We start from the raw sequence: 71,419 nt of genomic DNA on the forward strand, positions 1-71,419 counted from the left end.
TCTTTTCTCTTCAAATTACACACATGGTTTTCGTCGTCACCATGCCGAAATTTCCTTTTTGGAACATATATATTTTTGTCGGATTGCGCTAAAACCAAGTTCAATTGTTTGAACTTGTCCATTACACATATTCATTTCAGAGCATCATATAATGTATTGAGGGCATCATATTCAAAATTCGTTTTAACAAATGTTTTATTTGTTCCGAGTCGAAGTAAACTTGTTTGACATTCGACTCCACTAAATTGTTTGTTGATTTCGACACCTTGTGGTGGTATCTTTCACTTATTTGAAGCTTGCGCTAAACTCGTTTAGACATCTGATGCACGGGTTTAAATGTTTACTTATTGATTGCTTTAAATCCGCTTTGATTTATCATAATTAAAACAGTCTTAACACAATCGTGTGATAAGACAAGGGTACACAAAATTCATTTCATATTCCGGTGTACCTCCTAACGGTCCTTTCAACATCGATCGACTATCTTATGATAATCATTGTTTCTTCGTCTTCGATCGAAAACATTATTTCTTTGATGTTGCATTTTCAATTGAAAACTCTATGATGTCATTTGAAACAAACTTTCAGATTCCCTTTACTGCCCATTCATTTGACTTCAAACACGGTGAAATTGTTGATCACCGCTATTATTAGATTGTTTAAATCATTACTTCACCTTGTGGTGTTGGTACAAACTTGTAGCTTGGGCTAATCATGATCGATCGTTTCATGCAAAACGCAGGTGATACTTGTTCGATCATCGGTATCATTGAATTGTTTCATTTATTACGACACCTTGAGGCGTCGGTATAACTTGCAGCTTGTGCTGATCACGATCGAGCGTTTCATGCAAACTATTATATTTGAAATTGTTGATTTTAAGTTCATCCAGTGGATGTTATTGCTTCTAGAACTCGTTTACATGTTATAAACGTTCATATGGAATTCGATTGGTCGAAGTTCCTGTTCATTGTTGGATCCTGTTAACTTAGTCACACTAGTGACTGTATCAATACATCTTGTTTCCCTCGACATCAACTTTTGAAACACAATTCTGAAGAGATAACATAGTCTAAATTTCGAGAACGAAATTTCTGTAACATGGGGAGAATGTGACAACTGGTAATTTATGCCCTTAATTACGTGATTAAAAGATGATTAACGTGACAATAAATAGTGTTTACAACACGAATAAATTAATAAGGCCTTTGGAGTGCCCAGGAACGTTTGATCAGCTATACAGTGCCCGTGTGGTGATTTATGGGAAATCTGATGAATATTATGCGATGACAGTCTGAAACCGTACAAAATACTGACGACACCGACAAATATGGACGTTACACGAATATTTTTATGCTTATGGAGTTTAGGTCGCGATGTGTGTAACATGCAACATATAAATTACATCAAATGAGGCATAAAACCCACCCTTTTTAAGTACTAATGTTGGAAAAAGTGTGCTTTTGTCTTTCTTTTGTATTTTCAGGGTTAAAAGAGCTTAAATGAACAAAAGAAGCAAAAATGCAGCCAAATCCAACATAAATTCAAAGAAAAGGAAGAAACATGGCATGCCCGTCTCCTCGACAGCATCTCCCAAAGCAAAAACAAGAAGAAAGCTGAGCATGGGGCTGTGCGCAGCTGAGCATGGGGCTGTGCCCAGCTGAACACGGGGCGTGCCCAGCTGAACACGGGGCGTGTCCAGCTCAACACGGGGCCGTGCTCAGCGAGCACGGGGCAGTGTCCAGGATGGTCAGCCCTGGCACAAAAGACAAAGTGGTAGAAGCTTCTATTGCCCACTACGGGGCCGTGCCCAGTGGACACGGGGGCGTGGTCAGAGTGTTGAAGGTGCATTTATTGTAATTGCGAATTACAATTAATGAAGAGAGAGAGTGTCAGACGGGCACGGGGCCGTGTCCAGCGGACACGGGGCCGTGCCCAGGCTTCTGTTCAGCCTATAAATAGGAGTGCTTGGAGCCATTTCAACTCATCCCTTGGCACACCACCTCTCTCACACTTCATCCACCACCCACCACCACCATAACACCATCATCCACCACCATCATCCATTGTCCATCGTAGAGTGTGTGAGTCGTCTCGGGATCCAAGATTGATCGTAAGAGTTCTTGACAATCAAGGCTATGTTTGCCTAAGTCTCTTACATCACTTGGTGAAGACAAGTGTTTAGTATAATACTTTTTATTTTTAATCTTTTGCACTTTTTATTTGGTTTTGTATTAATGACTTTAATAACTAGTTACTTATGTTGAAGGTGATCTTTCCTTATCGTTTGTCCGTGGTGTCTTGGCATTATTTACTGTCTATATAAAATAAAAGATTTTCACCATTCATATCTCCACGGTCTATATGGAGGTATGTTGGCTACCTGGTCGGGGGTTAAGGGAACGGTTTGGTAAGGGTCTTGCCCTTGTTCAGCGTTTAGAGGTCCTGCAAGGGACCTGGGTCAAATTTAGTAGGATCTCCTTCAATGCCCATAGGTATTGGATGGCGGGGATCCAAACTCTTTGACCCCCTCATAAGTTAACTACTATTAATACTATAACCCGGCTATTTAGGACTGTATCCCTGCTGACTCAGACTACTTAGTCGAGGGTAACGTCACCGCCAAAAGCGGGGCCTACCATAATTTGCATTAATAACTTAATTCATTATCTTCCAATAATCCAACCTTTTAGGATTGTATCCTTGCTGACTCAAACTACTGGGTTGAGGGTAACGTCGCCTTCAAAAGAGGGGCCTACTACAATAACTAAGATAATCTCTTAAACAAGTGCAAAAGTGCGAAAATAATCAAAGGTTATACTAATACACGATTCGGATACAAGTGATTCATCTTGTCTATCTGTTTTTATTTATTTTTATTTTTCAGCATTTAGTTAGTTTTTATTTTCTTAGTTTAAAATCATTTTTCTAACTTTTTGATTTGATTAGATGTTGAGGATAAACCGGTATTAAAAGCTCTTGTGTCCTTGGACGACCTCGGTATCTTACCAACACTATACTACGTCCACGATGGGTGCACTTGCCCATATGTGTGTTTAGTGTTAGTAAATATCGTGTTTTATAAATTTAAAACTTGGCTAAAGGTGTAAAAAAGGGCTTAATTATATTATAAAAATATATTACACTACACACGCATCAGGAGTCAGTCAGGGTGGCTGGGGAGGTTCAGCCAGGGTGGCTGGGGAGGTTCAGCCAGGGTGGCTGGGGAGGTTCAGTCAGGGTGGCTGGAGAGGTTTAGCCAGGGTGGCTGGGGTGGAATATATGTTACAGTAATTACGAATACTTTTTACATGGTATGGTTAGCGTAAGGAGGGTTACTACTTAGATCATGTGAGTGGGTAGGCGCAACATGAGGCCATTAATCCTCATGGTAGGACCGAGGGACAGGAGCGGTAGATCTATCTGGGTGTAGCGAGCCCAGCCCCAGGCCAAACAAGAAACGGACCTCGGGGTGACTTTGTGCCCAACGCATAAATCCGCTAGGTTTGAGTCTCCCTACTTGCACTTCACACATATCAATGGCCTTGCAAACCATTGGTGATCTCTTTTTCCTTATTTGCTATATACCAGGGATTTTTATCATACACACTAACAAAACGCTTGATTTATACAAAATGAAAACCATGTTTTATACAAATTCAAAGTATAGGATTATACGGGCATAGAGTCAAAGTCAGGGTGGGCTTTGACGGTTATACATACTTTACAAATACATGGTTTTACGATCATAGATCGTTACAAATGCATAGTCTTCATATAACTGGGCAAGAAAATGATTTTTGATTCGTTTTCTCAATTCTATTTCAAAAACCGGTTATTCCAAAGATTTATTTCAAGTCTTTCACAACTCAAAAGATTTATTTCAAATCTTTTACAAACAAACTATGAACTCGCTCAACTTTATGTTGATTTTTCGCATGATTCTTTCTCAGGTTGCATTTCTAAGACAAGGCACGGTTGGAATAGGAGGACCATGAAGAGTCAAGTACTTAGTGGCGTTCATTTTCTAAAAGACTTAGATTGTTTGCTTCCGCTGTGCAATGAAGATACCAGCCCAGTCACGCCAATGCTCTGATAATTTCGGGGTGTGACAGATTGGTATCAGAGCTATAGGTTACAGCGAATTAGGTTTCTATTGTGATACCTAGGCTCTAACCTCACTTTTCTCTAGGACTTAGACTATTAAGACGTTAAATACATACAGAACGCCTAGTACTCGAATATGGTCTCCAACCGTTGCCGAAAAACAAACAGTCAAAACTTTGTCTCCAAACAATACGCTAAAGTGGTGTTTTATACACGGTGCATAAAACAATTACATACAGTACACAACGCTCTGAGAGTTTAGGAAACATGCATTTAAGACCTTCGGAAAAGGGAATTCAGCCGGGTGGCTGGATCTGGTCGGGAGACTAGGAGATTCAGTCTGAGAGGCTGGGAAGGTAGTCTGAGAGACTAGGAGATTCAGTCTGAGAGGCTGGGAGGATAGTCTAGTGGGAGTAGGAAGTTCAGTCTGAGAGGCTGGGAGGATAGACTAGTGGGACTAGGGGAATTACTTGATTTCTTATTGGTGACTAACATGCTTATTTGATTATATGATCGATTATTTGTGCATGGTCATCACGTAGGAACCACGAATATTAACTCGGGTACACACTATTATCCATATTGTCTATGATATTTTAACTTCCCGAGCAGGCAGCCTACGCATAACAAAACGCTAGCGCATGAGAATACATAGAACTCAATTTTTACGTCAACGGATGTCGGGGTACATCACCTTCTACGTGGCACACGATGCTAGTGCACAGGTATACGTGAAACTTAAGCTTACATCAACGGAGGTTGAAGTACGTCACATACGAATATCGAGGCGAGGCCTTTGAAAAGACGCGATGGCGCAATTCAACGACGACGCTAGATTCCTGTCAACAGGAGAACTAACGGCCAGGAAACGGCAACTTGTCACGCGATCCCGCAACGACACGAATCACTCCAAGGGAAAGACGTATATCTCCACATCCCCCTATTTCGGTTAACGACGAATACGATATGTTCGACATTCCATGGTAATGTCACCTAACAAATGGTCGTCACACGAAACCCCAGGTAAAGTCCTCAAATTTCTTTTGTTGAAATTTCGTCTTTCATACTTACGAGTAGATTTTCGTATCTCTACTCCTCTTAATGGTCATTGTGTCACGAGCATTTCTTTCAGTAAAGCGAACACTAATTGCTTCATTTCTTGGAAAATTTATATGTTACACATGTATCGTTTGTTAGGCATGTGGTTTCGTTTCGAATAAGCGTTTCATTAAAGTTCAAATATTGTTTCGCTAAATCTAATTATCGATTTGTGATTCGAATGACCCGCGTTATTGTAAATGTTGGCTCCTTTGTTATCAAGTCAACACATTTTCTTGAAAACTTCTTTTCTCTTCAAATTACACACATGGTTTTCGTCGTCACCATGCCGAAATTTCCTTTTTGGAACATATATATTTTTGTCGGATTGCGCTAAAACCAAGTTCAATTGTTTGAACTTGTCCATTACACATATTCATTTCAGAGCATCATATGATGTATTGAGGGCATCATATTCAAATTTCTTTTCGAGAATCAAGTCTTTTCGAGACTTATTGAGTACTTACGACATTAAGCGAAACTAAACAAAGTTCAACTTAGTCACTTTCATTAAGTAACAACTTACCATTAAATCGTTCGATTAACGATTCGGTAGAGCTCGATGACACGTAGTTTAGATACTGCGTTTACTTAGAAACTTATTAGGTATTCCGTGTTAGGAATATTGTAGAATGCACGCTAGCAAGTCAAGTCTTGGAAACGACATCATCAAAGTCGTATTTAGCTAGCTTTGCACAGGAATATTCAGGCGAGTTCATAACCCCCACTTTTTACTGTTTTACATTTTTTTGTAAATGTTTTCGGGGTGGAAAGACATGCACGATTTTCAGAAACATACAAAGTTTTGAACAAACGCAAAACTCGTATTTCTAAATCATAACACGAATGGATTTCGAGGAACTCAAATGATTTACGAAAGGTTTATACTAAACATACCAGTTTTTACAAAACAAATGCGTATTTTCGAAATATGAATGATTTTTCATAACTAGGGAGTGATGTGTGTAACATGCAACATATAAATTACATCAAATGAGGCATAAAACCCACCCTTTTTAAGTACTAATGTTGGAAAAAGTGTGCTTTTGTCTTTCTTTTGTATTTTCAGGGTTAAAAGAGCTTAAATGAACAAAAGAAGCAAAAATGCAGCCAAATCCAACATAAATTCAAAGAAAAGGAAGAAACGTGGCATGCCCGTCTCCTCGACAGCATCTCCCAAAGCAAAAACAAGAAGAAAGCTGAGCATGGGGCTGTGCGCAGCTGAGCATGGGGCTGTGCCCAGCTGAACACGGGGCGTGCCCAGCTGAACACGGGGCGTGTCCAGCTCAACACGGGGCCGTGCTCAGCGAGCACGGGGCAGTGTCCAGGATGGTCAGCCCTGGCACAAAAGACAAAGTGGTAGAAGCTTCTATTGCCCACCACGGGGCCGTGCCCAGCGGACACGGGGGCGTGGTCAGAGTGTTGCAGGTGCATTTATTGTAATTGCGAATTACAATTAATGAAGAGAGAGAGTGTCAGACGGGCACGGGGCCGTGTCCAGCGGACACGGGGCCGTGCCCAGGCTTCTGTTCAGCCTATAAATAGGAGTGCTTGGAGCCATTTCAACTCATCCCTTGGCACACCACCTCTCTCACACTTCATCCACCACCATAACACCATCATCCACCACCATCATCCATTGTCCATCGTAGAGTGTGTGAGTCGTCTCGGGATCCAAGATTGATCGTAAGAGTTCTTGACAATCAAGGCCATGTTTGCCTAAGTCTCTTACATCACTTGGTGAAGACAAGTGTTTAGTATAATACTTTTTATTTTTAATCTTTTGCACTTTTTATTTGGTTTTGTATTAATGACTTTAATAACTAGTTACTTATGTTGAAGGTGATCTTTCCTTATCGTTTGTCCGTGGTGTCTTGGCATTATTTTACTGTCTATATAAAATAAAAGATTTTCACCATTCATATCTCCACGGTCTATATGGAGGTATGTTGGCTACCTGGTCGGGGGTTAAGGGAACGGTTTGGTAAGGGTCTTGCCCTTGTTCAGCGTTTAGAGGTCCTGCAAGGGACCTGGGTCAAATTTAGTAGGATCTCCTTCAATGCCCATAGGTATTGGATGGCGGGGATCCAAACTCTTTGACCCCATCATAAGTTAACTACTATTAATACTATAACCCGGCTATTTAGGACTGTATCCCTGCTGACTCAGACTACTTAGTCGAGGGTAACGTCACCGCCAAAAGCGGGGCCTACCATAATTTGCATTAATAACTTAATTCATTATCTTCCAATAATCCAACCTTTTAGGATTGTATCCTTGCTGACTCAAACTACTGGGTTGAGGGTAACGTCGCCTTCAAAAGAGGGGCCTACTACAATAACTAAGATAATCTCTTAAACAAGTGCAAAAGTGCGAAAATAATCAAAGGTTATACTAATACACGAGTCGGATCCAAGTGATTCATCTTGTCTATCTGTTTTTATTTATTTTTATTTTTCAGCATTTAGTTAGTTTTTATTTTCTTAGTTTAAAATCATTTTTCTAACTTTTTGATTTGATTAGACGTTGAGGATAAACCGGTCTTAAAAGCTCTTGTGTCCTTGGACGACCTCGGTATCTTACCAACACTATACTACGTCCACGATGGGTGCACTTGCCTATATGTGTGTTTAGTGTTAGTAAATATCGTGTTTTATAAATTTAAAACTTGGCTAAAGGTGTAAAAAAGGGCTTAATTATATTATAAAAATATATTACACTACACACGCATCAAGTTTTTGGCGCCGCTGCCGGGGACACAAGGATTTTAAGAAAGCTTAAAATCGACGGCATAATCAGTTTTTCAAAACCTTTTAAAAACGCGCGCACATTTTTCTGCATTTTAGTTTAGTTTGCATTTACAGTAGCCTGAACACGGGGCCGTGCTCGCTGAACACGCCCCCGTGCTGCATATTTTTTTAGATACCCAGATACAGAGTCTGAACACGGGGTCGTGCTCACTGAACACGCCCCCGTGCTCAACGTGACCAGTAACTTTAATTAAAACGCCCAGATACAGACCCTGAACACGGGGCCGTGTTCACCAGACACGGGGCCGTGTCCAGCCTCTGTTTCCGTCCTTATTTTTGTTTTTTGGTCCCGAGACTCAGTTGTGGTCTGCTGAGTGATTCTTATGGATCAATACTCAGGAGATTACAACTACACCTATGATGAGGATGATTATAGGGGTAATTATTGTACTAATTGTCGTAACACACGCTCGGTTCAATATAATAACTCATATCAACCATCCAATTCATACAACCATTATGAGGAGCCCAGGTACGAGCCATCAACTTCATACACATCCTATGAAGACCAAAGGTATGAACCTCCTCCCTCATACTCATATTTTGATGAACCAAGGTATGAACCTTCATACTCATACTTTGAAGACTCAAGATATGAGCCACCACCTTCATACTCTTATTATGAGGAACCATGGCGTGAACAACCCACCTCATATGAGTACTATGAAGAACAAAGTTTCGACCCTTATCCACCATATACTTACAGTGAAGAGCAATGGTGTGAACCATCTACTTCATATGAGTACTATGAGGAACCAAGGATCGAACAACCGGATTCAAGCTTTGAGGATCCCAATTCTTTTTCTCTCACCGAAGTGACCAATAGGATATTAGAACACACTAAAACTATCGAACGTTACATAAAAGAATCTCGCGCAAGAGAAGAATTAAACTGTAATAATAACGTAGAGATAGTTGAAAATGTAAAAATGGAAGAACAAGAAAGTGAAAAACCGACACATGAGTTAAACAACGAAAAAGGTGAGTCCGATAATGTTAAAATTCAAGGAGAGTCTAATTTTGAAGAAATTAATCTCTTGTCACCTACTTTCGAAAATCATTGTTTAGTAACCCCTCATGCCAAGTTTTTAAAAGAGTTAAACACTAGTGCTAAAATCAAAGAAATAGTAAGTGTTAAGTTAACTAATGATCAAACCTCGCTAATAAAAGAAGATCCTTTTGAAATTAACATTACACCAGTTCCATGTTTCTTTCAAAATTCATTTATTAGTAATATCACCATTGATAAAGATCTTTGTGTTAATATAATGCCTAACTACATTTTTGAAAAATTAAGTATTAGTGAATTCGCTCCACTTCAAATACCCATTTTTCTATCCGATCGGAAAGTGATAAAATCAATCGGTGAAGTTGAGGATGTCTTGGTTCAAACAAATCAAATGGTAATCCCAACCGACTTTGTCATCCTCGATGACGCTCCTCTAGTGTTGGGACGACCTTTTGTAAAAACTCATGAAGCTTTGAAAAACCGGAAGTACAACAATCTACCTCTTCAATTAGGGGTATTCAAAAGGAGCATAGATCTTGAGCGCTCAATGAAATATCCTTTTGGCAATAATGACCCCCTAATTGAAGATGAGCCAGAACCACCCGATAAGGAGGGTCTAGCCAAGGACCCTTATAAACGTGGCACACCACGGAGGCATTCCGCGGAACTATCCTTAGTTTTAGATTAGTTTAACTTTTATGCTTTCTAGTTTAGTTTTAATTTTCAGGAATAAAACACACTCGGGATGGTGAAGGATGCTAAGGGAAGCTTGAACCAACACCCCATGCACAAAAACAGAGCCTTTCGACAATTTTTCTTCATTACAGCAAGTTCAGCACGGGGTCATGCTCAACCCAACACGCCCCCGTGCCCAAAACTCTGCAGAAATGCCCAGTTCAGGTATCTGGACACGGGGTCGTGCTCACTGAACACGCCCCCGTGCCCAGCCTTCTGTTTACTTTTGGTACTGGCAGTCTAGACATGGGGCCGTGCTCAGCCAACACCACCCCGTGTTCAGCTACCCAGTAACATAAAATCTTGTTTTTAACCCACTTTTACACATTCTAATCAACCGAAAATCTTATTTTTGGGACACATTGAGGACAATGTGTAATTTAAGTGTGGGGGGGATGCTAAAACCTTGAATTTTGCAAGTCCTAATTACAAGCCTTACACAAAACTCTATTAGAACCGCTAAACACCCCAAATTTTTTTTCAAAAACTTTTCATTTTTTTTTACTTTTCTTGGTTTAATTTGGGAATTTCAAAATTCTAACAAGGTTATATTTTTACAAATTTACAACCGATAACGTCATGATAAAAAGAACCAACATAAGAAAATTATGAAACGGCATGACAAGCTTAGTTAAAATTTGATTATATATACTTGATCACATAAAAACCCATTCCCACAAAAGTGAGTTTTGAGCCTTTATTGAGCATACAAATATACATCTTTAAACTAAATGCTCATTTTTCGTTTCTTGTGTGAATAGCCGCTTGGTTTCTTACGACTCTAGAACTTGCCACGACGATACATTCCCGGTCCTTACCAACTTAAACCCGAGTAAGTAAATGATGGAGGCATTAGGACTAACCCCTTTTTATTTCTACACCATTATTATTTTTATTTTTTACCACCTACCCAAATCCCCCTAGTTAACCCCTTTGAGCCTAAACCTTTTCATTTTTTAACCCAAAACAAACACCCTTTTTCCCACCAAAACACCTTTTTCATTTTAAACCCTTTATTTTAGTAACAAAGCGCGGTTTTCTTATGACTTCCTTATCAAAAAAAAAAAAAAAAAAAGAGAGAGAGAAAAATGATGATAATAATGAAGCCAAAAGAAATAAACAAACAAGGTTATCAAAAAGAACTTTGTTTGAAAAAAAAATTGCTTCATTAAAATAAAAAGTCAAAAAAAAAAAGTCTTACGAAAACCGACGCTTTTTACGCCTTTCGCCCTTTTCTACTAACCACTAACCCAACCACCTACCTTTAACCCAAGCCTAACCCTTCCCCCAAAAAAGTCCTCTTGATATTTACAAAGGTATATAGTTAAAAAGGAGGAGGATTGATTGCTTGGCAAGCTTATGGTAGGAGTAAGTTCCATGCCGCTCTCGAGTGATTCACTAAAAATACACCTTCGGCCGAGTGTTGAGTGATCCCCCGTGAGGTATGTGAACTTGTATATAAATGGAATTTTAAAAAAGGCATGCTATGCCCTAATAAGTAATTTATCTTATGAAACGTTCTAAATAAATCATAACGAATAGGATTGTAAATAGTATAAAAATAAAACCCAGTAAAGATCTTGGATTCCCGACACTCAAGACAAGCCCAAAACCTTCTCTTCTACCCATTCCATTTGGGAGTGTAAGCCACATATTAAAGAGTTTTGCTTGAGGACAAGCATAGATTCAAGTGTGGGGGTATTTGATGTGTGTAAAATGCAACATATAAATAACATCAAATGAGGCATAAAACCAACCCTTTTTAAGTACTAATGTTGGAAAAAGTGTGCTTTTGTCTTTCTTTTGTATTTTCAGGGTTAAAAGAGCTTAAATGAACAAAAGAAGCAAAAATGCAGCCAAATCCAACATAAATTCAAAGAAAAGGAAGAAACGTGGCATGCCCGTCTCCTCGACAGCATCTCCCAAAGCAAAAACAAGAAGAAAGCTGAGCATGGGGCTGTGCGCAGCTGAGCATGGGGCTGTGCCCAGCTGAACACGGGGTGTGCCCAGCTGAACACGGGGCGTGTCCAGCTCAACACGGGGCCGTGCTCAGCGAGCACGGGGCAGTGTCCAGGATGGTCAGCCCTGGCACAAAAGACAAAGTGGTAGAAGCTTCTATTGCCCACCACGGGGCCGTGCCCAGCGGACACGGGGGCATGGTCAGAGTGTTGCGGGTGCATTTATTGTAATTGCGAATTACAATTAATGAAGAGAGAGAGTGTCAGACGGGCACGGGGCCGTATCCAGCGGACACGGGGCCGTGCCCAGGCTTCTGTTCAGCCTATAAATAGGAGTGCTTGGAGCCATTTCAACTCATCCCTTGGCACACCACCTCTCTCACACTTCATCCACCACCCACCACCACCATAACACCATCATCCACCACCATCATCCATTGTCCATCGTAGAGTGTGTGAGTCGTCTCGGGATCCAAGATTGATCGTAAGAGTTCTTGACAATCAAGGCTATGTTTGCCTAAGTCTCTTACATCACTTGGTGAAGACAAGTGTTTAGTATAATACTTTTTATTTTTAATCTTTTGCACTTTTTATTTGGTTTTGTATTAATGACTTTAATAACTAGTTACTTATGTTGAAGGTGATCTTTCCTTATCGTTTGTCCGTGGTGTCTTGGCATTATTTTACTGTCTATATAAAATAAAAGATTTTCACCATTCATATCTCCACGGTCTATATGGAGGTATGTTGGCTACCTGGTCGGGGGTTAAGGGAACGGTTTGGTAAGGGTCTTGCCCTTGTTCAGCGTTTAGAGGTCCTGCAAGGGACCTGGGTCAAATTTAGTAGGATCTCCTTCAATGCCCATAGGTATTGGATGGCGGGGATCCAAACTCTTTGACCCCCTCATAAGTTAACTACTATTAATACTATAACCCGGCTATTTAGGACTGTATCCCTGCTGACTCAGACTACTTAGTCGAGGGTAACGTCACCGCCAAAAGCGGGGCCTACCATAATTTGCATTAATAACTTAATTCATTATCTTCCAATAATCCAACCTTTTAGGATTGTATCCTTGCTGACTCAAACTACTGGGTTGAGGGTAACGTCGCCTTCAAAAGAGGGGCCTACTACAATAACTAAGATAATCTCTTAAACAAGTGCAAAAGTGCGAAAATAATCAAAGGTTATACTAATACACGATTCGGATCCAAGTGATTCATCTTGTCTATCTGTTTTTATTTATTTTTATTTTTCAGCATTTAGTTAGTTTTTATTTTCTTAGTTTAAAATCATTTTTCTAACTTTTTGATTTGATTAGATGTTGAGGATAAACCGGTATTAAAAGCTCTTGTGTCCTTGGACGACCTCGGTATCTTACCAACACTATACTACGTCCACGATGGGTGCACTTGCCCATATGTGTGTTTAGTGTTAGTAAATATCGTGTTTTATAAATTTAAAACTTGGCTAAAGGTGTAAAAAAGGGCTTAATTATATTATAAAAATATATTACACTACACACGCATCAGGAGTCAGTCAGGGTGGCTGGGGAGGTTCAGCCAGGGTGGCTGGGGAGGTTCAGCCAGGGTGGCTGGGGAGGTTCAGTCAGGGTGGCTGGAGAGGTTTAGCCAGGGTGGCTGGGGTGGAATATATGTTACAGTAATTACGAATACTTTTTACATGGTATGGTTAGCGTAAGGAGGGTTACTACTTAGATCATGTGAGTGGGTAGGCGCAACATGAGGCCATTAATCCTCATGGTAGGACCGAGGGACAGGAGCGGTAGATCTATCTGGGTGTAGCGAGCCCAGCCCCAGGCCAAACAAGAAACGGACCTCGGGGTGACTTTGTGCCCAACGCATAAATCCGCTAGGTTTGAGTCTCCCTACTTGCACTTCACACATATCAATGGCCTTGCAAACCATTGGTGATCTCTTTTTCCTTATTTGCTACATACCAGGGATTTTTATCATACACACTAACAAAACGCTTGATTTATACAAAATGAAAACCATGTTTTATACAAATTCAAAGTATAGGATTATACAGGCATAGAGTCAAAGTCAGGGTGGGCTTTGACGGTTATACATACTTTACAAATACATGGTTTTACGATCATAGATCGTTACAAATGCACAGTCTTCATATAACTGGGCAAGAAAATGATTTTTGATTCGTTTTCTCAATTCTATTTCAAAAACCGGTTATTCCAAAGATTTATTTCAAGTCTTTCACAACTCAAAAGATTTATTTCAAATCTTTTACAAACAAACTATGAACTCGCTCAACTTTATGTTGATTTTTCGCATGATTCTTTCTCAGGTTGCATTTCTAAGACAAGGCACGGTTGGAATAGGAGGACCATGAAGAGTCAAGTACTTAGTGGCGTTCATTTTCTAAAAGACTTAGATTGTTTGCTTCCGCTGTGCAATGAAGATACCAGCCCAGTCACGCCAATGCTCTAAAAATTTCGGGGTGTGACAGATTGGTATCAGAGCTATAGGTTACAGCGAATTAGGTTTCTATTGTGATACCTAGGCTCTAACCTCACTTTTCTCTAGGACTTAGACTATTAAGACGTTAAATACATACAGAACGCCTAGTACTCGAATATGGTCTCCAACCGTTGCCGAAAAACAAACAGTCAAAACTTTGTCTCCAAACAATACGCTAAAGTGGTGTTTTATACACGGTGCATAAAACAATTACATACAGTACACAACGCTCTGAGAGTTTAGGAAACATGCATTTAAGACCTTCGGAAAAGGGAATTCAGCCGGGTGGCTGGATCTGGTCGGGAGACTAGGAGATTCAGTCTGAGAGGCTGGGAAGGTAGTCTGAGAGACTAGGAGATTCAGTCTGAGAGGCTGGGATGATAGTCTAGTGGGAGTAGGAAGTTCAGTCTGAGAGGCTGGGAGGATAGACTAGTGGGACTAGGGGAATTACTTGATTTCTTATTGGTGACTAACATGCTTATTTGATTATATGATCGATTATTTGTGCATGGTCATCACGTAGGAACCACGAATATTAACTCGGGTACACACTATTATCCATATTGTCTATGATATTTTAACTTCCCGAGCAGGCAGCCTACGCATAACAAAACGCTAGCGCATGAGAATACATGGAACTCAATTTTTACGTCAACGGATGTCGGGGTACATCACCTTCTACGTGGCACACGATGCTAGTGCACAGGTATACGTGAAACTTAAGCTTACATCAACGGAGGTTGAAGTACCTCACATACGACTATCGAGGCGAGGCCTTTGAAAAGACGCGATGGCGCAATTCAACGACGACGCTAGATTCCTGTCAACAGGAGAACTAACGGCCAGGAAACGGCAACTTGTCACGCAATCCCGCAACGACACGAATCACTCCAAGGGAAAGACGTATGTCTCCACATCCCCCCTATTTCGGTTAACGACGAATACGATATGTTCGACATTCCATGGTAATGTCACCTAACAAATGGTCGTCACACGAAACCCCAGGTAAAGTCCTCAAATTTCTTTTGTTGAAATTTCGACTTTCACACTTACTGAGTAGATTTTCGTATCTCTACTCCTCTTAATGGTCATTGTGTCACGATCATTTCTTACAGTAAAGCGAACACTAATTGCTTCATTTCTTGGAAAATTTATATGTTACACATGTATCGTTTGTTAGGCATGTGGTTTCGTTTCGAATAAGCGTTTCATTAAAGTTCAAATATTGTTTCGCTAAATCTAATTATCGATTTGTGATTCGAATGACCGCGTTATTGTAAATGTTGGCTCCTTTGTTATCAAGTCAACACATTTTCTTGAAAACTTCTTTTCTCTTCAAATTACACACATGGTTTTCGTCGTCACCATGCCGAAATTTCCTTTTTGGAACATATATATTTTTTTCGGATTGCGCTAAAACCAAGTTCAATTGTTTGAACTTGTCCATTACACATATTCATTTCAGAGCATCATATGATGTATTGAGGGCATCATATTCAAAATTCGTCTTAACAAATGTTTTATTTGTTCCGAGTCGAAGTAAACTTGTTTGACATTCGACTCCACTAAATTGTTTGTTGATTTCGACACCTTGTGGTGGTATCTTTCACTTATTTGAAGCTTGCGCTAAACTCGTTTAGACATCTCATGCACGGGTTTAAATGTTTACTTATTGATTGCTTTAAATCCGCTTTGATTTATCATAATTAAAACAATCTTAACATAATCGTGTGATAAGACAAGGGTACACAAAATTCATTTCATATTCCGGTGTACCTCCTAACGGTCCTTTCAACATCGATCGACTATCTTATGATAATCATTGTTTCTTCGTCTTCGATCGAAAACATTATTTCTTTGATGTTGCATTTTCAATTGAAAACTCTATGATGTCATTTGAAACAAACTTTCAGATTCCCTTTACTGCCCATTCATTTGACTTCAAACACGGTGAAATTGTTGATCACCGCTATTATTAGATTGTTTAAATCTTTACGACACCTTGTGGTGTTGGTACAAACTTGTAGCTTGGGCTAATCATGATCGATCGTTTCATGCAAAACGCAGGTGATACTTGTTCGATCACCGGTATCATTGAATTGTTTCATTCATTACGACACCTTGAGGCGTCGGTATAACTTGCAGCTTGTGCTGATCACGATTGAGCGTTTCATGCAAACTATTATCTTTGAAATTGTTGATTTTAAGTTCATCCAGCGGATGTTATTGCTTCTAGAACTCGTTTACATGTTATAAACGTTCATATGGAATTCGATTGGTCGAAGTTCCTGTTCATTGTTGGATCCTGTTAACTTAGTCACACTAGTGACTGTATCAATACATCTTGTTTCCCTCGACATCAACTTTTGAAACACAATTCTGAAAAGATAACATAGTCTAAATTTCGAGGACGAAATTTCTGTAACATGGGGAGAATGTGACAACCGGTAATTTATGCCCTTAATTACGTGATTAAAAGATGATTAACGCGACAATAAATAGTGTTTACAACACGAATAAATTAATAAGGCCTTTGGAGTGCCCAGGAACGTTTGATCAGCTATACAGTGCGCGTGTGGTGATTTATGGGAAATCTGATGAATATTATGCGATGACAGTCTGAAACCGTACAAAATACTGACGACACCGACAAATATGGACGTTACACGAATATTTTTATGCTTATGGAGTTTAGGTCGCGATATCGGGCCTTGTAGGAATTACGGGCCACTTACACGTGAGATGGGCTTGTGGGCCCTGGGCCCAAGCCCAAAACCCACAAGCCTAAACCTGCGCATGATATATTAGAATCTTATCAAGATTTGCAAAATCTATACAAGATTTATATAATCTAAACAAGATTTACCAAATCTACCATAATCTCTATAAAATCTAGTTAATAGATTTTTGTCTCTAAAGTTTGATACACACAAAATTTACACAAGAGTTCATAAACACTAACCTGCATGTAAATTGAGTACATAAAATACAATAAAAATCCATCTTGCTTATAAATAGGGGCCATTAGTTTTGTTCTCATTCCACACCAACAACAGACTTGAAGTCTGTCTTTACCCCCCTCATCTCCTCTCTCTCTCTCGTTTCCTTTCCCCCTCAAAACACAGAACAACACAAAGCCAATCACCCACAACTCTCCTCACCCCACCCCCACCCACTCGACCTCATCTCTCTCTGCGATGAAGGCCGGCAGCCGGTTTGGTAAGTCCACCGGCGGTGGTGGATACAGCAGTCAACGACCACTCACCACCTCCACTCTCCCTCTCGATCCCCTTATCGGCGATGGTGAACTCGGACGATAAGACACCCTCACACTCTCACCCTCTCGTCGCTCTCTCAGTTGCGATGAAGAACACAGCCGGCTAAGGAGGAGCTGGTTGGCCAAAGATGATGGAGCCGTAGGTGCATCGGCGGCAGCGGCAGCAACAACAGGGGAGGCGGCGGCGGTGAGATTCACTGATGACAAGGACCTGCTAATGTATCGAAGATGTTTGATGGTGACGGTAGTGGTGGTTATTTACGGTTCCGGTAAGTGGCTCAGTCTCATTTCAGTTTCGAACTCATGTTAGCGGGTTTTGTTTTTTTTTTTGTTTCGGGTCACTTCCAGTTGCGAATTCAGACCTTGTTTTGGTCCAGATGTCGTTCGGGCGTCACGGTTCGGTTCAGTCCACGCTAGTCAGTGGATTCAGTATGATTCGACTTGGTTTCAGTTCACATGGTTCAGCAAGTTCCATGCTCGGTTCAGATTTCGGTTCGGGTCTCGGGTTACGGGACAGATTCTGAAGTGGTGCGGCCGACTCGGTCAAACCGAGCCAACTCAGTTGACTCGGTCAACTCAGCGAGTCGACTCGGTCAACATCCCGACACGAAGACTTGGTAAAAATTAACGTCACGTTTATTTTGTTATTTTTATTATATTATTACTCACGTGACAAACGAGCTCGAACCGATATAAAATAACGTTTAGTTTATACTTTGTCGTCTCATAAAATTATATATATATATTGAGTATATGATTGGATTGTTGTTGAAAATTTGTTGAATTTTGATCTAATAACGACAACTGGTGTTGTCGGGGGCGTCCAAAAACAGTGGAAACTCTGCCCGTTTTTCGACAAAATCCGTAAAATAATCACGTTTTATTAATAAAATGAAGCGGAACCAATCGACTACGAATGATTTTTGTAAAACAAAATACAGGTGTATATTACTTTCAACGACATTTCACAACATCGGGAAAGCGACGATTCGGAATTATTTATCACAACTATTTTATAAAAATAAATGTAGTTTACATTTATTCCAAACTTTTGTATAACACGAAAATGTTTTCTAAAAATAAATATATTTTATATTTATTTCAAACGTCCAAACGGCACATTATATATCATGTGTATCGCTTACGAGTTTATTACATGCTATTTTTCGTATGACATACACGACGACTTCTCAAGGCGACTAATGAAATTCTACCGATATATTTATATATTTTTATATAAATATTTATTTATTTTTAAATCCCTCGAGAATCAAGTCTTTTCGAGACTTATTGAGTACTTACGACATTAAGAGAAACTAAACAAAGTTCAACTTAGTCACTTTCATTAAGTAACAACTTACCGTTAAATCGTTCGATTAACGATTCGGTAGAGCTCGATGACACGTAGTTTAGATACTGCGTTTACTTAGAAACTTATTAGGTATTCCGTGTTAGGAATATTGTAGAATGCACGCTAGCAAGTCAAGTCTTGGAAACGACATCATCAAAGTCGTATTTAGCTAGCTTTGCACAGGAATATTCAGGCGAGTTCATAACCCCCACTTTTTACTGTTTTACATTTTTTTTGTAAATGTTTTCGGGGTGGAAAGACATGCACGATTTTCAGAAACATACAAAGTTTTGAACAAACGCAAAACTCGTATTTCTAAATCATATCACGAATGGATTTCGAGGAACTCAAATGATTTACGAAAGGTTTATACTAAACATACCAGTTTTTACAAAACAAATGCGTATTTTCGAAATGTGAATGATTTTTCATAACTAGGGAGTCAGTCAGGGTGGCTGGGGAGGTTCAGCCAGGGTGGCTGGGGAGGTTCAGCCAGGGTGGCTGGGGAGGTTCAGTCAGGGTGGCTGGAGAGGTTTAGCCAGGGTGGCTGGGGTGGAATATATGTTACAGTAATTACGAATACTTTTTACATGGTATGGTTAGCGTAAGGAGGGTTACTACTTAGATCATGTGAGTGGGTAGGCGCAACATGAGGCCATTAATCCTCATGGTAGGACTGAGGGACAGGAGCGGTAGATCTATCTGGGTGTAGCGAGCCCAGCCCTAGGCCAAACAAGAAACGGACCTCGGGGTGACTTTGTGCCCAACGCATAAATCCGCTGGGTTTGAGTCTTCCTATTTGCACTTCACACATATCAATGGCCTTGCAAACCATTGGTGATCTCTTTTTCCTTATTTGCTACATACCAGGGATTTTTATCATACACACTAACAAAACCCTTGATTTATACAAAATGAAAACCATGTTTTATACAAATTCAAAGTATAGGATTATACGGGCATAGAGTCAAAGTCAGGGTGGGCATTGACGGTTATACATACTTTACAAATACATGGTTTTACGATCATAGATCGTTACAAATGCACAGTCTTCATATAACTGGGCAAGAAAATGATTTTTGATTCGTTTTCTCAATTCTATTTCAAAAACCGGTTATTCCAAAGATTTATTTCAAGTCTTTCACAACTCAAAAGATTTATTTCAAATCTTTTACAAACAAACTATGAACTCGCTCAACTTTATGTTGATTTTTCGCATGATTCTTTCTCAGGTTGCATTTCTAAGACAAGGCACGGTTGGAATAGGAGGACCATGAAGAGTCGAGTACTTAGTGGCGTTCATTTTCTAAAAGACTTAGATTGTTTGCTTCCGCTGTGCAATGAAGATAACAGTCCAGTCACGCCAATGCTCTGATAATTTCGGGGTGTGACAATCCTCCAGTCAAGGGGAAGTGATAGGGTATACAACATGGAATGGGAGGAGTTCAAAAATATGTTAGAAAGAAAATTATGCCCTCCCAATGAAAAGGAACAGATAGCACACAAGTTTCTGAACCTTAGGATGACCGGGGTAGATAGTAAGGGTTATACTACCACATTCTTTGAATATGCTGGGATAGTACCAACCCTTGCATCACCTGAACCGGTATTAATCTCCCGATACATCTGGGGATTAATTAGAGAGATTAGGCATGTAGTCAAGGCAGGTAGACCTCAAACCATAGAAGAAGCTGTAGAACTAGCAAATACCTTGACTGATGAACTAGTGCGTACTAGAGAAGAAGACCAGAGGAGAAACCTAACCTAAAGGCTTACTCAATAATTCCGTTCTGGAAATTTCAACCGTGGGAAAAATGTAGGTTCTAGATCTGCAACCTATTGCAAGTATTGCAAAAGGAAGCATTCTGGAAGATGCTCCGTACATTGCAATTTATGCAAAGTATCGGGACACAAGGAAGAAGACTGCAGGAGGAAGGCTAGCAATAGGATATGCTTCAACTGTGGAGAACAAGGTCATATCAAGTCGAACTGTCCGAAATTGGCTCCAGCTGCAAACAACAAGAACACTAAAAATGCTAGAGCATTTGTTTTGACTGCAGATGAAGCCAAGATGATCCCAGACGTCATAGCTGGTACGTTTTTAGTTAATGATATTTTTTCTAAAGTATTATTTGACTCTGGTTCAAACCAAAGTTTTATCAATACTTCGTTTTGCAAACTTCTAAATCAATCATTAACTAAACTACCACAAGAATGTCTAGTAGAGACAACAAATGGAGAAACCGTTAGGATTTCTGAAATCTTGCAGGGAGCAAGAATAGAAATTTTTAACCAAAAAGTTATTGCAAACCTTTACCCAATGAATCTGGCAGGATTTGATGTCGTGTTAGGAATGGATTGGTTAATAACAAATAAAGCCAGTATTTTGTGTGATCAAAAGTCAATTCAAGTAAATTCACCAAGGGGTGAAAAGATCACAATTAAAGGAGATAAACCATCTAGATCCACTAAATTCATCTCTGTGATGAAAACTGCAAGTTATATAAGAAAAGGATCTATATTGTATTTGATTTCTATAATCACTAACACTAAAGGAAAGGAATTAAAAGACATTCCAGTAGTGTCCCAGTTTTCAGATGTATTTCCAGAAGAATTGCCAGGACTACCGCCAGATAGGGAAGTTGAATTCAGAATCCATCTACTACCAGGAACAACACCGATTTCCAAAGCACCTTACCGTTTGGCACCCGCCGAAATGCAGGAACTAAAGAAACAATTAGACGAATTGTTGGAAAAAAGATTTATACAGCCAAGCTCATCGCCATGGGGAGCACAGATACTGTTTGTCAAAAAGAAGGACAGATCAATGCGTATGTGTATTGACTATCGTGAATTGAACAAGGTCACGATTAAGAATCGGTACCCATTACCGAGGATCGATGATCTGTTCGATCAACTTCAAGGAGCTCGATTTTTCTCTAAAATCGATTTAAGATCGGGATATCATCAATTAAAGGTACAGGAAGAGGACATTCCTAAAACTGCATTCAAAACAAGGTATGGCCATTATGAATTTATTGTCATGCCATTTGGTTTAACCAATGCCTCAGCAGCATTTATGGACATGATGAACCGAATATGTAAGCCATATTTGGATAATTCATAATTGTTTTTATTGATGATATTCTCATTTACTCTAAGAATAAAGAGGATCATGCAAAGCATTTGCATGCACTTTTAAGTCTATTAAGAAAGGAAAAGCTTTACGCTAAGTTTTCAAAATGCGAATTTTGGTTAGAACAAGTACAGTTTCTTGGACACTTAGTTAATCATGAAGGAATTCATGTGGATCCAACAAAGATCGAGGCGATTACCAAATGGAAAATTCCTGAGTCGCCAACCGAGGTTAGAAGTTTCTTAGGATTAGCCGGTTATTATAGAAGATTTATTCGAGATTTTTCTAGAATAGCCATTCCTTTAACCAAGTTAACCTGTAAAATCCATTAAGTTTGAATGGGGACCAAAACAAGAAGAAGCCTTTAAAATCCTTAAGCAAAGATTGACCCATGCACCCATATTAGCGTTACTAGAAGGAACTGAAGACTTTGTAGTCTATTGTGACGCTTCTAAGTTAGGTTATGGATGTGTATTGATGCAACATCAAAAGGTTATAGCTTACGCATCTAGACAACTTAAGAATCATGAAGAAAATTATTCAACCCATGATCTAGAATTAGGAGCCATAATTTTTGCCCTTAAGATTTGGAGACATTACCTTTATGGTAGTAAGTTTACCATATTCACAGATCATAAGAATTTAAGGTATGTATTTGGGCAACAAGAGTTGAATATGAGACAAAGACGCTGGATGGAAATTCTTAGTGATTATGACTGTAATATCCAGTATCATGCAGGGAAAGCCAATGTAGTGGCTGATGCTTTAAGTCGAAAGTATCATGAAAAGCCAAAAAGGGTACGTTCTCTTAAATTAAATCTACAAGTAGATTTAAACGATCAGATTAGAAAAGCACAAGAATCAGTAATCAAGGATGATACTGAAAAATTAAAAGGAATGATTAAGGAATTAGAACAAGGAATAGATGGAATTTGGAGATTCCATAAGGAAAGAATATGGATACCTAAATTAGGAAACCTACGTCACCCTATATTAGAAGAAGCTCATAAGTCTAAGTATACAATGCATCCAGGAAATGATAAGATGCAGGATTTAAGGAAAAATTTCTGGTAGATAGGAATGAAGAAGGATATAGCACCTTATGTTTCTAAATGTTTAATCTGTTCACAAGTTAAAGTTGAACACCAGAAAACCTCAGGATTGCTACAACAGCTAGAAATGCCAGTTTGGAAATGGGAATTGATAACAATGGATTTTGTTACTAAATTACCCAAAACAAGAAAATGTAATAATACAATCTGGGTGATTGTAGATAGGCTAACCAAGTCAGCTCATTTCCTACCAATGAAAGAAACTTTTAGTATGGAACAATTAGCCAAATTATATGTAAATGAAATTGTTTCATTACATGGAATTCCTTTATCAATTGTTTCTGATAGGGAAAACCGTTTTACCTCTCATTTTTGGGCAAGTTTCCAAAAAGCAATGGGAACCAAGCTAAATCTAAGCACAGCTTATCATCCTTAAACAGACGGACAAAGCGAAAGGACAATTCAGACAATGGAAGACATGCTTAGAGCTTGTGTAATTGATTTTGGAGGTAATTGGGACGATCACTTACCTTTAATAGAATTTTCTTATAATAACAGTTATCACACAAGTATCAATGCTGCACCATTCGAAGCACTTTATGGACGAAAGTGCAGAACCCCAGTCTGTTAGGCAGAAATTGGGGAAAAGCAACTATCTGGACCTGAGATAGTGCAAGAAACAACTGACAAGATCATTCAAGTCAAGGAACGACTGAAAGCAGCACGTGATCGACAAAAGAGTTACGCTGATAACAGACGTAAGCCGTTATAATTTCAGGTAGGTGATAAGGTATTGTTAAAAGTCTCTCCTTGGAAAGGAGTGGTAAGATTCATCAAACGGGGAAAGCTAAGTCCCAGGTATGTTGGACCTTTTGAGATTATTAGAAGAATAGGACCTGTAGCTTATCAGCTACAACTGCCAGAGGAAATGGCAGGAATACATGCTGTATTTCATGTATGTAATCTCAAGAAATGCTTAGCGGATGAATCACTTGTAGTGCGTCTTAAAGATATAAAGGTAAATGAGCAACTTTAATTTGTAGAAAGACCTCTACAGATTGAAGATAGGAAAGTTAAGAATCTCAAGCATAAGAGATTAGTTCTGGTCAAAGTGAAGTGGGACTCCAAGAGAGGACCTGAGTACACATGGGAGCTCGAATCAGAAATGCAAAGGAAATATCCACACTTGTTCCAATAGACCTCGAGGACGAGCTCTAAAACAAGGTGGGGAGAATATAACAACCCTAACGTAAATCGACACCCTCATAATTTTTCCGGCACCCTAAAAATATTTAAAATATTCCAATACGTCCCTAAAAACACCCCATACGCGAAAACGGACCCCGAATACCTTAAATATAATTAAAAATAAATAAAAATCAAAATTTTAAGTTGAGGCGGGACGCGTAAGCCACACCTCAACCTTACGCGGGCTGCGAGAGGGTGAAAGGTGGCTGAACCCTGGGCCGCACGTGGCCCAACACATGTCGAGGCTAGTTGGTGATCCGGATGGGCTACGCTGTTGACCAGCGTTGACGCAGGCCGCGTAGGTCCCGGTCTTGTGTTACGGGGGCCGCGAGAAACCCAAGATCAGCCCCTATAAAAGGAGGCATCGGGCCTTCAGTCGAATTCGTTCAGTTTTCTTTTGTCAATCTCAATTTCTAAAGTGTAGGCATTATACTCGGGTCTAATACCCCCTAAATAGCGAGGTCCTGCTACGATGTAAGTATCATAACCCCTGGATACGTATTAGATACTCTGCCCGATTGATCTAGGGTTCCGTAACGGCTGTCATGGTTCTGCCCGACGTAGTCGTTGGAATGCCGTCTCGGGGAGGGTATTACTAATGTTAAAATGGGTTATTATACTAACACACGTGCATTTGTGTAATTTATAGATTATTCACAGGAAATCCTTACTGAAAACCCTATGACAGCAATGTGAGTAATCTCCTTTTTGTAAACAGTTTTTACCAAACGTTAAATGTTTTACAATGAAATTTGGCAGTGATTGAGTCTTTGTAATTCTACGATTACTGCCGGTATGTTGGGGTTTTGTATACAAAATGTGAGTAACGTTACCATTGGACGAAGAGTTAGCCAATGTGTAATATGACCCACCAGTCAGGATTGGCAGTACTGAATGAGTAATTGGGTAGATGTAAACATTGTAATCGGTCTCAATACTGTTTAAATTAATAAAACTTTTCTTGATTAAACTGGGATTCACTCACCAATATTTCCCACTGACAAAATGTTTTTAAACGCGTTTCAGGTAACACAATGTGAAAGCCAATTAGAAGCCAGCTGGACAGCACTGAAGGCTTGGAAAAGTGGCTATAAAAGTTACATAAATAAAAGAAGGCGTTTATTAAAATAAAATGGGATTTATTCTTATGAATCAGTTTGTAATGAAAACTTGGGTTTATCCCAATATGTTTAATTATATAAAATATGGTGTTTTACTCTGATAAAATATTTCCTAACTACGGTCCTGATGTAATTTCCGCTGCCAAATAAATAAATACCGATACCATCTGACTGGTTCGCGGCTCCCGCTCCCAGGATAGGGTCAGGGGCCGTGACATGTGTTTAGAAGGCTGGCAAAAAAACCTTGTTCATCAGTATCTTGGCGAATGAACTTGGTTCAACCGGTTCAGTACCAGTACCCACTCCCAAATGCTCATCCCTAAATAAGTCAGTCTAAATATAGTTTCTTACATTTTTTTTAATAGTATTTACAATTTATAAACTATAAGTAAAAAGTAATAATAATAATAAACTCATCGCTGCTTCTAATATAAATGCAATAATAGGGGGAGGGGGTGTAAAAATAAATAATTACTAAATTATATATAAAATTTGTTTTTCTTTTCTCTTTTATAACAATTAATTTAACCTAAAATAGGGTTTTCTTAAATAACTTATTAACATTTTACTTTTAAAAAATATGAAAAGACAGCCTTGTTTTACTTTTTTTTGAACATTCAGATAAGTTTTATTCAAAATCGAGTTCGTCCAAAAATTTTTTTAATAAATATTTTTTATTCAAATAACTATTTTTAAAAATAATAATTACTATTATAATAATAATTAAAAAGACAACAAAAAGACAAAAAAACAATAAAATGTTGATTTGTGATGTAATGATGTAATGATGTAATGTTTTTATAGGATGGAGGTATAGTTATTAATTAGAGGGGGTGTATTTAGTAGCACCCAACTTAAATTGACATAAATAAACCAAGTATGGATACATACATATCATTTATTTCCAATATAAACAGAATGATGAAGTAACGGCTATATATACATATAATGTCGATAAACAACCTCAAACATACTTGATTACTGAGATGAACATGATTTGATATATAGATGAACTGTGTCGGTCAGTGATGATGTTGATTAACCGTGATGGCTGCCATTTTCATGAAGACCCTCGATATGGACCCTGACGACTACCGTTTGGTGATGAAGAACCTCAATGATGATATTTATGAACTAATGATATGATGATGTTGCATTACGGTTGATTTTTTCCGATCGGTACCGATGTTGGTGAACGGATGATCTGAAAAACCGAATCGTAGATACTAATATGATGCCACTGAGTTCCCTTTGTATAGTAGTACCCTATAAATATTAGGTTTTATTTATTTTGTATTCAAATTGGGTAGATCTGGTTTTTGATGGACTGAGACTAAATCAACCCAAAACCAAAAATTTATAATCTGTAGATAAAGGACCAAACCTTGTGTCGTATTTCTCGGGTTTATCAGGCTGGTCCACGTCGTCGGTTCATTGGTTTCCTCGGGTTGACACAAGAGACACGATACAAGGTTACAAAACATTAAAACCAAATTCCTAATTTCTAAAATGAATTCAAAATATCAACCTAGTATAAGGACTATTCGTGTAAATAAGCTTTAAGAAAACTATAATAAAATAATAATAATAAAAAGTTAGCTTGATAATCATACTTTAATTTAAGGTTACATTAGTCAAACTAAGAAATGACAATAGTCAAACCCACCAAATTGAACCGTTACCCACTACCTTGTTCCACCAACGGTCATTTATCCCACCAGTTTATCTTCTTCTGCACACACTGCCGAAACCCCAAAACAAATCAAAATCCAGCATTTTGCTCCCATTTCGACCTTATAAAACGAACCCCTTCTTCCCTCTTCTATCTCACCAAAAACCCTCAACTATGGATCAAAAGTCTCCTATAACACCCTCACCAAAAACACCACCCCCGACTCTACCGATGAATTCTCCTTCTCCGGCCACTGGTTCGGCTAAAACCAGCACTCCTAATCGTCTTTCGGTCCCAAAAGCATTCAAATATCCGGAAATGTAAGTGATCTTTTGTGGGTAGTTCTTGATTTGGAAAGATAAATCTTTCTTGGTAATAAAGTTTGATTTTTTTTAACTTTTTTTTTGTGTTGGTATAATAAGTGATCTTTTTTTTGTGTGTAGGTGTATAATAATAAGTGATCCTTTGTGGGCAATTCTTGATTTGTATTAGACTTTTTTTTTTTTTTTTTGTGTAGGTGTATAATAATAAGTGATCCTTTGTGGGCAATTCTTGATTTGTAATATTAATCTTTCTTGGTGATCTTCTGTGTGTAATTCTTGATTTGTAATATAAATCTTTTTTGATTATAAAATTAGAATTTTTTAGACTTTTTTTGTGTAGGTATATATAATAAGTGATCTTTTGTGGGTAATTCTTGATTTGAAATATTAACCTTTCTTTGTAACAAAATTAGATTTTTTTTAAACTTTTTGTGTAGGTATAATTAGTGATCTTTTGTGGGTAATTCTTGCTTTGTAATATAAATCTTTCTTGGTAATGAAGTTTGATTTTTTTTAACTTTTTTTGTAGGTATAGTATAGTAAGTGATCTTTTGTGGGTAATTCTTGATTTTTAATATTAATCTTTCTTGCTAACAAAATTAGAATTTTTGAAACTTTTTTTTTGTAGGTATGATTAGTGATCTTTTGTGGGTAATTCTTGATTTGTAATATAAATCTTTCTTTGTCATAAAATTTGATTTTTTGTAACTTTTTTGTGTAGGTATAAAAGCCCAACTGATCAAATCATGTCACCTGTTTCAAAAGGGCTTCTTGCTAGAAAAAAGTCTTTTAAATCATCTCCTTTGTTACCACCATCATCTGCTAGAAATCAACAACACAAGGTTCCAGGTTCAAGGTTTCAAGATCTGGGTGCTGTTAAAGTTTGATGAATTTTGATGGGTTGATATCCTTTTTAGCTAAAAGGGTTTGTAAAAGTTGAAATATTGATTTATTTTGAAGGGTTTGATTGTTTGTGTGTTGTTAGAATCTTGTTTTGTATGATTGAATCTTTTACCATGATATAAAGATTATGATACTTGAAATCTTGATTTGTTCAAATAGGTTTCATTAGAAAATTACCAAAATGGACTTGTTGGCCAATAAAAAAGATTCTATTTTTAGAAACAAAATAAAACCGTGTTACAAGTAATTTTTCTTTGAACGACCAACAAAACTCAATTTATTCATACTCCAACCAGATAGAAACTATCTGGCGCTTGCAAGCATACACGTAGGAGGTGTTACAAGTAATTTTAAATGAAATTTAACTAGTTTGTGCCCTTGGGGCGCACAAGTACAAAAGTGGAGGTAGGAGGACATGTACTTATGCGCCTGATACACGTGGTGGCCTCTTATTCGTTGGCTTGGTCGCAGATGTACAAAGGTTGTAGGCCACCTGACGCACATTACGATGGGTGGCACGTTTTCTTAGATGAACAAACTTGAAAGAAAAAATCGAATAATGCTTTAAGTTGTTTTATTGAGCAAAAAGATCATTTTTGTGATTTTTCTTGTGGGTTGTGTTAACACACACCAATGAATAAACAAGTAATACCATACATTTTAAAGAAGTTACACTAATAAGTTGGAAATTGAGATAATTTTCATTCCAAACTAACTTCATACCACTGAATCGAGCCAACATCTCCATCGATTTCAAGTTCACAAACCGACTTAATAAGAAACGAAACAGCATCATCAATGGATTCAAATCTTGCAAGGTCCGGAGGCAGTGATTCGGCTGGCCAATTTTCTAGCCACCCCTTCAATCTATCCCTGAGTTCTTCCTCATTCACAAATTCTTCGGCTTTACCTGGCTCCATTAGTACATAAGTGTCTGTTTCCATGTTCGATCTCCTTCTCCTTACACCATAGATCTGTTTACATGCCATAAAATTGCGTAAATAACTTCCCCTTTCCGCGCAAACCATGTGCATAATTTCGTATTTTAATAAACTCTAAAGACCTTGCCTTTGTTGCATTCCTGTGATGCCTTTCCATAATGGTATATTGGGGGCACCAGTAACTTGAGTAACTCAAACATTGAGTTGCAAAACTTGACTTCTGGTGGACATGATTATGGTTTTTTGGTGCATTGTTTTCTGCAAATGAAGTGCAGCTAATTAGTTCAAGGTTCCAAAGTGTTTTTTAGGTGACAACCTGTTACTGTGGCCGTCAATACCATACTAACCAATGAGATTCGAAAAAATGTACCTTAAAGTTAGAAAACCAACGAAAGCTTAATTTAAACATGAGACCTCTGCTAGAGGCACTCACGCAGTGGCGAAGCTTGAGATTTCTCACCGGGGGCAGAAATCATCGGACCTAAAAATTTCTATAAAATCGCGGGGTCGAAAACATATATACTCAAAAATTTCTATACGAAAACTACACAATCTCCACTACATAGCGAAAAGTTCGCCCCCCCCCCCCTCTGCTTAAGCACCCCCTTAAGGTTACTGTTACTGGCCGTCAATACTGTACTAACCAATGAGATTCGAAAAAAATGTACCTTAAAGTTAGAAAACCAATGAAAGCTTAATTTAAACATGAGACCTCTACAAGAGGCACTCACGCAGTGGCGAAGCTTGAGATTTCCGACCGGGGGCAGAAGTCATCGGACCTAAAAATATCTATAAAATCGCGGGGTCGAAAACGTATATACCCAAAAACTTCTATATGAAAACTACATACTCTCCACTACTGAGCGGAAAGTTTGGAGGGTTGCCCCCCCCCCCCCCACTTAAGCACCCCCTTAAGGTTAAAGTAGCGAAAGGCCATTCAAATGTCGGTTAATCTTGCATAATGGTAAAATCTAACAAAGAGCTTACCGACAATCCATAACCCGAACCAAGAGCAAAAAACTAATTTGAATTCAGAATGTTTCGAATTTTGGATTTCTCAAGTGTAACTCCAATGAACAGGCATCCCGAGGTTCAACGAGGACGCACACACCGCTTTGTCAATTATTTTTCAAGAAAGAAAGTAAAATAACAACTAATAACAACTATACTCAGTAAATCTCACATATAAAAAACTATCTAAGAAAGAGAGTAAATCCATTTATAATTTTATATAGGGCTGGCAAATCGTGTCTTAGCAGGTTTAACAGGTATCTGATAACGCGAACAACAAAAATTTTAAACATGAATACGACTCATTTAACTACTTTATATCCAATGTCTCTAAGACAAATGTATATTTTATGTGCTTAGAAAGAGAAATAATGGATCTTAACTTTCAAATTTTGATTATTTTAAAAAATGTAAAAAATCATATGGTGTACTTTTCTGTTACCGTGTCTTAGCAGGCTACCTACATGTTAGCTATTGCGAGCACTAATTTTATAAAGCTAAAACAAAGTTTCAATTAGAAAGATTGATATGAATTATTATTAAAGTGTTAATAATTAGTTAAGCTTACCTGTAAAAAATGTAGACCCATGCCTGAAAAGCTGTGTCTGCACAAGTGCATCCATGAAATCACATTGAATGGTGAACCACAACCTCTAAATCTCTTATCAAAACCTTTCCATATCTTCCATTTCACCCCCTCATCTTCCACCACACTCCACAACTCACCCCCAAACTTTCTCACAAACAGAAATACCCGCCATATAAACATCTTCCCGCGTCTATAAACATAGAAAAAAAGCATTCATTACCCTGAAATAACGCTGAGCCTTCTGTTATTATTCAATCATCAAACCCTAACCCTAATCCCCTGTTCTTTCTCATAATATTCAAATTCTCCCCGTCGGTCTTGATTTTTCGCCGTTTTATCGTTGAATTCAGCGCAACAATGGTGCCGCCGGTGATCTAAACAATCTATCGATTCAAGTAAGCTCAGTTTCCTTCAATCATCATCATTATTGTTTTTTATTGTTCTCGTATGAGTTACGTTACATGAATCTCGTAGATTTAGCGTAATTTAGCTGAATTCATTCATTCAACAGGTTTTTATCAGCGAATTGTGGCGTTTACGAGAGATCTGTGTTGGAATTGCGTTGTTTCGATGTTACGAATTGTAAATTATCGCCGTGAAACCCTAGGTTTTGTGTTTTTGGTGCCGTTCGTCGGTTTTGAAACCCTAGAGCATCGTAGGCACAAATTTGATTCGGAAATGTGACTAGTTTTGATTGATTATATGTTGAATCCATGAGATCACGGTTTTAGATGCATGAATCTCGTAGATTAAGCATGATTTAGTAGAATTCAACGGTTTTATCGGCGAATTAAGGCGTTCATGAGAGATCTGTGTTAGAATTTGCGGCGTAACCCTAGGTTTTGTGTTTTTGGTGCGGTTTGTCGGTTTTGAAACCGTAAAGCGTCCTAGACACAATTCGGATACAGAAATGTAACTAGTTCTGGTACAAAACTCGATGAGATCACGGTTTTAGGTCATACTGGATCTGGTTGTGTCGCATTTTTGGTATTCATATTTCACAGTGATCTGTTGAACAGAACAGAAATACAGAATGGAACAGAATAATGGGGGTGGTAGGAGTATCATAGAAGAGGATTTACTTAACAATGACAAAATTGTTGGCTACCGTTCTTCCTCGTCTTCTACCTCGTCGTATTCAAATCGTTTTGAAGTAGATGTCGGTGAAGATGACGCAGCGTTTTACGAGTTTGAAGAACACGATTCGGCCTCAGGAGTTTTGAATTCTGAGTCACCAACGATGACGAGTACATTGCCTCAAAATAGTGATTTGGATACGGTATATGGAGCGATAAAACAATCGCCGCCTGTGCAAGTGATGGGGGAGCCTGCGGGTTATGATCTTAATCGGTCTCCATCACCAATGTTTGGTTTAAAGCATAGAAGTAATTCAGAATGGAGTCTAGGATCTAGTGATTCGTTGTTTAGTATCCGTACGGGGAATAATAGCTTCTCGTTGGATGGTGGTTTTTACTTGAGCAAATCTGGAGAACTTAACTGGATCGATGATAAGTTGTCACCGTCACCGTCACCGTCACCGGGCTTGCCAACGGTGATGGACACGTCAGCGGAAAACGAACGGAAGAGTGGTAGTACAAACAGTGAATCGGGGGAGAAAGAAGAAACCGTCGAAACCCAAAATGCGTCACTGGTTGATTCCGAAAAGGAAAAAGGAAATCTTTCCGCTTCTTTAAGTGCCGATTCTTTTGCATTCCCTGTGTAAGCTAACCTCCACTTCATTCCAACTTTGGTTAATAACATGATTTGTGTAACAAAATTTAATGTGATGAATCGTGTTATGGTGGTTCTCAGGCTTGCAGGAGGCGGTCCAAGTCCAACAAAGGTGGAGGCTGAAAAACCGCAGTCGGCACCATCAACACCGCCAGCAGAGGCGGCACAAACTACACCTAAAGCTCCACCCGCGACCCCTAAAGCCGGTGGCAACCAATGGTACCATTGCTTCTCATGTTTCCCCATGTGTTGTTGACGTTTCAACAATGACACCATCAGTGAGATGACACAAGTTTTTGCCCGATAGTGCCTCGGATGGCGTTGATCCAGTAAGTCCCCTAACGCAACGAGAAGCTAAGGTATATACGGCTCGACTCATTCTACCACTTGGTTTAATGTTTATCCAGCTGTTTAACAATACTAAGAACATGAGGTGGAATTATACGCGGGTATTTGAAAACCCAAGCATCGTTCGGATCTATAGCCGTTGTAAGCATATAATCAGATAATCATATATAGATATACATACACACCCATTCAAATAATATACATTTTGATAGTAAATGGGTACACAAGATTGGTCGATTTTTTGGTTCTTGGCTTGGAATTGGTCTACAAACGTATAGATTAAGTCACGAGATATCTCATTATCCTACAAACTTTGTATTAAAGATTGTATCTATCCTTGTGTTTGATCACCTCCAGACTGGAGAGTAAAAGTAATGTGAGGTTTATATAAGCGTTTTTCATGATCTTTTATAATAGATTTGAACAAACTGGTTTTAGTGTGTGTTTTTAGAGAAATTATGATATACCAAACTTGATGTATACATTACAAATGAGACTTTAGCTATAGGTAATTGTAAGAACTGAAACATTAAGTTCGTCCAAAGTAACTAACAACGTAACTATAGTATATAAACTTACAAAAAATGTAACTGGAATATTAAGTTTGTCAAAATAACCAAGTTAAAATACAAAATAAAAATCGGGAATATAACATGTGAAACAAATCACCTCCATAGCGTAGTTCCCATCTTCTACTTATTGATCATTAGAATAGTGGGTATGGAGAGCCTCATCCCCAAGGTGATGGGCCGTCATGTCGGCGTCACGTAAGAGTGGCTTGGAGGGGATGGACCTAGGGGGTGGGGGATGAACCCCTTTATGTAATATATGTTACGTGTTAAATAGTATAGGGGGTTATGAGTCAACTGTTAGAAACTATAAGGGTTGTAATTGTAAATGGTCATTTGTATTAGTTTGTTATATAAACAAACAGAGAGCATAATGAAGGTATGGTTGAGTTGAATAAATCTTCTTCTTAGTTTCTCTCTCTAATCTCTCTCTAAAATCTGCACGTATCAATATATGTATGTATGTATAGGTATATGTGAGAGAAGGGAGGAGAAGGAGGCCCGGCGAGATCGGCTGGTGGGAGCCGGAAAGGACGGGACGGGACGGGACGAGGGGGGCGGTGTGGAGGACCGGCGCCGGGCCTCGTCGGGCCTAAGCCGGCCCCCATACCGCTTAGTCTTAAGGGGTTTCCTACGCTATGGAGGTGATTTATTTAAAACTTACAACCGTTGTCAACATCCACCATCGTCAACTACGATCACAACCTTTTAATCCCATGGACCCACCTACGTAATTTTTAATTCCAAACCACAGAAATAGAGATAGATGTCAGGAGACATGTGGTGGTGGACAGTAAGAGTGTATATGAAGTATATAATGATGATGTTGGGGACTGAGATCAAGAAAGATGAATGTCTTGTGGTATAAACTCACGGGACACTTTATATAACTACAATCACGTCATGTCTATCACATAAAACAATATTCATGGAACGGCAACTTTTCTTCCTTTAGGCTACCGCACTTTTCAAATTGGAGAGCCCCGTTATCCTACTCCAACCAGACTAAGTTGTCTTAATCAGTTTGGGCGTTTCCCCAGGAAACCATACCGTCGGCTGTCACTTGACAGTCGTTGTGCCACCACAAGAGCATAATTCTCTGGCGTAACACGCGGTGTGACGAAAACCCGGGTGGGCTTGGGATTCACACAAGGCCTAGCTCAAATCCTTCCTTGCCTTAATCCACCAAAAGTGACACAAGTGAGGATCGACTTAGGTCTCCACTAAAGAACCCGAGCCTCCTACCACTAGGCCACAAATGATGGATTATTACATAAAACAATAATAATTTAAACGCTTATTAGATTTTAGATATAAGTTTTGAATTTTATTTTAGAAAGTTAATTACATTCCTACAATTTCCCGATCTCAAAAATAGTATAATACGTATGAATATATTATGATGGTTTGTAGAATTAATTTTTACATAGAAATACAGATTAGCATCTTCTCACTTAGTAAATATATGATTTAGGTGTTTACTGTTAGTCCAATAGGCAATAATAGTAAAACAGTAGATGCCTTTATAACAATAACAATTTAATTGTAAAGAAAAATCTAAAAAAGATGTACTGTTGTATATAGCTCCCGGCGAGGATCGAACTCGCGACCTTTCGCTTACGAAGCGAACGCACTACCACTATGCTACGGAAGCAATTGTTGTCTTGAATTACTTTTCATAACTAATAAAGTCTACATCACATCTCGATCACTCAACGTTCTCTATAAACTCAAAAATGTCTGTATCAGATGTTAATCATTGAACTCATCTTACCGTTAAATCGCAGAAACCCTAACGTATGCTTACATCTGGTAAGTTAACTCAAATGCTTATTTCATACATTTGTTCATCATAGTAGAGTTGAATTCTTTCGTGTAATGATGGATTAACTTATCATATTAGCAATTAAGAATTAGGGTTTTTGTTTTTGTTTCGATTTTTATACAATAATGTTGTAATGAAGTGATATTCATTAATAACATGAACAATGCAACAACTGAATCTAGTTCAAAGAAGAAGAAAAGGAATAATAGTGATTTCGTACAGTCACTTGCAAGGATTGCAGTGGCCCAAATATGTGAAACCCTAGGGTTTAGAGGGTTTCAACACTCTGCACTTGATACACTATCTGTTATAGCCTGTAAATACATTCAAGATATCGGAAAGTTGTCGAATTTTTACGCAGAATTAGCCGGTAGGACCGAGAGTAATGTGTTTGATATAGTTCATGGGCTGGAAGATTTGGGGATTTTACAGGGGTTTGTAGGCGGTTCGGGTTTAGATCGTAGTTTGTTGGAGTCCGGGATTGTTAACCAGATTTCTCGGTTTATTGGCGAGTCGGAAGAAGTAGCGTTTGCGTATTCGGTTCCGTCGTTTCCTGTGGTTAAAGAACGGGAGTGTGCACCGAGTTTCTTTCGTGCTGCAGAGACGCCCCCTGATAATGTACCCCCTTGGTTACCTTGTTTTCCTGATCCCGAAACATATGCTGTTACTAGCTCGGCTTCGGCCAGTATAGAACAAAGTGAGACAAAGAAGGATGAAGTTGATCGAGATCAGAAGGTTGAAATGTTATCGTTGTTGAGAGCGGAAGAGCGTTTGGTTTGCAGTGGGTTTAACGTTAAAGTACCTTTTGTTATTAAAGCGGGACGTGGTAGTGGAAAGGGGCAAGTGAATAATCCTTTTCTTGCGTCTGCTTTAGAATACGGGGAGATGAAGGTTTCTTTGGTTTCTCTTCCTGCTAGACTTGTGGAAGAAGACGTGGCCCGAAATCATAGTGTATGGGCCAAACATGTGTCTTCGCTGTGGACGTTTGCTCCGGTAACTCACGGGTTTAAAAGCAGTGATCTTGAAACATATGAAGGTAGCAAAGAGATTTCTGTAGGCAATAGACCTGCAGTGCGGTTGAAGTTTAACACGCGCAAGAAATCATCAGTTACCGCAAATAAACACAGAAAGCGTGAAGTCACAGAAAGCGTGATTCGAGAAATGACGGGAATATGATCAAAGAGAAGACTGAAGATGTTTTAGAGGTATGTTTGTAGTCTCAGTAATGAATTTAAGACGATTGTGATTCTTTTAAATTAAGATTCTTCACTTGATATCTATACAAAAATCTTTCATATGTTGAATGACATGGTGCGTTGGCATAACTTGTTCGTTGCTTTAAGTAGATAGTGGGGTGCAAACGAGCCGAGCCGAGCCCGAGCTTGACCAGGCTCGAGTTCGAGCTCGATAAACTTATGAGAGCTCGGGCTCGAGCTCGGCTCGATTCGAGCTTTGTTTTCAAGGCTCGAGCTCGGCTCGTTTGTATTTTCTCAAGCTCGAGCTCGGCTCGTTTATTATCTATTAATTAATATATTAAATAAAAATAATACAAATAATAGACTTTTTCGGCTCGCGAGCTCAATAAGTGAAGCTCGGGCTCGTTTACTAAATAAGCTTATTTTTAGGTTTGAGGTCGGCTTGTAAACAAGTTTGAATAAGCTCGGCTCGACTCGGCTCGTTTACACTAAGGCTCGACGAGCCTAACGAGCTTCACATGCGAGGCTCGAACTCAGGCTCGATAAACAAACGAGCTTTATTTCAGGCTCAAGCTCGGCTCGGCTCGTTTCGAGCTTTTTCTCGAGCCGATCTCAAGTAGCTCGCGAGCCGCTTGGCTCGTTTGCACCCCTAGTAGATACTATGGTTATTGCAATGTAATGGCACAATATGATTTCACTAATGGTCAAACATTGTATTAATATGCGCGCGAGTTGCTCAAATACCTGTATTCTGGGAAATGCTTTGAAGCAAAGAACACGAACATAATGCAGTTTCTTTTGTATTATAATTCATATCCGTTCGAACACACATTTGATTTGCAGATACATGATTTCACTAGAACTTATGCTTCTAAAAACAGCAAAAGAGAAGAAAACAGAAACCTACATCGGGAATAATCGCCTACAATGTGGCCTCACTTGCCAATCATGCAGACTGCTTACTTGATCGTTCACAACTTCAGTAATCAAATCTTTAAAAATTAACCGTTCTATATCCAACACTAGATCGGGAACCTGATGATAATACTCATCCCAATCTTGTGACCGTTTATTCACATCTGCATTTATGATATCCGTCACTTCATCATCTTCATCGGGTACGCCTATTTCTTGTTTATTTTGCAGACCGTCAATTCCCGACCATAATTCTTTCAGTAACGTATCTGCATTCCGAGTCCTCCGTTTATGTGGCCCTAAAGGACCGAACCTGGCTAGTTTATCGCCAAGAATGTCGTTCACAGTATCAAATACCAATTTTCTTCTTATTTTCGATCTCATAAACTTTTTGTCGCGTATTTTGGTTTTCTCCAAAACATGGAATAACTCAGGGTTAATGAAACCGGCGGTTGGGTGAAGTTGAGCTATTGCGGCGGTACCGTCTAGATCTCGTAAGCATCCCGAGGCTAATAATATCTCTTCTACATATCTGTGATCTCCAGTTTCATCCTCATCGGTGTTTGTGTTCAATAGTTCAATTTGATGAACTAAGTTCTTTATTTTTTCTAGTTTCATCTTATCGAACTCAGAATACTGATGTTGTGCCTCTTCAAATTGTAAGTTTTCGTCGTCTGAAACGATAAAGAGATAAAAAGCTTAATAAATATTATCAGAAACAACTCAACAAGGTACGTAGTTCGGTAGATTTCGATATGTACCGTTAAAGGAAATAGCTTTCATCTTTACGGGAGATGGCGTGTCTTCTGTGTAGAATGCATCAAGAACCGAGACGGGGCTGGGTTGTTCCATGGTATGTTTGTCATGTTTAGCTGTTGACTCACTCACCCTGTGGTTTTTCTTTCGTTGAAACGGGCTATTGACCTCTTGGCTCCACTCGGTACTCGTGACTTCTGAATCATTCGATTGGAAGGAAACCGTTTCACTTTGTTGACTCAAGTTTCTTGTATCACTACTGTCTTGCCGTTGATCTACGGTTTTTGCCTTTGGATGTTTGTTCGTTGAGCCCAACGGAGGTCGTTGCATACCGGGTTGCTTCTTGGGCCTGCTCAAATCAGACGATGGCCCGATTATACTGTTCTTTGATCTCTGCATTTTTCGGCTCACAGTTCCAGAACATTCTCTTACGTTTGGATCTTTCAACCGACTCCTACGAACCATATCTCGTCTAGCTTCAGTCTGTTTGACCTTTTTTGGAGTTATAGCGGGGGAAACCGGTTGGTCAACTTTTTGGCTCAACCTATCATCAGCGTTGCTATTATTGAATGCGTATTCTTCGTTCTCTAACCTGTTTTTCGTCTTTTGCATTGCTTCTAGAATCTGCTTAAGGGCTCTGAGATCCTTTCCAGCTGATTCGAACTCGTGTTCGGTCAAACGTTTTTCTATCTCATCGTAAATCGACAGTGAACCCGGTTTAGCTCGTCGTGGACCTTTCTTACTCTTGAAAGGTGGCTTCCATGGGCCCCGACCGCCGCGTTCTTGCTTCCATGGAGCCGTTTCCAGGGGTATTCTTGTAAATACATGATTGACTTTAACCCCCCTTTGAGTTTTGTGAACCCCTGGGGATACAGAAGTACAATCATGCTTTAATTCTTCCTCTTTTCTTGATAGTTTTGAGTTCACGACCGACTCTTCGTAAAAACATCCGTTTGTTTTCGAGGTTTTACTTTCATCAACGGAGGGTGTTAGAGCTTCCAAACCCATCAATCTAGCGACAACACTTGACGATGTTCGCTTATTACTCGTTCGATCCTTAGTGGAATTACTGCTGTCGAGTGACAACCTCGGAAGCTCTTTGATCGTCATACCGGATTTCATCTGGTACCGTGATTCCCGTCCATCACACGAGAACCGTGTTGTCTCCTTTAATTCCTTCAGGTTCCTATAAATTCTCTCGTACTGAATGGGTTTTTCGTGCGGGGACGGCCTCGGGGAATCAACGTGCTTCATCGTGGGCCCTACTCGTTCGTCTTTTGCCACTCTTTTAATTGATACCACACGCGGTTCTCTGGTCATTGAATCCTTTACGACATCTCTGATATCAGGTGATTGCACAAACAGATCGGGTTGTTTTTTGTGTAAAAATGGAGTTGAAGAGGGTTCGGAGATGACACTTTGGCAAGACGACAATTCTGTTTGAACTCGTTTGCTACAATCTAATGGTGGCATGGCGGTAGACGAGCTAGAAGAAGAAATCGAGTTTCTTGGTAATTCGATAGAGAGACTGTTTTTCTCTTTAATGACCGCCTTTGGGGAGTTTTCCTGCAAGCAACCGAAATATTATTCAGTGCGACTTTTTTTAACCGTACACTTGTAATTTCTTTTGTAAAACCAAATGTTATACTTGCTAAAATGCATACAGATTACAGAACACAAAGATATGGTCAAGCAGTGGCGGATCTTGCCCGTTGAACGTGCCAGGGCCGAAAGACACGAGCACTAAAAAAAGCCCAGGCAAGCCTGGGCCAAAAATAGTATATATAAACAATTTCGATCGAAATGCGGAAAATTAGCACTACGGCCGAAAAACTTGCCCGGGCCGTGGCCCTGCCGCAGCCCTTCTAAGAACCGCCCCTATGGTCAAGTGGCCGGTTTTAGGCGATTTGTAGGTTATTTTGCAATGAAATTACAAGTATGGTGGCTAGAGTAAAAAGTATTGGTCTTACCTTGTCATTCATGAGCTCTGTTTCACCATTGTTACTTTGACCTACAGACAGACAATTTGCAATTTGTTACAAAAGCTAAACAAAAATGTTTCTATGATGATTACATGCCGATATGATAGCTTACAAATAGTCAAAAGTAGGGCTGCAAACGAACCGGATAAACACAAACAAGGCCTTGTTCATGTTCGTTCATTAAGGAAATAAAAGTGTTCATGAACGAGATTTTTTGTTCGTGTTCGTTCGTTAATTTTAGGTAACACAAACAAATGTTCATTTACACAAACAAACGTTCATGAACATAATCGAATACAAACGAACATATATTAAATTTCGAATAAAATCTACATTTTTAATCACAAACATTACATAGATCAACCCTAGTGATATACAATGTAATATACAATAAACTAATATTTATAGGCCTAACCCAGTTAATACAACATTTTTTTATGTTCATACACGTTTTGTCCTTTAGGCCTAACCCAGTTAGTTTTTTCAGTTAAATTTGGTCATGTGCTTTGCACATGACGGCATTTTTGTTGATTCAAAGGTTGCAGAAGCTTTGAGCTGTAAATCTGCCGTTGAACTTACCTTTAAATTGACAAAAATGCCCTCATGTGCAAAGCATATGACCAAATTTAACTGAAAAAACTAACTGGGTTAGGCCTAAAGGACAAAACGTGTATGATATGAAAACATAAAGGACAAAACTCGTCAATTTTGAACATAAAGGACAACTCCTGAAAATGGGTATAAAGATAAAGGACAATCCTTGAAATTCACTCTATTAAATATTTTATTAGTGGGAAATTTGAAGTATTTAAACAAAACATAAAATTAAAATCCCTGGTGAGCTATCTATCGAACATAAACCACAAACGAACACGTTACTGAACATAAACGAATGAACACAAACGGAACGGTTCGTCGGTTTGTTTGCAGCCCTACATGTATGCGCTTTGTTAAGAATTTTATGCAAATTCACATAGTTATTATGAAACTTGTTGCTGTTCTATAAGTTTCTTGCAATTCATCCATCTTTCCGTGGCTTCCTGTTTCATTGGGATTACTTATTAAAACTGGTTATCTACTTATCCAACCGCTTATTCGGTCATTTACACGCGAAATAAGCACAAGTTTGAAACAAACAGTTGTCCCAAACACCCCATAAGTTGAACTAAAACATTCATAATTCATCCATACCTGGAGGCAGCCTCTTGTGGGTGTGACCATTTCGGCGTTGACCAAGAAAGTAGCGGTGGTCAAACATCTGGAAGAGACCATTCATGCATCCTACTTGCTTCTGTTTATCACCTCTCAAAGTATGCAAAACCTCCTTATCTCCCATTTGCACCACCACCACTGCACCGTTTCTTATTTTCAAATAATCAAAACTCAAAGATTTTATAAAAAAGATTATTGAATTAATATCATAATATTCTTTCTTTTGTTGGGTGCAACCTAAAAAGTTCCAAGATTGTAGCTTTTTTTGGTTCTTACTGTTTACAGAAGAGGATATGATGGAATATATGTAGGCATTGTTGATTTTTTTTTAGTGGGAAGTGAATTAGGTGTCAAATTTTAAGAATGAGAGGGAAAATATTTAACAAATTCTAGAGAGAGAGGGGGGAATTAGTGGGTCAGATGTGCACTGGCCATCCATGTGGACAAAATAATGTTTGTGGGTCTGGAGTCTGGCCTCTTCATGTGGTGTTTGTCAGGTGATTGGAGTTTTAGTAAAATGTATGGAAACTTCAAGTTCTAAAGGTCTTTTGTAAACTTATCTTTTTCCAAAATGACCAATTTACCCTTTTGTATTCATCATATTCCTCATTCTTTGAGTTTTCTTGGTGGGTTGAGTTGGTAATTTAACATAAGTTTACTGTCTTTTAATAAAGGGGGAGACTATTTGCACACTTTGTGTGTAGATAGGCAGCCTAAAAAGGGTTTTTTTTGTCCTATACGCACACCTTGCAGTGTCGAGCTGTGGCCAAAGCGCGACGTTTTGGTCCGGTCAACCAGTCAAAGGCTGACGGGCACCCGTCTGACGGGTCTGTTGACCGGACCAAAACGCCAAGTTTTGGCCGCGTTTTGGTCCTGTCAACCATACACCCGGTCAGTCTTTTGTCTGGTTGACAGGACCAAAACGCGGCCAAAGCTCGGCGTTTTGATCCGGTCAACAGACCCGTCAGACACCCGTCAGTCTTTTGTCTGGTTGACCGGACCAAAACGCCGCGCTTTGACCACAGCTCGACACTGCAGGGTGTGCATATAGGACAAAAAGCCCTTTTTAATGTGCATATAGGCATTTGGGTGTGACAATAGTTACACCTTTCATAAATAAATGCAAATGTAAGGCAAGTATTATCCTCCAACAAAGACATGTACTTGATGAAGTAAAGTCTAAATGGGTGTATCGATCTTGTCAAGTTAAATGCTTATTTAATTCTTACATTTATTACATCAATTCCTTTGATTGATGTTTCTTGCTTTGTGGTTTTCTGTCATTCATTCATTGTTATTTATTTAGTGATAAAGTCCAATGTTGGAACACAACACCATACTATGGTTGTACTTTATGCTTTAGTAGTAGTAATCTTGAAAGTGGGACCCATGATATTGTGGGTAGTGGTTACCTTGGACAGGTGACTATGGTTTGATATGGAAAGTGATCAAGTTAGAATAGTACCCAAGATGCTAACTTGTACCTTTGTTTCATTATATTTACTTTAAAGCCAAATTCTCTCATGTGATGCATCCATGTACCTATTGTTGTATATAGTACAACCGATGTTATGCATGGATTGTAGGTTTTGAGATTTCGTTTGTCACTTGAATAACACTCTGAATCGTGTTGAGTCACTTTTTAGATTGAAAACTTTGTTGGTATACGAAACTAATAAGACAGAAAGTGAAGTTCTAAGAACCAGAAGTTCTTTTATTTGAAATTTGAGATTTGAAATTGTACCAAATAACTTCTATTTATAACGGTTAAATCATCGCAACATTTTAGTTGGTGGTTATACGGTTAGGGGTAATGGGATACAATCATAGGTAGTTACAATAGTTACATCGGTAACCGCTCAGTAGTTACTCTATCGCTACAAAAGTTCATAGTTGCTACTGAATTACAAGATGCTACCACATCTCAGTTGCTACTTAGACACATTTTTGCTACCAAAAAACGAGAAGTTCTTTTATGTCAAATTTGAAGTTAGACCAAATGGCTTTCATGTATATGGGTTAAACCATCATAACGTTTCAGTTGGTGGTTATTTGTTTAGGAATATAACGATAGGTAGTTACAACAATTACATCAGTAAGCGCTCAGTAGTTACTCTATCACTACCGATGTTCATAGCTGCTATTGAATTATAAGATGCTTCCACATCACTATTACTACTTTGGCACATTTTTGCTACCAAGCAATAGCAGTCATTATCAATCGTCAATTACTAGCAATACCCACACCATTGACGCTAGCCACGGACCCTGCCTAGAGCGTTTCTCTCGAACTCCCACCAAGGAGGCGTTTGGAACCCTGTCAAGGGGCTGTTGTCCCCTTGAACTCCCAAGTTCCTTGGTTTTTTACATTAAAATAGACTTGTAAAAGCGTGTAATATACATCTTATTTGCATCGATATATAATTACCCATTTGGTTTTTCTATAAATCCTAATTACCTAAAATATGCAACATGTATGTATAATTGTATATATGTATGTATGCAATCATATATATTCGAAGGTACAAGTGTTATTGGATGAGGTATAAGTTGGTATATGTGTTTTTGTGACCGAATGACACGTTCAAAGCCCTAACATTTCTCGCCCACTCAATCACCATGTGCATGCATGGTCATGAAAGTCGTATCAAAATAATTATAGTTGAATAATTATTATTATTATTATTATTATTATTATTATTATTATTATTATTATTATTATTATTATTATTATTATTATTATTATTATTAACTGAATTTTGAATATGGTCACATGCGTCTTTGGAAGGAAGGAGGGATGGTGATGGGCCATTTGTATTATGCATGGCACGTTTTCCTCTAATAAAACTATGTACAAACAGGCCATTTTACTTTATAGTCGTCGATAATACGAATAAATAATCATTCAACAATCATGTATAATAATTATTTAGAGTTAAATTTCATTTTAGTTTTTGTGGGTGGGTCATTTTGTCAGTTTAGTCCAAATGTTTTATTTTTAATCTGTGGGCAAGGGTGGACCCACATTGAACGGGTCGGGGTACCCGGACCCCAATGTTTTTAAAAAAATTAGTAGATCTGATATATTAAATTTTATAAGAACCTCATAAATACAATTAGGTGGACACCATAGAAAGTAAAGGAAAGTTGGTGTAGTGGTAAACTTCCCTCTATAACAACAAGAGGTTATGAGTTCAATCTTTGTATAGTTTGTTTTTTTTTTTAAATCTCGTTTAAACCTCGCTCTGACCAGACCTGAACTAGGACCGACACGAAAATTTTAACGTTTTGTTATGAAAATTTGAACACCAAAAAAGTGGACTCCATTGGAAAAAATGAATACCCATTGGACTAAAATGACAACGATAAAACCTTTTTTGACAAACGGGCGAAAAATAAAAACTTTGGACTAAACTGACAAAATGGCCTAAACTACAAGGATTAAAATTACATTTAACTCAATTATTTATGGGAAATTGGCCTGTAATAATCCCACCTAGACCTTATTGGCCATTAATAACCCCACATCTGAATATTCCCCCCATCAGTCTCACCTTTCAACTATTTTTTCCTACAATGGTCCCCCATTAAAAAAACTTAACGGAGTTAAGCTTTTTTCCACATTACAAACATATTTTTTAGGGCTTTTGATTAGAACGATAATACGAGTCCATTGATGTAAAACTTGCCTCGAAACGGTGCTCCAAACGATGAAAACGGCGCTTCAATTCGGGTGTTTAAATTTCCAATTAACCAAAATTAAGTCACTTGGAGCACCATTTCGAAGTAAGTTTTACATCAATGGACTCATATCATCGTTCTGATCAAAAGCCCTAAAAATCTGTTTGTAATTTGGAAAAAAGTTTAACTCCGTTAAGTTTTTTTAACGGGGGACCATTGTAGGAAAAATAGGTGAAAGGTGGGACTGGTGGGGGGGGGGGATATTCTAAGGTGAGATTATTAGTGGCCAACAAAATCTAGAGATTATTACAGGCCAATTCCCCATTATTTATTATAAAAACTAGACAAGATGGAAAGGGGGCCTAGTAAAATCTATGTATGTGGTCAGATAGGTTCTATTTTTCTAAAATCATTTTCTACGCAACTTGTGGTTATCATCTTTCACCCGTGTATCATCAGAAATCGGCCTTTAATAGTCATAAATGTATGATCAACATATTCATGTATCAAATTATATATTTATTTAGGGTTTTGTTGCACCATATTGCTTAAACACAAATATGTTGCTACTAATAAACGTCATAATTCTGGTCCTCCAACATACAATTGGGAAGATAGAACAATTAGTTTAGTTTATTCAAGAGGAGGACGATGTTAGCCTGAAATTGAGAAAAACACAGAGAGGAAGAGAGGGAAACCCAATTCAAGCATAGCTGTTAGCTTGAGGGTTGTTTCACTTTTATTAACTGCTAATAACAAACTAACTATTACAAAGTACAACTTTAGTCCCTCTAATATTATTCTATTACAATAATAGTCCTTAGACTATTAAAATCTATTCTATTATGTAACAATACCCCCTCCTTATCAATATTTTTGTCCTCAAAAAGTAAAATCAGGGAACGTAGTTTGCATATCTTCCAAAAATTCCCAAGAGGCTTCTGTCACAGGCAGCCCTTCCCAATGAACCAAAATCTTCATAGCTGCTTTGTGTCCTTTCTTAACCACTTGCCTGTCCAATACTGCTCTAGGCTGCAAAACAAATCTGGGACCTTGTGGTAAATCAGCATAGGTGTGATTGATCCATGGGCCTTCTTGAGTAAAGACACATGAAAAGTATGGTGAATTTGAGCAGTATCTGGCAGGTCCAACTGGTAGGCTACCTTGCCAATTCTTTGAAGGATCAGGAATGACCCAAAATACTTAGGTGATAACTTCCTGTTATGATGAGCCTTTAAGGAGTTTTGAGCAAAGGGGTGAAGTTTAACATAGACCCATTCTCCCACCTGGAATTCTCTATCAGTTCTGTGAGCATCAGAAAGCTGCTTCATTCTGTTTCTTGCAGAGTTTAAGTTCATTTTTAGCTTTTGTATCATGGCTTCCCTTTCTCTATGCAATTCCTCCACAGCAGCTATAGGGGTATCACCAGGTATATAAGGAATATGAAGGTTTGGTTTGATTCTAAACAAGGCTTCATATGGAGACATTTTAATGGAGGAGTGCCAAGAAGTGTTATACCACCACTGAGCAAGAGGCACCCATTTAACCCATGTTAGAGGAGCATCCATACACATGCTTCTTAGATAGGCTTCTAAGCATCTGTTCAATACCTCTGTCTGCCCATCAGACTGAGGATGATAGGCTGAGGACATTGCCAGTTTTACCCCTTGTAACTTCATAAATTCCTGCCAAAAAGCACTGAGAAACACTGGGTCTCTTTCAGACACAATAGTGTCAGGATTCCCATGGATTTTAAAGACATTGTCTAAAAACACATTGGCAACTTTAGCAGCTGTATAGGGATGGCTTAAAAGTATGAAGTGACCATACTTAGTAAACCTATCCACTACCACCATAATTGTGTCTTTACCCTGGATTTTAGGTAATCCAGAAATGAAATCCATTGAGATATCACTGAAGATGGTTTTAGGAACTGGTAAAGGTTGTAGTAGCCCAGGATAAGCAATTGTTTCGTATTTAGCTCTCTGACAAACTGAGCATTCTTTCACAAATCTTTGCACCTCTTTAAAACAGACTTTCCAATAGAATAGTTCCTTGATTCTTATGGTGGTAGGATTTACCCCTGAATGACCCCCCATAGGAGATGAATGATAAAGGGTAATAATGTCTTTTCTCAACTCTTTATCAGCAGCAATTAACAGTTTATTCTTCCTTTTCAACATTTTCCCATCCCAAGTTTTATTTTTAATAACTATTCCCTGCTGCAGCTTGTTAATCAACTCTTTGGTAATGGGATCTTTTTGCCACGATTCTTGAATCCTTGGCCACAACACATGATTCACTGCACTAATGCTTATCTTAAATAAAGCCATACCCTGTACCCTTGATAAGGCATCTGCCACCATTCTCTACCCCCTTCTTATAACAGATTTCATAATCATATCCCAAAAGTTTAGAAAGCCATTTTTGCTGTAGAGGGGTTACTATCTTTTGTTCAAGCAAATGTTTCAGACTTTGATGATCAGTTTTGATTACAAAATGTTTGGTCACCAAATAATGGTGCCAATGTTTTACTGCCATAATAATGGCAAGTAATTCTTTCTCATAGACAGATAAACTCTGCTGTCTAGTAGAAAGGGCCTTGCTGATGAAGGACAAAGGGTGCCCTTCTTGCATTAAAACTGCTCCCATGCCTTTGGTTGAGGCATCAGTTTCAATGATGAAAGTTTTTGAAAAATCAGGTAACTTTAACACATGAGGAGAACTAAGCACCTGTTTCAAGTGATCAAAGGCCATCTGTGCTTCCTTATTCCATTTGAACCCTTCTTTTTTTAACAAATCAGTTAATGGTCTAGCCAGAATACCAAAATTCTTAATTAATCTCCTGTAATATCCAGCCAACCCAAGGAAACCTCTTAACTGTTTGACAGTGAGAGGGGTAGGCCATTCTTGTATTGCACTAATCTTAGCAGGATCTGTTGACACTCCTTCTTTGGTAATGATATGCCCCAAGTATTCAACTCTTTCACCAGCAAATGAACACTCAGACTTCTTTGCTTTTAAAGAGTTTTGCCTCATCAATTCCAAAACAGTCTTTAAATCAATCAAATGCTGAGTCCAGCTATTGCTGTACACTAATATATCATCAAAGAACACTAATGCACACTTCCTCAAAACTTCTTTAAAAGTGGCATTCATAAGTGACTGAAATGTGGCAGGGGCATTTGTTAGACCAAAAGGTAACACTAAAAATTCATAATGGCCCTGATGAGTTTTGAATGCAGTTTTATGAATGTCAGGCTCATACATTCTTACTTGGTGGTAGCCTGATCTGAGGTCCAATTTGGAGAAAATAACAGCCCCGTGTAGTTCATCTAATAGTTCTTCAATAAGAGGAATTGGGAAGACATCTTTCACTGTGGCTTCATTAAGTCTCCTATAGTCAACACACATTCTCCAGGAACCATCTTTCTTCTTCACAAGAACTACAGGTGCTGCAAATGAACTGTTGCTGTGCCTGATTACCCCAGAATCCATTAATTCTTGTGTCATTTGCTCAATTATATCCTTCTGAGCACTGTGATACCTATAGGGTTTCAAATTTAGATTAACCTTCTCATCTTTAAGCACAATTCTGTGATCAAATGGTCTTGCAGGAGGTAGCCCTTTTGGTACTTCAAAAATATCTTCATAGTCTTTTAACAAGTTTGTCAACTCTTCATGTTCTTGTTCTTTACCAATCACTGGCTGATACATACTTTGAGAACTAGCTGAATCTTGAATCATGAATAACTGAGCCTGCACTACCTTCTCTTCATCTTGAATTAGACTTGTAATTTTCTCCATAGAAGATAAGCCCACATTCCTTCTTTTTGTTCCTTTTAATTCAAAATCTTGGCCAGCTACATTAAACTTCATAGTGAGGTTCTTGAAATTCCACACTATGTCATTTAGTGTTTCCAACCATTGTATGCCCAACACGATATCATAATTGTCTAAATCAATGACCATCATATCAGCTGTAAACCAATTTCCCTGCATGACCCATTGGAAGTCTTTGCACAGGTTAACACACTCTACCTTATTACCATCAGCCACTGTTACTTGCACATTGGGAATTTTTGTTATGGGACATTTTAATTTCTGAGCCAAAGACTTGCTCATGAAATTGTGAGTTGATCCACTGTCCAACAATATGTACAAATATCTTGTTCCAACCATACCCACTACTTGCATAGTCGAGTAAGATGGAATTCCCATTAATGCATTCAATGAAATTTGTGGGACACTTGGAATCAATTCTTCCTCTTCTATTGGCTGTTCATCATTCCCTTCTTGATACTCCTCAACCTCAACCAAAAATAACTGTTTGTTGCCCTTACAAACCCTACTATGACCAGCCACATACTTCTCATTACAAAAGAAACATTCTCCTTTGGCTCTTTTATCATCCATATACTTGTTACTTACTTTCTTGGGTACAATAGCATTGGAAGGAACTGAATTTACAGGAGTTGCCAAAACAGGTTGCTTCCCAATGTTGGTCAAGTTATTAGTTCTTGTGGAATTGTATTTATGGCCAGCATACCCTGTACTACTCATACCTCCCCAACCCATTACCTTATTTGACTGATTTTGCATTCTTGCCAAAGAATATGTCTCTCTCAATGTTTTCGGCTTAAACATTTTTACTTGACATTTAATTTCTGGTTTTAAGCCTTCAATGAATAAGTTGATTGTATATTCATCTGGTAGGGTTACTTTATTCAACAACAAATCAAATTCATCACAGTAATCCTCCAACTCACCTGTTTGTGTTAATGCTTTCAATGCACCCATAGCATCTTCTATTAATGTTGCTGCAAATCTTGTTGAAGCATTTCTTGTATATTCATCCCAAGTTATGTCACTAATCTATTTCCCTGTTGACTTCATGAACCCTTGATGCCATTGTAATGCCCTTCCCTCTAAATGGACAGCAGCATACCTGACCTTGTATTTTTCAGGGGTTTCATCAATAGAGAAAAAATGCTCACATTTGTACATCCACCCTTCCACATCATCACCATTGAATTTGGGAAATTCATCCTTTGTTAATATGTTATTACAGACTCTCTCACCTTCATTACGAGGAACCATAGTCCCTTGTTTCTCAATCTTTGCAAATGCAGCTTGCAATTGATCAAAGGCTGATTTAAGACTCAATAAACCTTCTTGAGTCTGCACAGTAAACTGATCCAGCCTACTAACATCCTTGGCTATCTTATCCACTTCTTGATTACGAGTAGTCATTTTATTATGGATTTAAAGAATTGGAAAATGGAAGAGAATGATTGATTGGAGAGAAGATGAATACAAGAATGGACAAATCTCAAATAGATCGATCCACTGGAATCGAATGATCCAAATGATCAATTTGATGGAATGAAATGACCAAGAAAGATCAATTCCTCGTTCAAAATGAAAAGAAGCTAAGAAATGAAAACAGAATATGAATTGAAAGAACAATAGAACAATTGAGGACGATGATCGGAATTAATGGTGATTGGCCGGAGCTCCGATGAGAATCGGTGGCTCTGATACCAATTGTTAGCCTGAAATTGAGAAAAACACAGAGAGGAAGAGAGGGAAACCCAATTCAAGCATAGCTGTTAGCTTGAGGGTTGTTTCACTTTTATTAACTGCTAATAACAAACTAACTATTACAAAGTACAACTTTAGTCCCTTTAATATTATTCTATTACAATAATAGTCCTTAGACTATTAAAATCTATTCTATTATGTAACAGACGATGATGCCCGATTACCGACTATCACTATAGTTTCTTTTGTTATCGACATAAATCAAGTTCCATTCCATGTATTTGTTATTGGAACAATCCAGAAGCAATCTTTCACCTACTATTCAAGTGTTTCCTATTTTTTGTTTCTATGTATATTGTTTACGTGTCTTATTTTTTGAATGACTAAACCCGATTACCGATAAAAACCGACCCGATTAAACCCGAACCCGATTTACTCAAGCTTTAGATAGAACGGGTTTTGAATAAATATTTCCCAAATAAAAAAATCAGAAAACCCAAATCAAAAAACCCGAAAACCCGATTAAATAACCCGACTAACACCCTTAGACGTTTCGTTACCTTTGATGGTAAACATTATTGTCTAATTTTGATTTAGTAACATCCGCAAAGAACTTGGTTGGTGATGTGTGATTTATCAACCCAAGTTTTAAATAGTTGTAAAAATCCAAATTAACTAAAAAACAAACACAAAACTACGAATAGGCAAGTGTAATCTTATAAAAAGTAATGCATACAATAGTAAATAACCGTTTTTTGTCTCACACATGAAACAATGTAAAGGATCTTAATACTAAATCATCAACCAATTATCCTGAAATATTTGGAACTCCTCTTTAAGAGGCATATGTCTCTACCAAGTGGGTTAGCCCCACATTGGCTACTATTAACACGGTTGTAAAATCCCGACTAGCATCCGACTAATCGCTAGTCCACGTTCACCGAGTATTTTCCTCTAGTCGGCTAATTAATCACCAGATGGTCAAAACGGCCCTAGGTAGTCCTAATCAGCCAAAAATTTGCAGTCCTGGACAAATTCCGGCTAATTACCGGCCATTTTCCGGGCAAACCGTGTAAATTTCGGTGATTAGTCTTGTCTACTTATAAAAATGACCTGATTAGGGGTTAAAACTTGTCTTACTGAAAAAATTACAACATAAAAATGTGCGTATATATAAAACTGAAGATTACATATAAAATCTCAATCCGGTTAATCTCTTCTAGTCTCAATTAATCGCTAGTACATACCCCATCAGCCGACTAATGCCTAACAACTATTACAACACTAACTATTAGTCTAATGAAATACATATTTTAATAGCACTAGTATATTGACTCGTCGCGCGTTGCGGCCGCGTCAAAACTTAAAGTAACTCGAATTTATAACGTCAAATATTTGATTCGACTCGACTGCGAACAAAAAATACATCAAAACTTAGACAAACTGAAAACGCACATAAAAGTAAGCACGGCGTATTTGAACTCGTTACCAATTTTTTTTTATGTCGAAGTATAAACCAACTTGGATTTATACCGAAACGTATTTAAAAATAAGCATGTAAGAAAGTAGCATTTTTTGAGTTAAAAAATAGTATCGCACATTGCGGCGACGTCGAAGCGTAAAGTAACTCGAATTTATGCTACCTTGTGAAAACGCTTTATATTTGACTCGACTTTAAAGTTAAAGAATGGTATCACGCAATTGCGGTGACGTCGAAACGTAAAGTAACTCGAATTATATAGCCCTGTGAAAACGTACATAAAAATAAGCACGAAAACATATTGTATTTGACGTATATACATAAAAATAAGCACACAAACGTATTATATTTGACTCACGTACATAAAAATAAACACGTAAAATTCAAGGGGGTCAAAATCATAATTTATAAATATTTTAGAAAACCGAGGGGCGTAAGAGTCACCCAAAAGTGTTATATACATAATTACCAACTAAATATATTTCCTTTTAATGTATGGTTTAATTTTTGAAAGTCTGAAACTAAAAAATGGTAACTTATTAATTGATTTAATTTTTAAGTAACTTAATAATAATATGAGTACAAAATGTAAAAAAACTCGCAGCAGCCAGGTTTCTTAAAACTTACCACATAGCCTGCAGCCACCTGATCAACTTTGTACTTTGATAATGCATGAGCGATTAAATCTATATATACACTTCATTGGTCGATGGTTGTTGATGTAATAACCACCGACTTTTTCTTTAAGATGTTATAGAATATATAATCTTGAGCAAACAAAGTAAATAAGGTAACTAAACCAATAAATAAACAATCCAATCCCCCTTAATTACTTTTTTTAACGATAAATTTAAATTACTGACGGACCACTAGAGTATAATCATGTTATCAGTCAAATCACCCGATTATATCCATTTCCATTAAGAAATAAATGTTTATATACCAATTCAGAAGGAAACCCAATAAATCTGAAAACCCCCTTGTGGGAATCTTATCCAAGACCTAATGATTTGTAAGACTTATCTCACTCCAAAGATGCTACTAGATTTTAATGATTTGTAAGACTTATCTCTCCGAAGATGCTACTAGATTATAATGCCATGGCCCCCTTAATTGTTTAAAATGACATCCCGAAATGAGTAATCACTAAACGAAGTTATGAAATAGTTGAATTCGTCGTTATCAAAACCATGATCTATCACAATATAATTAATTAGCACAGATGGTTACTTATACCAACCAACTTTAAGTACTTCAACTTCTCAAACAGTTAGTAGCTATAATTATCCAAACCACTGGGTCTTGGCTCGGCCATCGACACCCATTTAGTGTCTCTTGAGGCCTCCCATTACGTGGAGGTCGCGGGTTCGAATCCTAGTTATTCCAGGCTCTTCAATCCAATCAAGTTTGCAAGGGTATTTACCGCCAGGGATTATTATCGGGTCATGAACTAGGAAGGGAGATCCCTTCCGCCGCTAAGAATACCGTACACCTATCCTTTTTTTTTTAGTTCTAATTATCCCATTAGTTATATAAAATCAGTTCATTTATCAAATCTAAAGGAAACTACTATTAGCTGAATGCAAATGGTCATTTATACTAATTCTCAAAAAGTCAATTGTTACACCACATATTATACCATAAAAATTTATTAACACCAAATGATCATTTACATTAGGAATATTGGATTTTAATAATTTCAACTATTCGTCGTTGGCTACAACAGTCATAACTTCAAAAATAACCGCTGGCAGTCCCAACTATTAACATATTGGTCACCAATGGACCCTGACTAACAGAACTCTAACGCCGTTAGTCTCCGTTCACCGGAAAAAAACGTTTATGGCCGGAAAACTCAACAATATTGTCCCAAACCTATTTGTAACCTTATTACGGACCTTTAGAAACTTTTTTCTAGTAAAAACCCCAATTATTGAATTAGCCGGAAAACTCCTTTTTCGTCGAAAACTTCATTTTGGCCGGAAAAGTCAACTTCTTGGCCGTAAAACTCAACATTTTCGTCTCAAACCTCTTTGTTACATTAGATCGGATCTTTAGATGTTTTTTTTGGCCAAAAACAGTTTTTCGGCGACTAGAGACTAACAACGTTAGGGTTCTGTTAATCAGGGTCCATTGGTGGCCAATATGTCAATAGATGGGACTGCCGTTGGTTATTTTTGAAGTTGGAAGTGTTGACGGCCAACGATGAATAGTTGAGATTATTAAAATCCAATATTCCTTTGCATTACTCATATTTTCAAGCTAGTTACTAATAGGTTGATATAAAGTGGTATGGTCAAGGTCAACCTATCTTTGCGTATAATCGACTGCGAAACAACCTATTACAAACTACCTACATTGGTTAGATCTCATCTCTCACGTCTCTTACATGAGTATAGATATACATCACTCTTGAAAAACGACTACTTTAGTTTTTGTTCTCAATAACCGCGTATCAGTGTTTTTTTAACGAGCATACCATTTTGTATAATTATTATCAGTAAAAATAACTCTTAACCTTTGATTTTATGCGATGTAAATCAAGTTGTTTTCTTTATGATGTTACTGCTTTTATTTTTAATTTTTTTACTAGTGGGGAACCCGCGCGTTGCAGCGGAGTCGATAATATAGGCCGAGAACATAATTCAGACCTAAAGACATTTAAAAATATTACATACATTGTGTGTGTGTATATATATATAAGCACTCACGTTTCGTAGCTACAATGCATAGAAAACCCTTATGATAAACAGGGAAACCCTTATGATAAACATTATATAGTATAGTGGGTTATACTCGCGCTTCGCAGCGGCCAGGCTCCACTTTTTAACCATTTTTATTGCTATCCATGTCTGTTTCGGTATTGGTACTCGCTATAACAACCGAAAGAGAAAAAAATAAAAAAAAGTATACCGAACCGGTACCGATGTTGTTTGATTGGTATCGATCCGGTTCATTTCGTTACCAGTACGGTAGTCACATCGATATAGGCAACAAACACAAGTTATTTAAAGTATAAGGTTGCGATTATCGTTATATTAAAAGTTAGAAGGTATATCAAGACAACAAAAATAACAATTGATCGATAACAGTAAAAACACATATGAATCGAAAATAAGAAAAAAAAATATTGAACCGGTAGACGTTCGCTTGGCATCGGTCTGGTTCGTTTCGTTACGTATGCAGTACCGACAATCGATATCGTTAAAGAACGCAAGTTGTTTAACTATTTTGACCCGAAATTACTGGTATGGTTAAGTTTGCGGCTTCTTACGGTACTTCCCACCTTTATTAGAAGCTGAGACTGACCTGAAATTACTAGTATGGTTAAGTTTGCGGCTTCTTACGGTAGTTGAATTAGCATCAGCAATCTCATACAAAAGTAATGCTTCTGTTGGCACATTGACTCTTCTCTTTCTTACTGAAGCAACCACCACTTGAAACAAACGGGTCATCAACGGGTTGCCCGCAGGCTTATGGTTCCTATAAAACCAGGTACCAGCGAAGAACGAAACTACACCCACTGCCATGGCTAAAGTAGGTATACCAAAGCCCCAAATCCAACCCACGTAATCTTGTACCCAAACAATCAAAGAGGAAATTAGACCAAAGCCAGTTTCCTTTCATATACAATAAGCCATATCTAATATATTCTTGATGATTAAAATAACTTAAGTGGGCTTACAATGGCATACAAAATTGAAGAGCTAGCTATAGTCCAATATTTTCCAATATAGCCATCCACAAGAAATGCTCCAAACAATGGGGTGATGTAGCATGCACGAGTCCAATTTGATAAATTTCTTGAGGCCGTAGCGCTGTGCTGGTCGAGTTCACCCATAAAATACAGCAACAGATTGGAACTCATACCATAATATGCTAATCTTTCAAGACTCGCGGTTGCTGCAGTGATTGTTACAACTTAGAAACTACTTTAGAGTAGTATTTATTTTATCGGACTTTCATACGCATGAGAAGTTCAAGTGTAACTTGGTTTCAAAATGGATGAAAGTATTTAAGGTACAGATTAAAGAATGTTACAACCTAGAAACTGTTTTAGAGTAGTATTTATTTTAAGGTATATATCTAGTATATACTATATTAGAAATACCAGCCATCATGATCTTGATTCTAGTTGTTGATGAATTCCAGTTGAAAATAAAACATGATTGTGCCTACACTAAGCAAACATGATATTTTTTTCTTTAAAATGCATACCTCAAAACTTTACAGCAATGATCAACCAACATGCTTCGTCTTTCATGGGTGGCATTTCACTCTTTCTAACGGGCCGTGCTCTTTGTTTAGATTTATCGATGGTTGATGTTTGTTTTGATGTTTGACCCGAATCTTGACCCGAAACAGTAGAATCCAATTGGTCAGCTTGTTGTTCTACGGATACATCCACATCCACCCCAGTGGCTAATGCTACTCCGAATCTTGGCTTATGGTGGGTAGAACAAATTTAAGAGCACATCTTTTATTAATCTTTTTGAATACCATAAATAAATGATATGCCTGCATTAATTACAAAAACTATGCTAATAATAATAATAATAATCCATCTTCTGTTCATAAAGGGATGATCCTGAAGACTTAACCGTGCCCCACTCTTTGCTATATAATATAAATTACAAAATTAGATTAGTATAAAAGAGGATGAATATGTTTGATAGACCGGTTACTAAACATGACCGACAATTCCTAAACAAACAATTAATGACATGTTTCAGATTCACTTACGGCTTACGCTCGAGTTCGAACTTAAAGTTAAACAAGCCAGCTCAACTCGTCTCGTTTATTTTTTCGAGCTAAAAAGTCGAGCTCGAGCTCGGCTCGTTTATTTTTTTAGCTGAAAAGTTGAGCTCAAGCTAGGCTCATAAAAACTTTGAGCCTAATCAAGCCGGCTCGTCAACTTTTTCTTAAATTTTTTTTGATATTGATAAAAGAGACAGAGTAAAAAAAATATTAACAAAGCTATCAAAGCTTGCAATGTACTCTTAGCAATATGGATCCCACTAGGAATCTGTTTTGCATTATCTGGGATCATTTTTGTATTATCTGGCTGGGGTACAACGACTTTAGGCACCACCTCTTTCTTGACTGGTCTTTGGCTCATCACTTCCAAAGAGGTAGTCAAGTGAACTCTCCCCTCCACTGCTGACACCACGGTCCATGATATCTACTTATGAATTCAGCAAGAAGCTGCCACAAGAGATAATCACAGATTGAATGTAGACTCAAAAGTAGGTTGGGAGGTGATTTGAGTGTGTTCAAATGGGATGATATACCTATTATACCCTTTCTTTACTTTAAAGCATCACTTTCTCTTCAATATCTCTTAACTGTGAAACCAAAAAAAAAACAAATTTAACAAATGACTAAAAATAGTGATTAGTCCGGACTTACCTTTAAACGCCAGATTCTTAGTCAGAGAGATAGCTTTACGAAATCTGTAACAGAACCTTAACCGGAGACTCGTCGAAACCTTGTCAGTTCTCTGTCGGATCTTGATCGGGGTTCTGAAACAACCCTAAGCAACTTCATTCATCTAATTATAGACCGATCTTTAATTGAAAATTAAAATGATTAGTGATTTAACGCTTACCGGGGTATGGTCGAAATGCTGGCTGGAATTCTAAACGCCTCACCGGATCCTACGCCTTCATGTCGTCGGCATCACCGTCACTCTTCCGAATTCCTCCCTTTTCTCTTGATCATCTGCATCTCTCTCCTTCTCTCTCTTTATAACTCTCACTCTCTCTTCATTTAATTGCAGTTTACACATATAAGTGTATAGATTCGATGGATGGGTTAGTAAGAAGGTGAATCGAGGGTTCTTACCCGAACCAGACCCTGCATGCACCACAGTGTCACAGGCGTTTGTTTCCTGACCTGATGCTCCCAGACAAATGTTGCCGCCTCGTCACCTTTTTAAAGCTCTCAACGTGCAAAATGAATTAATATACATGAACTTAATAATATCAAACTTTCATTAGCTCTGCAAATAAATGGTAATAATTTCATAATATCTGAAATTGGGGGAAAACACATAAACGAAAACGAAACCCTAACATTCTTTCTACTCAAACAACAGTATCACCGGCATCCAAATTGAAACAAAATATCTAAATCACACAAAGTTCATACCGTCCTTATCATCATCTCATCGTCACGCTCTCCAAGATCAATCACTGCACCATCAGGGTCTTTCCAGACTTCCCTTTAGTACAAAAGTCGATATTCAAACCTGGTTATAGGCAACTGAACTCGCAAATGACCACCCGATTCAATCATGGATTCCATCTTAAATAATTGTGGGTCTGAAACGTCTGGGCAGATTCAATTGACGTCTTTAATTCAGTTGATTTTAATCATCAAACCTAATTGATTATTTGGTAATTGCTTCCACCGTTTCAATCATCGCGTCTTCAATTTACATCGTCATCAATTGACTCTTCAATTTACACCGACTGTTGGGCTGGAGATTTTGTTATGCAAGATTCGTTTAGGCCACAGACATCATTGAGGGCAAATATGGGAGAAGGGGATGGAAGATTAGGGTAACAAGCATCACTCTTGACTTGCCGTCTTAAAAATTGTAAGGGAAATTACAATTTTAGACATGGGAAATGCTTATATATAGATATATAGATATAGATATAGATTAATGTTTTTAATACGTGGCTATGATTTTATGTGAATAACAATATTTTGATTTTCTTTTCAATTGATCTATATATGTTGTAGATTTGTATATTTAATATTCAAAGAGTTTATCAAGTATAATATACTACATGGGTGGTGTTCGGCTACAAAGTCTATTTTTCATACAAAGTGTACAAAGTCATAAAACACCACAATTTCAGCCATAAAACACACTCAAAACCCATAAATAACAGAGTGAAGATCACTAAAATACAATATCCAAACCCTATCAGTCCATAAAAACTTCAAACACACCATCGTAGAACTGTAGAACTATGAATATAAAACACAACATGATAATCAACATAAAACACACTAATGTTATTTATACGATAATCAAAGCCTTATCATCCAAAACACAACACAAAACCCATAAATATGGCGTTTTAGTATTCTTCACTTTGTTATTTGTGGGTTTTGAGTGTGTTTTATGGTTGACATTATGATGTTTTATGACTTTTTACACTTTGTAGGAAAAATGGACTTTGTAGCCAACTCCCACCCTATACTACATTAGGGTTTTTACTTATAAACTACATTAGGGTTTTTAGTTATAAACCAGTCTAGAGATGCGCAAAAAAAACCCGGGTATGTACCCAACCCAACAGAAAAACTTGAAACCAGGTATTATGTATCTTGTACAATACCTGACACTTTTCCCCGGTTATATATCAATTCGATACCCAATATTTGAAATCGGTTCCAACTAAGTTATACCCACAACTCAAATTGTTTAAAGTCCAAAAAAAACCTAGAACCAAGAACCAAGAACCAAGAACCAAAAAAGCCAATTGTTTCCTCTCCAAAACCCGAATCCATACCCGACCCAGTTATTACAACATTCAGTTTTTCACTTGGTTGACCATACCCATAATAGAGTGTGGCCCACTACCCGATTTGTGCACCACCAGGGGCAGACATATCTAGTAGTTAGGGGGTTGCCTTGGGCTACCCCTCAACTTTCTGGATGAAGTGTAATTTTTTTTTTTTTTACCTTTTTTATGTATAGGACACCTCCGAACGAATATTAGGATCCCCTAAACCCTCTTAAGTGGTATCCCATGAAGTAGTTCAAGCAAACAGAGAAACAAACGAGTAGTTTTTGTCACAATGGTGATAACCATGCAGACGAGAGGAAGATGAAGAGGGTGTCACTATGTCACAATAGACCTATAAAATCTAATTCTTCCTTTAATGTGGGCTTTTTTTAATTGAGCCCATCAATTATAGCCCATTAAAGATACTTCAAATTCCATTGCTTTGAATTACTTTTCGTTGTTTTAATTTCTAGAGAACATTGAGTGTTAAGTTTCATTGTTTTAATTTAATTCATTGTTTTAATGAATTTGACAACCGACTATGCCTGAAATATTTTCATTGACTTTAATAAAAGGTATAGTATAACTTGTACTATTTATTAGTTTATCAGTAATGAGTTTATAGGAATTTACGTATTCATTTTATTTTATATTGTTTGATCATCGATAATTACATATATTTAAATAAATATTATTTTATTTGATTTAGAACTTATTACTATAAAAATTATTGTCACAAAATTTATTGTCTATCAATATGGGACTAGCATATTTGGTAGAGACTTTTGTTTTCTAATATGAGGTTTTGGATTCAATCCCAAGTAAGGAGTTGATGTAAATTAAGAGTGAGTAAGGATTTCCATTAAAAAAACATAGTTAGTAATATATTTATGTAATAGAACCTTTTTTAAACCATTTTTATAATAAAAAAGCCATGACCTTAGAAAAATACATTAGTAAAAAAAACTCAAATCAAGAATCAAGGCTTCATTCAATGTTAAAATAGCTTATATACACATTAGCAAATGTAGAAAAAAAAATTCTTTTGTGACCAACAAAAAAAAAAATTCTAATTCCACCACTGATCTTGTTCAATTTTGATTTTAGAGTTTATGTGTAAATTGTATTTGTCTAGCACAAAAGGGACGAAATTGAATTTTAGGTTACAGTCTAATTACAAACAACTACTTTAGTTGTTAAAAAAATTCAAAGTTTATGATTGTATCAGTATACGGTAAAAAAAATTACAGTGTATAAATGTACGGTAAAAAAAATTTAGGATAGCCATAAAATTTTCTTCTAGTTCCGCCGTAAAAAGATTTGCATCTTTTGTTAATGTATCCAGAACCGTAAAAACCATTGAAACTTGAACAGGGCGGATCTGGGCTTAGCCCAAGAAGGATAAAAGCCCCCACTCAATTAAGATTCAATAAGGTTAAAACAACTCTCGGACCTGGCCCATCTAAACTTAAATCATGCGGCCAGAGGTGCCTGGTGTAGCACAATTTGCAGAAACACACATTAGTACTCACGTGGGCAGACTCAAGATTTTTTTTTTTCATTGGGGTTCATTTTTTCCGGTGTTCAAAATTTTTATAACAAAACGTTAAAATTTTCGGGTCGATTCTCGTTCAGGTCGGGTCAGAGCAAGGTTTGAATTAAATTAAAAAAAAAAACTATACAAGGATTGAACACATGACCTCTTGTTGGTAGCCACCTAATAGTATTTATCGGGTTCTTATAAAATTTCATATACCGGATCTACTAATTTTTTAAAAAATATTGGGGTCCGGGGACCGCAACCCACTCTATGTGGATCCGCCCCTGCTCACGTGTCTAATAAGTAATAACATGATCATGTTATTACTTATGTAATTTGCCCTGATGATTGGAATGAAAATTAGTATTGTTAAAAAAAAAATCGTATTTCAAAAAAAAAAAAAAAAGTAATAACATGATCATGTTTAAAATAAACCAGAATCTTAACAACAACACTTGGATTAAAACCATGAAATAGAAGAACAAGTTGAGTATGTGATCTAATTCTATTTCATTGGTCTTTAAACATATTTTATTTACAACATGCATGCATGCAAATACAGATCATAAATTAAGTATCTTATTAGTTCTAACATTTATGATTATGACTACCATGCATGTTTGACTTTAATATAAAAACTCACTGCTGTTTGATTTAGTAAATTTTAAGAACAAGCTAGCAATGGATTACTGCTTCAGTTCTCTCACCAGAATTTCAATTTCCACCATTTTTCTGGCCATCTTCCTTTCTTCATTCAGTTTCACTTGCACAGGTTTGAATCTTGTTTACATTGCGTTCATGACGTTTTCTACTTGCCATTTTTAATCAAATTCGTTTATGGGTTTTCGTCAATTACATAGCTTTGCCTAGGATTAAGTTAGTATAATAAAATGGTACTATGCAAACTGCTTTGTAAATGAACATTAGTAAAGGTTGAAATAATATTGCCTAAATGCACTTTAATTTTTAAGGGCACTACTAATCCTACGCCACTACACCACCCCTAAACTCAAACGGTCGTTTAAATGCAGGGGCCATGACACAAGCCCTAACCTTTAAACGGCTGTTCAGTGCAACCACAAATGTCCATTCAGTGCAACCTCAAATGACCATTTGAAAATGGTGTGGGGTAATTAGATTGTGAGCCGCGTGTGTGTATATAGCAGGTGTATATAGCAGGCCCCATTTTTAACTATCATAAAATCACCGAAGAATAACAAATTATAACAAGCTTTGTTCAAGATAAATGATTGACTCACTCATTAATGTTTAATGTTAAGATTTTTCTAGTGAATGTTTGATTATTTACTATTTTTTAAATTTTTGTATAATTCATATACTTTGTTGCTTATGTAATGTGATGAGTTTGTCATTTTGCATTCTCCATCTTTTCCAAAGTTTTGTTGGAAATCCGATTACATCAGCGGAAGCATTATTTTGATTCGGATTCATAGACATACTTGTTCTTGATAACGTGCAGATGATTAACAAGAATAGGAACAAAGGTTTGGTGGACAATTTCGGTTAAGTATGAAACTGTCTTGATACCGGACATTAGTGCCGGAGATTACATATTTATATGTGAGATTTGGCGGTTGTTTATGGCGGGAATAACTGCCATAAACGGTTTTGAATCTTTAACCCGCTTATCTCGAAGTTTATAAGTAATAATACATATCGATGTTATAAGTTACATAATAAAAACTAATATAATTAAGTTTATATCTCTAACACAACCCCCTAAACTTGATTATATTTGGAGGCATATGCTAGGACGCTCCGGTTAGCTTCATCCACGGCTTTCCTTGCTTCGTTGAAATTAAAACGGCGACGCTTCTTATGCAGATCCAACACCGGAGGATGCTGCTTCGGAGCACTATGCTCTCTATGCCGGAAATAGCTGGGAAGGTTCATGGAATCTGCATAAGAAGCGTCGCCGTTTTAATTTCAACGAAGCAAGGAAAGTCGTGGATGAAACTAACCGGAGCGTCCTAGCATATGCCTCCAAATATAATCAAGTTTAGGGGGTTGTGTTAGAGATATAAACTTAATTATATTAGTGTTTATTATGTAACTTATAACATCGATATGTATTATTACTTATAAACTTCGAGATAAGCGGGTTAAAGATTCAAAACCGTTTATGGCGGGAATAACTGCCATAAACGGTTTTGAATCTTTAACCCGCTTATCTCGAAGTTTATAAGTAATAATACATATCGATGTTATAAGTTACATAATAAACACTAATATAATTAAGTTTATATCTCTAACACAACCCCCTAAACTTGATTATATTTGGAGGCATATGCTAGGACGCTCCGGTTAGCTTCATCCACGACTTTCCTTGCTTCGTTGAAATTAAAACGGCGACGCTTCTTATGCAGATTGCATGAACCTTCCCAGCTATTTCCGGCATAGAGAGCATAGTGCTCCGAAGCAGCATCCTCCGGTGTTGGATCTGCACTCTTACTTCTTCCTTTATCGTTGCCTGCCTTTGAGGTTTCACCTTCTTCCATCATCTCTTTGATCTGCACTTTCTCTTCAGTAGATTTAAACTTGTAATAGTAAATCAAGACATCCAAATACATGGCATATATGACTCTAATAAAGTCACCATCTTGATATTCAAAGCCTAAATCTTTCGCTATTGCTGGCCATAAGTTATCAACGGTAACGCTTCGGTAGCCACCATCCCTCTCAACCATCACATACAACCCGAGCAGGTTTATCTTTCTCCCATCAGTTAACAGAGGAGGAATTGATCTTGATGTTATGCACATCTTTTCTTTTAAGAACCAACCCACCATTTCTTCAAACTTCGATTCGAGATCATATTTGTATTTGAATATGAATTCTCGATCATCAATCATGTCGAGCAGTGTTTTACAATCAGTAAATTCATGAAATTCGAGTGCTCTAATGATCATGCGAGTCCAGTCATTCTCGTTTTCATTTGAAACATTTAATGTTTCAAAATATGAATTCAAATAGTTTTCTTTGAAATCATCGTCTACGGAACACAGAGACTGTAACTTTCGTTTCTCATATAATCCTAATTCTTCTTCCTTTGACAACCCACTAACTTCACTTACAGTATTTGCAACCGGGGATGAAAACATGGGGTAAATCTTGCACATATCACCTGATTTCTTAACCGTGAACCCTTGAAGGGTTAATTGATCAAGACTTAGAACATTACGTTCAAGATCCGGTGAATAGAATACACTATGTATTCTCATCGTGTCATTCCCTGTTTTTATTTCTACATTTCCTACCCCTCTTATAAACATGAAGTTATTCATCCCAGTTCTTCCACACCCATCACATGTTTCACTCTCTTGAATAAATTCAGATTACCACTAAAATGATGATCAAATGTTGGATTTACGTACCAGATATCTGACCATAATCCGCCTTCAGTGCTTGTAACAATCATTTCGTTTTGACAGTGTACATCTTTTTCTTGTCTTCTCGTTCCAGAGGTTATAGCATGCTTCAACAATTGCGTCACTTCATCGTTTTCTTTGACTTTGCAATTGTAAATTTGATGGCCTGGAGAATGATAATAGTAGCAGAGTTTTATGCGAGGGATTCGTCGGCCTTTTTCATTTTGTTCATCAGTGCAGTGTTGGCATGGTAAAGTGGTTGAATTGGGTTTGATTTCTGCACGTTTATCAGACATGGCTGTGATACCACTATGTTGGAAATCCGATTTCACATCAGCGGAAGCATTATTTTGATTCGGATTCATAGACATACTTGTTCTTGATAACGTGCAGATGATTAACAAGAATAGGAACAAAGGTTTGGTGGACAATTTCGGTTAAGTATGAAACTGTCTTGATACCGGACATTAGTGCCGGAGATTACATATTTATATGTGAGATTTGGCGGTTGTTTATGGCGGGAATAACTGCCATAAACGGTTTTGAATCTTTAACCCGCTTATCTCGAAGTTTATAAGTAATAATACATATCGATGTTATAAGTTACATAATAAACACTAATATAATTAAGTTTATATCTCTAACAAGTTTGGGGTTTGACAATTTGTTTGTTTATGTGCAGAAGCCTATGATGCACAAGATCCAAATGGAAACATCACAATCAAGTGGGATGTTCATTGTCTTACCAATCCACTCCTGTAGATTTTTGTATATCCCTTATTATTTGTAAAGACAAACTAGGTCACACTATTGACATCAATTTTTTTTAAAAAAATAAGGTATTTATTTTTAATATAATTTAATAAGTTGTTATTAGAATATACTGAAACAAGTATTAGTAGCTTGAAGAATTTTTATGAACATGCTATCTTTTAAACATTAGAAAACCAGTTACAAATTATTTTAATTAATTAAATATAAAACAAAAACATAGTTATTAATAAATTTAGCACAACGTGTAATATTTATGGATTAATAAAAATAGAAGGTGAGCCCACCTCTGATCATTCTTGGCGGGTTCGGCCCATTTTGACGAAAGTTTTGGGCCGAAACGCTATGGTTTAAAAAAACAAAACTGAACCGGATAAAATGGTTGGGTCGGCTGGACTGGCCGGTTCTAATGGTTCGGTTTGGTGGTTTTGTAAAAGTTTTCTTTTTTCTTTTTGTTTCAAAAGTTTAGTTTTGTATTATGTTTAAAAAAATGAAAAGCTAAAGTTTTGCACTGCTATACTATGTATCAGTTGATAATATTTTTAGCGGATATATGTTCCATTGTTCCCCATTAGTTCTAATAACTCATTCAACCTTTGATGTTACTAACATCAATTCATATAAACTGCATTTTATCGATCGACAGGCCGTTGTTACTATGTACAACTTCCAGAAATACCGCTACATCTCACCCCCTGGGTGGACCTTAAGCTGGTTTTGGGCCAACAAAGAGGTTATATGGAACATGTTTGGCGGTCAAGCCACCGAGCAAGGAAACTGAAATCATAATCTCTTCACATCCTATAAGTATTAGGGTTTATTATGTAATTAGTTAATAGTTAGTTTTATTAAAGTTAGATTAGTGATAGAAGTGCGGGGACTAGATATGACAACTTGAAACTTAATAACCTACAACATGTTGGAATCGACACATCCTCTGGTCGTGACTCTTCAGTTTGGAAGCAACAGGAAACAAAGAAACAAGGGACGTGACCTTCAAGGAGAGACGCAACCTTTCATCTTCAATTGAGAGCCACAAGATCAAAAGACGCAACCATTCGCGAAGAGACACGTCTATTGGATTCGCACCTCTTCAATTAGTATAAATAGGGTTAGATTTCTATTGTAAAAATATCATTCACTTGTACATATTCACGATTTGTATTCATTCAGAAATAAATGTTAGTTTATTCGTTCATTGTGTTTTTTCATTGTTCGTTATCAAGATTCTGGGCAACAGTGGTATCAGAGCCTAGGGCTCAAATTCGTTTCGGGAAGATAATCATCAGGCGGGTGGTTGAATTCCCTGACAATTCTGATCACACAGGAGGCGTTGAGTTTTAACATCAATCGCATCAAGCGGGTACGATTGTTGTTCGTTCGTTAATCGGTCATCAGGAGGGTGTTTGGATTCTGAGTTTTTTTGTTAATTCAAATCACGGCAAGAGGCTACGGTTCGAATTAAAGAAGACGGAAGCAAATCTGAGAAGTTTGTATTCCGGTTTGAAAAAGCAATCGCAAATCTGAGAAGTTTGGGTTGTTTAAGACACAAAATCTGAGAAGTTTTGTGATATCAAAGCATCAAGAGGGTGTTCGGTTGAAAAGTTTAGTCAGAAATCAAGCGGGTTTGGGGCTGATTTTGTTTAGAGAGTCGCGAATCAAGAAGAAGAAAAAAAAAAACGCAGCCAAGAGGGTTGTTAAGAAAAGTCAGAAAACCGTACGGAGAATCACGATAAAGAGAAGTCGGTCGGTTCGCAAATTCCAGGTTCTACGTTCTATTTTTCTGGAATTTATATAAGGTTTAGAAATTGTTTTGATTCCGTTAGAAAATTAGTGTGAATTTTTTGGAATCATAGACTTCGGTTTTAGGAGAAAACCAAAGTTTAGAAAGTGAAAATTGTTGGAAAGGAAATTATGGCGGATTCAGGAGGAGCCTCTCCGTCAAACGCGGTAGTAATTAGAGAGGGTAGTTCGTTCTCCCAGTTTCAGTGTCCTATCTTAAAGTCTACAAATTATACGGTATGGGCAATCCGTATAAAAACCATTTTGAGGGCAAACGGATTATGGGAAATGATAGAACCAAAAGAAAATACGCAAGCGGATGAAAAGAAGGATATGATGGCGACCGCTTATTTATTTCAAGCACTACCGGAAGATATGATAATACAAGTTGCAAGTTTCAAGAGTGCAAAAGAAATTTAGGATGCATTAAAGACTAGGCACGTCGGTGCAGATCGAGTGCAAAAGGCACGTCTTCAAACGCTCAAAACAGAGTTTGAGATGTTAAAGATGAAGGAGGAAGACACTATCGATTCGTTCACTGCAAGACTAAATAGCATTGTCACGAGGGCAAGTGGTCTTGGATCAACTTTTGATCAACCAACTTTAGTACGGAAACTTCTGAGTTCTGTACCAAAAAGGTTCGTTCAAATTGTTGCAACCATTGAACAATTCGCTGATTTAGAAACAACAACGCTAGACGAGACAATTGGAAGGTTGAAAGCCTACGAAGAAAGGACCGGTTTGGTGGATGAAAACCCGGTATATAATCAAGAGAAACTTATGTATACGCGACGCGACAAGAACTATGGTCGTGGAAGGCGTTTTGGGAAGAATGGACAAGGAAGGTTCAACTCATCGCAAGACAAATGGCGTGATGGAAAGTTCAAACAAGAAGATGATGATGAAGATTCATCACATGATGCTTACAAGAATAGAAGCAACCAAAGGAAGTTTGGGAAGGCTTTAAGCAAGATTAAATGCTATAATTGCCAAAAGTTTGGTCATTATGCCTCAGATTGTCCTGAATCAAATCAAAGAGAAGAAGAAACAAATCTGGTACAGGAAGACGAGGAACCAACTCTCCTAATGGCAATCAAAGAAGACTGCAATGATCTACTTCAACAAGCACATGATGGCAAGCAAGACATGGAGAAAGATCAAGGTGCAACTTAAGGATGTTCAAGATTAGGGGGGTGAATGAAATCATAATCTCTTCACATCCTATAAGTATTAGGGTTTATTATGTAATTAGTTAATAGTTAGTTTTATTAAAGTTAGATTAGTGATAAAAGTGCGGGGACTAGATATGACAACTTGAAACTTAATAACCTACAACATGTTGGAATCGACACATCCTCTGGTCGTGACTCTTCAGTTTGGCGGCAACAGGAAACAAAGAAACAAGGGACGTGACCTTCAAGGAGAGACACAACCTTTCATCTTCAATTGAGAGCCACAAGATCAAAAGACGCAACCATTCGCGAAGAGACACGTCTATTGGATTCGCACCTCTTCAATTAGTATAAATAGGGTTAGATTTCTATTGTAAAAATATCATTCACTTGTACATATTCACGATTTGTATTCATTCAGAAATAAAGGTTAGTTTATTCGTTCATTGTGTTTTTTCATTGTTCGTTATCAAGATTCTGGGCAACAGAAACTGTTCAAGATATAAAACTGCACTAGCTGTACCACATTGCTGCAAGAATCCTCCAACTGTTGTCGATTTATCACCCGAAGCCCCTTACAATCAGCAGGTTCCAAATTGCTGTAAAGGAGGTGTTATCAGCGTATGGGGCCTAGATCCCAACAGTTATATCAGCTCATTCCAGATTACTGTTGGTGAATCCGGAAACACCAACTACACGGTGAAGGTCCCCAAAAACTTCACCTTACATGCACCCGGTCCTGGCTATAACTGTGGACCCGCTGTAGTCACTAAGCCAACAAGGTTCATTACTCCAAATGGCAGAAGAATCACTCAAGCTATGAGTAAGTATAAAAAAAATTAAACTCATAAACTCTTCAACTATTATTAACTCTCTCTCTCTTTTTTCTTCTTTCTTTTTTTTTTTTTTTTTTTTTTTTTTTTTTGTAGTGACATGGTATATAACATGTACATATTCACAATTTATAATTGGGGTTCCTACTCATGACCCAGGAAGCTGTGTAAAGTAAGTTCACACACACACAGTGGCGGATCTAGAAAAAACCTAAAGGGGCAACGTTCTATAAAAAGGGGCAGCGAAATCGGAAAAACGTCAAATTTTTCCAAAATTTACACTAATTTTACACTACCACCGGAACGTCAAGGGGCAACGGGGGTTGCCCCTTGTTCTATGCTAGGTCCGCCCCTGCACACACACACATATATATATATATATATATATCTAAAACAATTTGTGTATTTGTCTAAAAGCCGATACTTAAGTTAAATTTGTAATTTGCAAGAAAATAACGTTTCTTTTTTTCTTTTATAATTGGTTTTTTTTTTTTTTTTTTTTTTTTTTTTGTGTGTGCAGAAACTCGCCATATTTTAGTGGCGGTAATTGTGTGATGCCTCCATCTATGCCTCCATCTTATGCTCCATATCAGGATCTCCCAAATGCGAGCTCAAGTTTAAGCTTCTCTTTACTTGCTTTATTAACTGCGTGTTTGTTTGTTTTCTTTGTTTTTGTTTAATGTTTGAACACCCCTTGAAGATTTTACAAATTCAAATCATCTTTAAAATGTTGGTTAATTCACCTTGTTGTTTAGAATATTGGTTAGATTGATGTTTTTAATGTATTATCTTGTAAAGTAGTTCAAGAGGAAACCATACGTACAACAATGATTTAACAATGAGGGTGAATTTGTTTAAGGATATAGAGCACTCCCCTTAAAGCAAAGCCCAATACATTTTAGTTGCTTTATATTTATATATAAGGCTTTTGTTTTAGAATCTCAAAATCAAAAATTTTAAAGCAATCTTCATGTAAACAACGGCATACATGAGTTTCAACAAACAAGAAGTGGGGTATCATCTAATCAAGGCATAAGTTATAACTATTTATAAAGAGTACACATTTTGTAACTCTAGTCTTGATGCTTATTAGTGTGAATTACATGATCATATAATAACATCAATAACTTACATGCTTATTAGTATCCTCCTTGAATTTTTCCCAGAAAAAAAATCAAATATAGATTTTTTACTAGAAGATGGCTTAGTGGCACACGGCCTATCAATATTTAAACCGTGAATAACATTGTTGGCCTTCTGTTGGTTGACCATAGAGTAGAAGAATTTCGAACTGGATAGGTGACAAGCGGGATCTCTTCCTTTTAAATATCTTGACCTAACGATGGGGGCGGATATGAATCGGGTGAATAACTAGAGACCAGTTTATGAAGTTTTTGAGGCTCGGCTCTCCATGTGGAAGGCTACCTTGCTCTCGATTGGGTGTAGGTTGACTCATTAAATCTATTTTGGAGAGTTCCTAATTATTATTTTTCTTTATATAAAGCCTTGTTAGTTGTGAAAGACAAGGAAAAAATTATTCGAAAGTTTCTCTCGGGTGGTTCGATATACCGAGCTAGAATTCGAGTTACAGGAACAAAGGCCAAACCAACCACCCAAGAATGGAATCGTCGAGCGAAAACACTTGACAACCTCTTAGAAGCAGCTTTTCTTGCCACCAGACCTTTCTCCATCAATTAGGAATCTGATGTCATCACTAAACACATTTCTTAAATTGTAGTCATTTGTTGAGTGTTTTTTTTGGTGTCTAATCCGCATATATATCACCATTACCCTTAATTTTCTTAACTGTATATCTCTTAAATGTCAACATATACCCGTGTGATTTAGTTTACGAATATTTTTCAATTCCGAGAACCTCGATCAGAGAGTAAAAAAAGCGTAAGGTTCACAATGGTGTAAACTTAAAATGGGATATACCGGGCTAGGATTCGAGTTACAGGAACAAGGGCCAAACCAACCACCCAATAATGGAATCGTCGAGCGAAAACACTTGACAACCTCTTAGAAGTAGCTTTTCTTGCCACCAGACCTTTCTCCATCAATTAGAAATCTGATGCCGTCACTAAATACATTCCTTAAATTGTAGCCATTTGTTGAGTGTTTTTTTTTGGTGTCTAATCCGCATATATATCACCATTACCCTTGATTTTCTTGACTGTATATCTCTTAAATGTCAACATATAGACGTGTGATTTAGTTTATGAAGATTTTTCAATGCCGAGAACCTCGATCAGAAAGTAAAAAAGGCGTAAGAATCACAATGGTGTAAAACTAAAATGGGATATACCGGGCTAAGATTTGAGTTAC

At 37.6% G+C, this 71,419-nt stretch overlaps 6 protein-coding genes, 2 long non-coding RNA genes and 1 other non-coding gene across 14 annotated transcripts; 5 read left to right on the top strand and 4 right to left on the bottom strand.

Moving 5' to 3' along the window:
• Window positions 1-17,257: 17,257 nt before the first annotated feature.
• Window positions 17,258-19,036, top strand: LOC118480458. 2 transcript variants are annotated; one of them, XR_004862835.1, is made up of 3 exons: window positions 17,261-17,761; window positions 17,870-18,109; window positions 18,948-19,036. It is a non-coding gene; the product is annotated as an uncharacterized LOC118480458 (long non-coding RNA). The 2 variants fall into 2 exon arrangements; XR_004862834.1 differs by lacking the exon at window positions 18,948-19,036 and having other exon boundaries at window positions 17,258-17,761; window positions 17,870-18,204.
• Window positions 19,037-27,147: 8,111 nt separating this feature from the next.
• On the top strand, window positions 27,148-28,402 carry LOC110868720. The gene is made up of 2 exons (XM_022117960.2): window positions 27,148-27,392; window positions 28,117-28,402. Exons 1-2 carry the CDS (start codon window positions 27,247-27,249, stop codon window positions 28,280-28,282), a joined length of 312 nt encoding a protein of 103 aa, XP_021973652.1. The 5' UTR covers window positions 27,148-27,246; the 3' UTR covers window positions 28,283-28,402.
• Window positions 28,403-28,932: 530 nt separating this feature from the next.
• On the bottom strand, window positions 28,933-30,950 carry LOC110868719 (protein CHLORORESPIRATORY REDUCTION 7, chloroplastic). The gene is made up of 3 exons (XM_022117959.2): window positions 30,819-30,950; window positions 29,367-29,497; window positions 28,933-29,272 (listed from the first exon to the last, which is right to left on the bottom strand). The coding sequence occupies exons 1-3, from the start codon at window positions 30,871-30,873 to the stop codon at window positions 29,000-29,002; spliced, it is 459 nt and encodes a 152-aa protein (XP_021973651.1). The 5' UTR covers window positions 30,874-30,950; the 3' UTR covers window positions 28,933-28,999.
• A 90-nt stretch (window positions 30,951-31,040) lies between these two features.
• Window positions 31,041-33,309, top strand: LOC110868718. The gene is made up of 3 exons (XM_022117958.2): window positions 31,041-31,234; window positions 31,351-32,558; window positions 32,652-33,309. Exons 2-3 carry the CDS (start codon window positions 31,873-31,875, stop codon window positions 32,824-32,826), a joined length of 861 nt encoding a protein of 286 aa, XP_021973650.1. The 5' UTR covers window positions 31,041-31,234; window positions 31,351-31,872; the 3' UTR covers window positions 32,827-33,309.
• A 1,760-nt stretch (window positions 33,310-35,069) lies between these two features.
• Window positions 35,070-35,141, bottom strand: TRNAT-CGU. The gene has a single exon. It is a non-coding gene; the product is annotated as a tRNA-Thr (tRNA).
• Window positions 35,142-35,245: 104 nt separating this feature from the next.
• On the top strand, window positions 35,246-40,158 carry LOC110868717 (transcription initiation factor TFIID subunit 8). Of its 2 annotated transcripts, none has more exons than XM_035975325.1 (2): window positions 35,246-36,517; window positions 39,853-40,158. In XM_035975325.1, exon 1 carries the CDS (start codon window positions 35,469-35,471, stop codon window positions 36,486-36,488), a length of 1,020 nt encoding a protein of 339 aa, XP_035831218.1. In that variant the 5' UTR covers window positions 35,246-35,468; the 3' UTR covers window positions 36,489-36,517; window positions 39,853-40,158. The 2 variants fall into 2 exon arrangements, with proteins under 2 accessions (XP_035831218.1, XP_021973649.1); XM_022117957.2 differs by lacking the exon at window positions 39,853-40,158 and adding an exon at window positions 37,352-37,486.
• Window positions 37,282-41,899, bottom strand: LOC110868716 (protein LONGIFOLIA 1). The gene is made up of 4 exons (XM_022117956.2): window positions 41,353-41,899; window positions 40,150-40,190; window positions 38,185-39,745; window positions 37,282-38,097 (listed from the first exon to the last, which is right to left on the bottom strand). Exons 1-4 carry the CDS (start codon window positions 41,495-41,497, stop codon window positions 37,412-37,414), a joined length of 2,433 nt encoding a protein of 810 aa, XP_021973648.1. The 5' UTR covers window positions 41,498-41,899; the 3' UTR covers window positions 37,282-37,411.
• Window positions 41,900-55,082: 13,183 nt separating this feature from the next.
• Window positions 55,083-58,672, bottom strand: LOC110868715. 4 transcript variants are annotated; one of them, XR_002552687.2, is made up of 7 exons: window positions 57,923-58,672; window positions 57,687-57,841; window positions 57,488-57,600; window positions 57,370-57,423; window positions 56,297-57,283; window positions 55,764-55,981; window positions 55,083-55,652 (listed from the first exon to the last, which is right to left on the bottom strand). It is a non-coding gene; the product is annotated as an uncharacterized LOC110868715 (long non-coding RNA). The 4 variants fall into 4 exon arrangements; XR_002552688.2 differs by having other exon boundaries at window positions 55,086-55,981; window positions 57,923-58,008; window positions 58,229-58,672; XR_002552686.2 differs by having other exon boundaries at window positions 55,086-55,981.
• Window positions 58,673-65,954: 7,282 nt separating this feature from the next.
• On the top strand, window positions 65,955-69,833 carry LOC118480459 (COBRA-like protein 1). Its single transcript, XM_035975326.1, has 4 exons — window positions 65,955-66,077; window positions 68,746-69,081; window positions 69,188-69,263; window positions 69,612-69,833. The coding sequence occupies exons 1-4, from the start codon at window positions 65,963-65,965 to the stop codon at window positions 69,769-69,771; spliced, it is 687 nt and encodes a 228-aa protein (XP_035831219.1). The 5' UTR covers window positions 65,955-65,962; the 3' UTR covers window positions 69,772-69,833.
• The last annotated feature ends 1,586 nt before the right edge of the window (window positions 69,834-71,419 follow it).

This window comes from Helianthus annuus, chromosome 7 (genome assembly GCF_002127325.2).
Source record: "Helianthus annuus cultivar XRQ/B chromosome 7, HanXRQr2.0-SUNRISE, whole genome shotgun sequence".
In the NCBI taxonomy this organism is placed as follows: Eukaryota; Viridiplantae; Streptophyta; class Magnoliopsida; order Asterales; family Asteraceae; genus Helianthus; species Helianthus annuus.

Coding starts and splice junctions, on each gene's coding strand:
- LOC110868717 (XM_035975325.1), top strand. CDS start 35,469: ATGAACAATGCAACAACTGAATCTAGTTCAAAGAAGAAGAAAAGGAAT.
- LOC110868719 (XM_022117959.2), bottom strand. CDS start 30,873: ATGGATGCACTTGTGCAGACACAGCTTTTCAGGCATGGGTCTACATTT. Junction 29,498..30,818: donor TGGGTCTACATTTTTTACAG/GTAAGCTTAACT, acceptor CTTCATTTGCAG/AAAACAATGCACCAAAAAAC. Junction 29,273..29,366: donor ATCACAGGAATGCAACAAAG/GCAAGGTCTTTA, acceptor GCATGTAAACAG/ATCTATGGTGTAAGGAGAAG.
- LOC110868718 (XM_022117958.2), top strand. CDS start 31,873: ATGGAACAGAATAATGGGGGTGGTAGGAGTATCATAGAAGAGGATTTA. Junction 32,559..32,651: donor GATTCTTTTGCATTCCCTGT/GTAAGCTAACCT, acceptor GGTGGTTCTCAG/GCTTGCAGGAGGCGGTCCAA.
- LOC110868720 (XM_022117960.2), top strand. CDS start 27,247: ATGGATCAAAAGTCTCCTATAACACCCTCACCAAAAACACCACCCCCG. Junction 27,393..28,116: donor GCATTCAAATATCCGGAAAT/GTAAGTGATCTT, acceptor TTTTTTGTGTAG/GTATAAAAGCCCAACTGATC.
- LOC118480459 (XM_035975326.1), top strand. CDS start 65,963: ATGTACAACTTCCAGAAATACCGCTACATCTCACCCCCTGGGTGGACC. Junction 66,078..68,745: donor CGGTCAAGCCACCGAGCAAG/GAAACTGAAATC, acceptor TTCTGGGCAACA/GAAACTGTTCAAGATATAAA. Junction 69,264..69,611: donor GACCCAGGAAGCTGTGTAAA/GTAAGTTCACAC, acceptor TTGTGTGTGCAG/AAACTCGCCATATTTTAGTG.
- LOC110868716 (XM_022117956.2), bottom strand. CDS start 41,497: ATGGGAGATAAGGAGGTTTTGCATACTTTGAGAGGTGATAAACAGAAG. Junction 39,746..40,149: donor CAGAGCTCATGAATGACAAG/GTAAGACCAATA, acceptor GGTTGCTTGCAG/GAAAACTCCCCAAAGGCGGT. Junction 38,098..38,184: donor GAAAGCTATTTCCTTTAACG/GTACATATCGAA, acceptor TTATCGTTTCAG/ACGACGAAAACTTACAATTT.